Source organism: Macadamia integrifolia, chromosome 3, assembly GCF_013358625.1.
Source record: "Macadamia integrifolia cultivar HAES 741 chromosome 3, SCU_Mint_v3, whole genome shotgun sequence".
In the NCBI taxonomy this organism is placed as follows: domain Eukaryota; kingdom Viridiplantae; phylum Streptophyta; class Magnoliopsida; order Proteales; family Proteaceae; genus Macadamia; species Macadamia integrifolia.
This window is the reverse complement of record NC_056559.1, coordinates 16981575-17053663: the sequence shown is the minus strand read 5'-3', so window position 1 is coordinate 17053663 and position 72089 is coordinate 16981575. Positions and strand designations below refer to the sequence as shown.

General features: G+C 40.7%; 2 protein-coding genes across 9 annotated transcripts in view; one reads left to right on the top strand and one right to left on the bottom strand.

Moving 5' to 3' along the window:
• The window catches only part of LOC122074121, a 15792-nt gene extending 4329 nt beyond the window's left edge, over positions 1-11463 (bottom strand). For 4 of the 7 annotated variants that reach the window (XR_006138965.1, XR_006138966.1, XM_042638977.1 and 1 more), the window contains exons 1-4: positions 11301-11461; positions 11077-11134; positions 10820-10893; positions 10258-10388 (exon numbers count right to left, since the gene is read on the bottom strand). Coding sequence is in view for 3 of the 7 variants with exons in the window: in XM_042638977.1 (XP_042494911.1) it covers positions 10258-10388; positions 10820-10846 (158 nt within the window). In the remaining 4 variants the exon portion in view is untranslated. Of the gene's footprint in view, positions 1-10257; positions 10389-10819; positions 10894-11026; positions 11135-11300 lie in introns of all 7 variants that reach the window. The other 3 variants (XM_042638979.1, XM_042638982.1, XM_042638981.1) reach the window with 3 other exon arrangements.
• A 31750-nt stretch (positions 11464-43213) lies between these two features.
• Positions 43214-66388, top strand: LOC122073844 (YTH domain-containing protein ECT4-like). 2 transcript variants are annotated; one of them, XM_042638507.1, is made up of 8 exons: positions 43214-43578; positions 46194-46270; positions 46428-46557; positions 53154-53230; positions 53347-53871; positions 54797-55336; positions 64126-64338; positions 65628-66388. In XM_042638507.1, the coding sequence occupies exons 1-8, from the start codon at positions 43533-43535 to the stop codon at positions 66006-66008; spliced, it is 1989 nt and encodes a 662-aa protein (XP_042494441.1). In that variant the 5' UTR covers positions 43214-43532; the 3' UTR covers positions 66009-66388. The 2 variants fall into 2 exon arrangements, with proteins under 2 accessions (XP_042494441.1, XP_042494440.1); XM_042638506.1 differs by having other exon boundaries at positions 46380-46557.
• The last annotated feature ends 5701 nt before the right edge of the window (positions 66389-72089 follow it).

Genomic DNA, 72089 nt, shown 5'->3' with positions numbered 1-72089 from the left:
CATCCATCCAATTGTAATTCTTTGTGAAACATCATCCTTCTACAAAATTTTCTTTTAAGTTTTGAATGAATGCGTTAATCACACAACACTCCGAAAGCACCTCTCCACTTCATCCATCCTATTTTAATTCTTTGTGAAACATCATCCTTTATATTGCCTTCTTTAATTATGATAGAGCCCAGATACCTAAAATGATCACTTTGCGGAACCTCCCTCTCATCAATTTTCACCACCTCATTATCCATCATCATGTCACTAAAGTTATACACCATATACTCCGTCTCCGTTCTACCTATCTTTAAACCTTTTGATTCCAAGGTTGATCTCCATAACTCCAACTTGTCGTTTATCCAACTTTTGTCTCATCCACCAAAATAATATCATCAGCAAAAATCATACAGTAAGGAACTTCATTTTGAATGTCTCTTGTTAATTCATCCATGATAAATTGATAAGCGCAAATAAATAGGGGCTTAAAGCTGATCCTTGAAGTAATCCAATTGTAATTGAGAATTCACTACCTTGACCACCCCCCAACACACACACTTCTTACGCTAGTCACCACACCATCATTCATATATTTAATTATGTCCACCTATTTACTTGAAACATTTCTCTTCTCTAATACTTGCCAGATTAACTCTCTAAGGACTCTATCATAAGCTTTTTCTAGGTCAATAAAGACCATATGGAGATTCTTTTGCAATCTAAATCTTTCCATAAGTCTCCTAAGTAAATAACTTCAGTTGTAAATCTTATTGGCATAAAACCAAATTGGTTTTCAATAATAGTAGTTTCTTTTCTCAATTGGGTTCCAATAACCCTCTCCCATAATTTCATTGATGTAAGGCTGGTTCACCCTAAGCAAACAACGCCAATAATACAACTCCAAACCAAAGTTAGACCTGAACTACCGGATAGGTACCAAAAAATAACTCACACAGTTTAAAGATATGGCTGAACTGAAAGAAGTCAAGAGCTCACACCAGCAGGCTCTATTGGGCTTCAAACCAAGTTCTAGTGCTGCTAGTAGGGTCCAAAATAAACCTTAAAAGTTGGATGGAAGTAGATCAACAGAGGATAAACTAGCCAATAAAGCAGTGCAGTCCAGATTAGGGTTTTGAAGGGAAAAGTGGAGATAACCTGTGGCTGCCTAGATGGGGCAGAAAAGCTGGTCAAATAATCTCTATCGGTCCCTTGAATGATCCTCAAAAATAGAGCCTGAATGGATGGCTGAATGTGGATATATGATGGTTCTTGATTTAAGGATCAAAATAGGAAACTTCTGAGTCTGTTCCAAGAAACAGTTGTAATAATCACTGTGGAAGCACTTCTCTTGGTTGAGTGTCCCTTTTGGGGTGCTGGAAAAACCCTCAAAAGGTGGCGTTAAACTAGTCAAAGGTTGTTGAGATGTAATACCCTAATTTAATTTAACTCCTACTCTTTGTTCAGGAACGGAAGCAGAGGAAAGGAAGGCAGAATTGGCATGGTTGGCAGCAGTGGAGTTAATGTAAAATTGGTTCACAAGTGATCCAATCCCAGGTAGGATCTTTAGTAAATTCAATAAAAATAAGATAGTATGACAGATTGTATGAATAAACAAAAATAAGAAAATGAAGGGAAGAATGGGGGTAGGGGAATAGGTTGAGTCGCGCATCTCACTCTTCCCTAGGGCATTTCACCCAAGCTGTCTCTCACAACACTGCATCTCACAGTTTTCAATAAGTATCGTACCAGTAGCCTAAAGATATGACGTGGCGAATACCTACCAATACTTTCTGATATTTAAAACCCTACCTGTGATAAAGGATCCCACACCCATCTAATAGGCCAAATTTTGGCTCAAAACAAGTAAGGGAGGTGCTTAGATTTAAGTTCAAAGTGATTACAGAAATGCCACTAAGATTCCTTTATAGTGAATAGCATTCCTGTAATTTATGACACTTTTTAAACTCTTCCCATGCTTATTTAATCTGAAATATGGTTGTATCAGTAAGCATGGGATCATCTATCACATGAACCCACTTGTGTGCATTCAAGTTCTGCTAAATGGCACGAAAAAGTGACCCGTTAGATGAGACAAATTACAAAGCTTTATGACACTAAGCTTCCTTTAAAAAGAAAAAGGAAACTCATGAAGTAGTTTAGCAAGGTTTGGGACCTAGCTCCATTCCGTCATAAATGCACCACCTGTCACAGTTTTCAAGTTTTCTTGCATTGAGAAACTCAAATTATGATGTAGATCAAGCTTGCAAGGTGAGGGCACAAGTGGTTCAAAGCTGGTCCAAAACCTGGCCCAACTCTAAGACCCATCAAACCAGCCCTTTTGGCAAGATTTGTTCTCCATCGAGCAGCAAATCCAGCCCCAGATTCTTCCTAGTCATCCAGATGTTGATGAGCTTGAAGCAGCCTTCTAGAAGACCCCTAGAATTACCTATCGATCTCAATCACACTAATTGTTTCCTTTTGGGGTGTCGGAATAATGCAGGACTAGATTTGAAAGCTCAAACTAGCCCCAAACTGCAGGAACTTTTAAACTAAGAACAACCAAAACCACCCAATAGTAAATAGCAACAACAGTCCAACTTAAACAAGTCAACAGTCCTTGAAGAAACTAGAATTAGCAGATCCACAATTAGGAATTTCAGGAAACAGAGTTTGCATCAACAATTAGAAGTTCCAGCAACAGAAAAAGAGTAATTGAATAAGTAGGATCAGAATCAAAACATAGGAGGACCAGATAACCAAATCAAAACTCGATTCTGACAGTAGGTTCTGAAATCTGGCATTAACTTCTGAATTTTCAGCAGAGTATTATCAAGGAACTAATAACACATCTAAGGACTGATTTGAAAGTCCAACCCATTGGAGAATAATAGCAGCAGTCAAGTTCCATACAGATTTAAACAAAACAGAATTCAGATCTGGGCAAAATCCATAACCGGCCAGAACTGAGTAACAATCCGCTTCAGCAGGAATCAGTGGTCTGATTGGCCTCAAAATTGGATCGAACTTCCTTCAGAATAGGACTAACCTTCGATCAAAATTAGAAGGCCAATGGATGGCCAAAACTCCGAAAACAGCTAGGCCAACAGTAGATAAAATAGAGAATCTTAACCCAGAAATTCTACAGACAGATTAGAGCACTTACCTGGCTGGCTGAATGAGATTAGAAACAATAAGAAAACCAGAAAATATGAAGATCCACTTGGACTTCTCGCCGTAGAGTGTCCCTTGGATCAAACACCAAACCCTTCTTCTTTGATCAAACACAAAGAAACCTCCAGAGGAAAAAATGCAACAACATCTTTTTGTTCATAAAATTCGTGGCTCTACTAATGAGAGCTCTCCTTTATTTATAATAATGATGGGGGGTTACATAAAATAGAAACTAACATTAGTTTCCAAAAACTGAAATAGAAAACAAAAAATTAGAAACTCACCTAGTTACTAAAACAAAAAATAGAAAGTCCTTTAGTTACTAAAACGGGAAATAGAAACTAACTTATGACTGAAAATTAGAAACTAACTAAGTACTGAAATTAGAAACTAAATAACCCCATCTAAAAAGGAAACTAAAGAAAAATGAAACAAATTAGTGAATCCCGTATGCAACCTTAGAACCCCTAGTGTAGACCCATAAAAGTAACCCAATCACTCCAAACCACATGGACTGAAGGCCCAACACGTATACAACCCAACCCTAAACTTATTCCTAATAAAACAAGCCTTGTTTGGTGAAGAATCTGGATCAACTCTCCCCATCTTGAAAAAATTCGTCCTCGAATTTTGCAGTGATGAGGTGGGAACAACATGTGAATAGCAGCTGTAACTATTCCCAAACATAATTCTGGTTGCTTTTAAACTTGTGGAATGCAGTCTTCAAGGTGTGGAGCTTTCTCTTCGAAGAACCATGATGGTATAACAAACTCTATATGCTCGACCTTTGAATCAATACCAACAGTGAATGTTGTATGAATAGTCATCAATGTTAGTAACATTTTCATCAAGGATTGGAACAAACTTTTCCTTCTCATCATGAATCTCAAAGACTTGTTGTAGAGTTCTTTCAATCACTACATCATCTTCCACAGCTTCTACCTCATCTTCCACAGCTTTAGTCTTGTCTACTATGCTCTCTTCAATGTAGAATCCTTGAAACCACCAAGACATTACTAATCACATGAATGCCATAAGTGCCATCATCATTAGTGGCTTCCATATCATGGTCATATCCACCATCATCATCATCGTCCAAAGGATAAGGGTAAAGAGCTGACTCATCTTCCTCATTGAAGTCTTTAACCTCAGCTACTGCATTAACCCTCTGCTTATGTGGGCAAGACTTAGCAAAATGTCCTACCTCTTGCCAATGGAAGCATTGTGCCTTATTACCACCTGTCATGGGTGTCTTTCCGTTGTGATCAGCCCGTGGAGGAAAAGTGGACTTTGGAGGTGCTGAGCTACTAGGTTTAGTTGCTGAAAATTTTTTCTTGACCTCCCCAGCTTGAAAACCAAACCTTCTAATTGGTCGTGCTATAAGCTCTTCTGCTCGTAGGGCCTTGTCAAAGCAATCCCTTACTGAATACACATCAACCACTCCGATCCCTTGTTGATTTCAGCTTGCAATCCCAGTCGAAACCGAGATAACAGTTGCCTTTCATTCTCCCTTATGCCTGTACAAGAATAAAATGCGTCAAACTTGTTTATGTACTCTGCAACAGTCATAGACCCTTGACGAAGAGAGTTCAGCTGGTCTTGTATGTGAGCTCTGAAGATGCGTGGCAAGTATTTATCTAATAGCTCAAGTTTCATCTCCTCCCAACTAGTAGGTTCTCTACCACGATCTTCCAGTTCAAATTCATCGGTCCTCCACCAATCACGAGCAGCCTCAACTAGCTTAACACGAGCTAGTTTCATCTTCCACTCCTCAAGTAAATCATAATAATCAAAGTAGTCATCCAGTGCCACTACCCAATCATAGAATAGTTGGGGGTCATGTCTTCCATCTAACTCCTTCAGATCGAGCTTGACCTTCAGTGAATCTCCAAAGTATCTCTGATATGTGGGACGTTCAATCTCAAAGTAACCTCTTATGTGTTCTTCAAAAGTAGGTTGCACTACAGGAACCCTCTGTGGTGCTCTCATATTAGGGTTTGCCCTCTTGTTAGCTAACTGAGCAGCTACATTCAATGGAGCTTCCACTTCGGGTGTTGTTTGTGACTCACCAGTAGGCTGTTGTGGTGGGGTCTCGATAGCCAACAACCTTGTATTCAATTCAGCCTTCAACTCAGTCTTCAATTCATTCAACTTAGCTTCCTGTTCAGCCTTCATATTCAGTAGTAGTTCCATAATAGAAGCAAGACTGGGGGTGTTGTTCTCATCCATGCTCTGATACCACTTAATGTAGGACTAGATTTGAAAGCTCAAACTAGCCCCAAACTGCAGGAACTTTTAAACTAAGAACAACCAAAACCACCCAAAAGTAAACAACAACAACAGTCCAACTTAAACCAATCAACAGTCCTTGAAGAAACCAAAATTAGCAGATCCACAATCAGGAATTTCAGGAAACAGAGTTTACATCAACAATTAGAAGTTCCAACAACAGAAATAGAGTAATTAAATAAGTAGGATCAAAATCAAAACATATTAGGACCAGATAACCAAATCAGAACTCGATTCTGATAGTAGGTTCTGAAATCTGGCATTAACTTCTGAATTTTCAGCAGAGTATTATCAAGGAACTAATAACACATCTAAAGACTGATTTGAAAGTCCAACCCATTGGAGAATAATAGCAGCAGTCAAGTTCCATACAGATTTAAACAAAACAGAATTCAGATCTGGGCAAAATCCATAACCGGCCAGAACTGAGTAACAATCCACTTCAGCAGGAACCAGTGGTCTGATTGGCCTCAAAATTGGATCGAACTTCCTTCAGAATAGGACTAACCTTCGATCAAAATTAGAAGGCCATCGGATGGCCAGAACTCCGAAAACAGCTAGGCCAACAGTAGATAAAATAGAGAATCTTAACCCAGAAATTTTGCAGACAAATTAGAGCACTTACCTGGCTAGCTGAATGAGATTAGAAACAATAAAAAACCAGAAAATATGAAGATCCACTAGGACTTCTCGCCGCAGAGTGTCGCTTGGATCAAACACCAAACCCTTCTTCTTTGATCAAACACAAAAAAACCTCCAGAGGAAAAAATGCAGCAGCATCTTTTTGTTCATAAAATTCATGGCTCTACTAATGAGAGCTCTCCTTTATTTATAATAATGATGGGGGGTTACATAAAATAGAAACTAACTTTAGTTTCCAAAAACTGAAATAGGAAACAAAAAATTAGAAGCTCACCTGGTTACTAAAACTAAAAATAGAAACTTACAAAATAGAAAGTCCTTTAGTTACTAAAACTGAAAATAGAAACTAACTTATGACTGAAAATTAGAAACTAACTAGGTACTGAAATTAGAAACTAAATAACCCCATCTAAAACGAAAACTAAAGAAAAAGGAAACAAATCAGTGAATCCCGTATGCAACCTTAGAACCCCTAGTTTAGACCCATAAAAGTGGCCCAATACACTTCAAACCACATGGACTGAAATCCCAACACGTATACAACCCAACCCTAAGCTTATTCCTAATAAAACAAGCCTAGTTTGGTGAATAATCTGCATCACAGAGATTTATTTCCTTTTTATGTGTGCATAGTGGTTAAGTAGTAGTTAGTTTCCTTTTATTTGTTTTATTGTTAAACAAAGTAATTAGTTTGTCATTTTCTTGTTAAGCAAGCAATTTAGTTTAGGAGGTTAGTTAGTTTCCAATTTAATTACTTACTTTATTTGTACAGTCTTTTCAGCCTATTTAATTGTAATCAATCCCAGCATTTGGGACAAGGGTGAGATGTCCAACACATTGAAAGTGTGAGATGCCCAGGGGAAGGTGAGAGACCTGAACCAAACTAGCCTTCTACTTCCCTCAGTTTCTCTCTTTTATTTTTCTGTTATGATTGTTGGGTGGTTGTGAGGCTGTTAACAGTATTGTTGAGTGTGCTACAAGGACCACAACCAACCAGGGGTGCTGTAATTATTGCTGACTCAGATATCCAACCGACAGCCTTAATTTGGGCTTTCAACTCAAGCCATCTAGCCTCATCAGTTGCTGATCCTTGTTCTGTTACAGCCCTTATTCTAGGGTTTTGATTGACACACCCGCAGGGCCCTTCAAGCCAAATTTGGAGAGAAACAGAAGCTGTTACAGCCAGTTCTTGGAGATCCTCCAGAAGTTTCCTATTTTGATCTAAATCAAGAATCATCAGATCTCCCCAACTTGAAGGCCAAATCAAAAACCCTTTAGAAGGTTTGTTAAAGACCTCAAGAGGGTCCTTCGACCAGAAGTACAAGGCCATCCAAGGCCTGTTGTTACTGTAAATCAATCCTTGTTGCCCTAATTCTGTCCTATCAGTCTACTGTGGTGTTCTCTCCTCAACGGCTCAACCTAGGATCTGTTGCTTCTACAATTTTGGGGTTTAATTGGACCAGCCAGGGCCTCCACTCGCCAAGTTATAACGCTCAAGGAAGCCTTGCTTTGTGAGTTGTTGAGTGAAGTTACTATTACCTAATCTAGGCTTAATTTCCAGATCTGAGTTTTCTGTTGAATTTGAACTTGATTTGTGCATTGAAGTTTATGATGGATCCTACTGGGACTGATTATCCTTTGGTAATTTAGGGCATGTTTGATAACGTTTCTGCCATTTCTGTTTCAAGAAACGAAGAAACATAAATTTTCATTTCTAGAAACAGAAACGGAATTGAAAGTGTTTAATAAGTCATGTTTCTGGAAGTTGATAGTAACCAACGAAAGAATGGCCAAGAGTCGTTTCTAGAAACGGCGAAACAAGTTTTCACTTGGGTCGTTTCTTGAACCATAAATAGGTAGAAATTTCAATTTCTATTTCTGAAAACAAGTGAAATGAAACAGTTTTATCAAACGCTTTTTGTTCCGTTTCTGCCATTTCTAGACACAGAAACAGCAGAAACGCGTTTCTTGAAACGTTATCAAACGGGCCCTTAGTCTTACACCAAACTAGCTCTAATCTTATTCTTATAGTTTTCATCATCCTTCCTCCATAATCTAGATTCTAAAATTTTGCAGGCTGTATCACTAAGATATAATCTTTCTTGATGCACAATCATGGTTTGAGAAAAGGGCAGCTGGTGAACTGCCACAGCTCTTGCCGCTCGACAAAGTGGTAAAATGGTTGACCCTTCCCCATACAATCAATCATTCAATCAGATACTAACATGAGGCAAGGAAACGAGACTTACAGAGTTATGGTAACATTTCAGGGGACAAGTTCAAATAGCATATCAGACATGTTACCATATTTACTTAGTTTTCATCTATTTAGTTTGCCTACAGATGCCTCATTCAAAACTATATTTCATTTCCTCCCTACAAATGTAACAAAATAGTAGCATAGCCATACTTTCAGAAAATAGACCACTTACTGAATACACAAATAGCAGAATCACCCGTGCATCACAATTATGATTCACCTAAGCCCTACCTATTATTTCAGATTATGAATAACTACTTAAACTTTGGATTTCACATGCCTCGTAACTTGTGACGTCTATACGCTCCATAGACAAAGTAGCTTACTTTTTTGCATCTATTACAGCATCATACACAGAAAGATTCAGCATAGTATTTGAAAGAATTATTGATATCAACTATGAAATAATGTAATCTATCCGACTGGACACTTGCAATTAAGAAGCAGCAATTGTAGATAAATCCACTTTGGAAGCCAAGTGGAGCTTGAATTTTTGAGAAGTTGAGAACAAGGACCTTTCAGGGAGAAAATGCAAAAATCACACTATATAATCATATAAGCAAAGATACACAATAGGGCATATCCTCTGCCCCTCGAATTGTCATTCTCAATTTTTAAAGGATCACTTGGGAGCTTACTTCAGCCACAACCATCTCCTGCACAAAATTACAAACTCTGGAAACAGAAGTCTGCTGCCTAATAACCTCCCTACATGTGAAAAGGATAGATCCTCAAAGTAGATATGTAACTGAAACTTCTTCTCTCATACTCAGCAGACACCATGATCATCGTCCCTTCCCTATTAAAAACGCATAATATAATTGATTGAGTCAAGTTGCATGTAAAAACCTATATGCCTCTTGATAAAATCCTTTATCTCTGAGACACCAGTTTCAAGCTCTATAACAAGGAAAGGAACTGGCTGGGAAACTACTGCAATAGAAAACAATTGATGTCCATTTTGATATCTCATTAAACAACCATATCCTGCTGTATCATCCCCAAATGAACGATCATTATGTAATCTAACATTCCTTCCTCTGGAGGTCTCCACCAATGCCAAGAGGGGAAAACTAAATCAAACAGCACCCACTTGCCCCATGAGTGAAAAGGAGAGAAATATATATTATGAGTGGACCTTGGCGCAACAGTAAGGCGCAACCTAGTGGTCAGGTTCAAGTCGGGAAACAGCCTCTCCATGAAGGAGGTAAGGCTGCATACATTATGACCTTCCCCAAACCCCGGAGCGGCAGGAACCCCGTGCACTGGGTATGCCCCTTTTTTGGTGTGACAGGTGTCCACCAAAAATTTCCTATGAACATGTGTCCTCCATAATACGTTTCAATATTTCCTCATAAGGGAGGAAAACACTCAAAATCTCCTGTGAATTCTTTCTTTTTGTATATTACAGTGTTGCACAGACCTCTTAACTTTTAATTTGTTTTCTTAGGTCTACTCCATCAACAATATTCCTGCTGCACCTGGATTATCTTGGGTTCAATTCCAATGCCTGCTTTGAATAATAGCAGCAAAATAACAAGTGATCGTGGCTCTATGCATCTGACTGGCATAGAATACTTCTAGATGACTGCAATAAGCCTCATAAAACAACTTTTAGGGGAAAAAGATTCATTTGAAGTAATCCCATGCAGTAAAAGAGTGACTATCAGTAGAAGCCTTAAACCAACTTTTATATTTTCTTTGATGTTTTCAAAGAAGATATGAACACCTAATAGATCATATGCATAAACAAATTTTTCAAAATTTTTATATAATATCACACATTTCTTGTTACCCAAGCAAACTAAGAACCTTACATAACCAATAAACCTGCTTTTGGTGATAAATGCATTCACTAACTTAATAAAAAAAAACATTGCCGTAGACATGAAGGGCATATCTCACACCTTAAATGGAGGTCGTGATTTAAAGAGGTCCACCCATCTGATCTCCCACCCAACCAAAGAGCTACAGAAGGTTTCAACTTCACTCCTTTGGTCCATGAGATGGGCGTTGAGGAAAAGGTCGCATGGGAAACCTAAAAACCAATGAACATCAACTTTAATAAATGGAAGATATAACATGAGACTGAAGAGGTGGGTCTAATAACTTTTTGATCTGCATTAAAGCTACATTACAACAACATCCAAATCAAAATTGTTGGCTCATATATCAGAAGGGCTACCAGGTTCGAACACAAATGATCGTGCAACATATTTATTAAATGATGAAGGGAAACCAGAATTTTTTAGTATACTTGCATCAACATATTCCAACATCATGGAAAACAATATTCACTATTTTAAGTTTCCTCTTGTAAACAAATTGAAACATAAGGTTCTTCCTGAGCAAGAAGTGTGAAAACGTTACAACTGCACATAAGACTAGCTATTCACAGTTCCCATGAGAGAGATCCATGTCAAAACCAAAAGAAACAAATAAATTTCAAGTTATGGTAGCTCTAAATACCTGTGTCTGATGGGCTATGAGTGCCATTACCTTCTCCTCATGCACCCATTCATCTACTCCAACACGGCTGATGTCTGAACCACATAATCATCAACAAATTACTTACTCTTCACAAAATATTAAGGTTCCAAGCCTCAACCAAAAGACAAATAATGAAAACAAAGAATATAGGTCAAGAAATGGATCAAAAAATCCGGCTATACAAACCCTAAAACCAGACGGAGTAACCCAAAATTATAGAAACACCAAACGGTTACCATTTGTGAAGACTGCAGAAATTCCTAACCGAAAAACCTTCTTCCATCAGTAGGGCAGCTGCTCAATGAGGGACAACCATGAAACCGTTTTTAAATTATATCAATTTCAAGTAATATTCATTGTAAAACCTAAAATTCATACTAAATGTAAAAGGGAAAAAAAAATTCAAATAAAAACAAGAACCAATGAGAAAAATGTAGGCTTTCCTGAAGAACATCAGTACCTTACAAGAAAGTATACTTTCCGCTTTCGAATGGGCCAGAAGTAGAAAAAGAAATCTCCAACGGAGAAGTGTTCTTCGCAAAGAAATTTGCAGCGAGAGAGAGCGCGTAAGAAAAGGCCTTGAAGCAGATATTGCGATAAGATGAGAAGTGATTGCATTGCACTCTGGTTTTATCAACCCGGTCTGAAAGTAAACTGATTGCGTTGGAACCGTTATGAATGGACCAATCACAGGTTCAACATACCCCAGGTGCTGCTGGTTCACGCACCCCTGTGCCAGTATCAAGGACCAATGAGGGGGTGCACGTGGGCATAAACAAGAGGGGTTTTTTTTTTTCGTTCCACAGGGGGCCACAGCGGAGATGCTATGCCGAAAGGGGGAAAGTTGTGACACCCAAGAATCCAATATATACCAGACCATTTGGGAGATCGATGAGGTATCTCTACCAAGAATACGACAAGTATCAGGCGGTTTGGGAGATCGGTGAAGGTGCACAAACTTTAGTCTCACATTGCCTAGAGAGAGATTGTTGGGCTAGTTAATAACCTCTAGCCTCCTTAACATGACATGGTATCAAAGCAGACCCCAACAATGTGTGGGGCCACAACAGAGAAGTTATGACACCTAATAATACGGCAAGTACCAAATCCGCCTGAGAGATTGGTGAAATGGGTCTTGAGGCCCATGGGTCAAAGAAGACAATATTGTGCTAGGTTAATGGAGCCGAGGCATTACAAATAATATCACAGCAGACCCTGACAGCTTGTGGGGCCACAACGAGTACGTTGTGCCGAAAGGGGGGAAGTTGTTGGGAGATCGGTGAGGGTGTGCAAACTTTAGTCTCACATCGCCCTTAACATGGTACAACGGTTAATGGGGCAAGGGCATTAAAAGATATGATCATCATTTTGCCGCCCTTCGTTTCTAAGCGCAGGGGTCACGCTGTAATACCCCGCTTCTTAAACCCGATTTGATTTCGCGGTTGAACCGGTTTAACCATGCAGGAACCGAGCCAGAGGAAATTAGAGCGGGTTCCTTATGGGCTATGATGGCTCGGGTGACCTTAAACACCGGCTGGCCCGACAAGTCCGAGCCAGTGCCAGAAGAGACGGGAGTGCCCAAGCCGTGTACATGCACCTACCATAAGGCTATGTACGGATAAAGCAGGTATTGTAGCCGTATTTTAAGGTATATACGTATGCTACATCGTATGCCGGGGGTGGGGTTCGCGCCGAGGCCCGAACCCGGTCAAAATCCCAAGTTTGGCCCTCAGGTGGGTACACCCACCCACCTGAGTGACCCATCCATGTGCACTATTCACTTAATTAGGAATTATATATATAGCTTTATGTTTTCTTTTCTTTCCATTTATGTCACCCATACGTTGGTGAGAATAGTAAAGAGGAGAGAGAAAATAAAGGGAAGAAGAAGGGAAGAGAAGGAAGAGGAAGAAAAGAGGGATTTCAACGGCGCCGAAGCTTGATCTTCCCATTCTGACGCCGGGAGAGTGATCTTCAACTCTAGATCTACAGTTAGAGGTAAGCAAAGTTGGGTTTTGTGAGCATTCACCATACCCAAGCTTTAAACCCTTGATTCGAGTATGGTTTCTTGAGATCTTGTAGATCCCCTTTGAAATGATGAATCTAAGGTTTAATAGATGATTTGTGTGTTGATCTTGAAGGATTTGAAGAGACATTGACAAGGTGGAAGAAGCATTGTGAGTTTGAAGTGATTTGGAGGGTTTGAAGTCGTTCTTGAGCAAAGAAGGTAAGATGGTTACCCATCACTTGAATCTAACATAGATCTAGGTTAAAACCATCCTATAGGACCTTGAAGGTGTGAAGAATGGGTGGGGAAAAGTCCCATTTGAATCCCCAAAGAATGGAGAAAGTTGGGAAGAAACAGGGTGTTTCCCGCCAAGACCGGTGGGTACAACCGGTGGGCCCCTACCCGCCTGTGGGTACCCACCTGAGAAGGCAGGGGGGCCTTCGGGCCCAACCGACGGGCCCCTACCCGCCGGTCCTAGCAGAGGCCCCTGGCCCAACCGGTGGGTACAACCGGCGAGCCATACTGGCTGGCCCCTACCCGCCGGTCCCAACCGGTGGGTAGGACCGGTGGGCCAGACTACCCACCTGTCTGACCCACCCGTGTGGCCCCGAAGATGATCCTTATGTCCGATCGAACCCAAATCGGACGTGTGACCTTCTTTTAACGTTCTAAACATGATTTTATCATCGGATCACATTAATTTTGATCCTAAAATGGTGAAGTACTAACCTCGCTCAATTATGTTAGGTTCACCAAATCCTACCCGATTCGCACCGGATCTCACCCGTACCGAACGGGAATCCTCGTACGCTACAGGTAAGTGGGGAGAGGACGTTTGGCCTTTTTTCAAGGCATTGTTTGGCATTCATTTAATTATATCTAGTCTAGTCATGCCATCATGAATATGCTATGTAGACTATTTATTCCACACATTGATGTGCATATTGTTGGGTCCCGATTGACACTGAGAGGGGGGGTGAATCAGTGTGCCAAATATTTTTTCACTTTCCAACTGTACCCCTGATGTGGCAATCACTATTTGCACTTCAATAGCACAATCTATTGATGCTGCCCAGAGCTGCTATGTATACTACTGACCATTCTTACTGTTGCATGAAACTTACTCACATAACCTGTATTGCTGCCCAGAGCTGTCCCATAAACCTCACACGGTAATCACTGTCACATACATACACAGTCGTATGCACATCCACACTGCACCACCAAGTGGTCAGGTCTACCAGATGTACACACCCATTCTGCAGCCAAGCACTCCAATCCACAATAGAAATACGAACATATACATCCACAACACAAGAAATACGTGCTTCGGCCAGTTGCCTACATGCACGGAGTAATGCCCACTGTCGGGCTCAGCATTTACTCAATACTAATTATGACTGCACCCACAGCCAAGGGAACACATTCCCAGTTTCCACCAATGACATACAATGGCTAGGTCTTCACCCTAGTTTTCTCAGAATGATCTGAGAGGCCGCACCCACGGTAAATAGGTTTAGGTAGTTGTACCTACCAAGGAACACATAGCCCCTGTGTCCAGCACCCACTGAACACCAATAAAATAAAGTTGGGCTTATAACAATGCCCTATAGTGAAGCACTCATACATGCAAATTTCCCCCAAATAGACTACAACTATCACTTAGGCATTTTATCAAACATCTTGCCTACAATGATTTATAATAATGGAAATTTGGCAAAAGTGATGTTACCTTGGCAAGGAGTAACCGTCGGAGATGCAATAATGTCGATCTCCACTTGATGTGGACCACAACCACGTTGTCTCAGTGCCGCCAATGTTTCAATCCCGGTTGGCACTTGGGTTTCTTGAAGCAACTCACAAGAACCAAATTCTAGGTTCTTCTTCTTCTTTCTTTTCTCCTTGTCTTTACTTTCAAGGAGTAACAATGGCATTCACATTCACATTCACATTCACACACACACAAAGAGAGGAAAAAACTTCTTCTTTATTTCCTTCTTCTTCTCTTCTCTTCTATTTTCTTTTCTTTTCTCTTGGCAATAACCAATAGAACTTGCTACCTTGGTTTCCAGTAGCTTCCTAAGCCTCTAATGGGGGCTATGGATGAAGTGCAAGAGGATGGAAGTCTTTCATTCAAACCCTTAGCCTTCCACAAGCTTTAACTCATTTTTTCGATCACCTCAGCAACCCCTCTACCTGATTTCTTCCCTCTGATGTGTAGGGCTCAGAGAGATGAAGAATCTCCAACTTGAATCACCCAAATCGGAGTTAAAATGAGGGAAATATGACCATTTGAAGTTGGAGCAATAAGATAGCCAAAAATGGAATCTTCGTAGGGGTGGCGTAGGCTACACCGGCAGCGCGCGCAACTGAGGCGCAGATCTGGCCGTAGATCTCATCAAAAGGTTTCTCTTAATCGGAGCCGTCCGATTAAACCAACGGAGAATAGATCTAAACCGTAAGTTTTGAATCTCGATGACGTCATCATGATGTATGCGCTGACATTGTCAGACGCGTTGTCGATCACCGATTGGTGGTGTAGCGCGTTTCACGGTACACTGTCAGTTAACTTTAATAAAGCTCCATCAATATTGACCGTTAGATCGGAACCGATCTGATATGATTGGCTCAGATCAAGATATGGAGAATCTCTTTATAGATTCTATGCACATGCGCTACACACAATCAAGACTCAATATGGTGAGGTGCCACACCATCATATCTAATATAGTCCACCAATGAGAAGCCTCGGATAAGCATCTTCAACCCAAGCTCTTGCACGAACTGTCAGATCTGAATCTGACCGATGTGGCTCAATCTGAACCGTGTATTAAGGATCCCTCTGATTCTCTTATATACACATAAGCCCCTGCTTCTATAAACTTTAATGCCAAAAACCCCTTACCAACTCAGACCTTTAAAACCTTGAAATTGTATAAAAGACCTTCGAATTTCAAAAATAAATTCCGAAAAATCCACCCAACACCGAGAGCAACTAATGGATTTTCGGTTTGGATTTTCAAACCGATTTTACGGAAACACTTATAACTTTTTCATACGATATCCGATCGAGATGAAACGAAGTGTGTTGGAACCGTAACTGGATGCTCTACGACTTTTCAGAAGACTCAATTATCTGAATCATCCATGTAAAAAGACCAAAATGCCCCTATACCTTTCCAATGATGTATCTTTCTCATACGGAATCGGAAGCAATGAAATCAGAACCGTTGGAAATATTGTATTTTTTTCGTATTGTTACATGTAGAACACTTCCTTTAAAAAATTCATCTTTAATGCCAAAACTTCCCTCGACTGCCACAAATGCCGTAACTTCTTCATACGGTATCGGAATGTGACGAAATCAAATGCATTGGACTAGGTAAATTACAATCTATCTTTTTCATGAAGAACCGATCTTCCAAAAATGTCATTTTCACTGCCGAAAATTCCCTCGATCGTAAATAGGCCAATTTTATCAGTTTTGACACAGAAACCCGCACCACCTATTATTGATGTATTAAACCACTTCATGCATACCAAGTTGGTCTGTTATCTCATCGGTGACACTGGACACTGTCATGTCATCATTTTCCTCCACATCACCCAAACTGGCCACGTCATCACCGCCACGTGGCCGAGTTGCCAACAAGGACAACCATAAAACAACACTATTTACCACCCCAAGACACACTTGGTTGGTAAACCTACCCCCCTCCCTTGGGTGAGTGAACCCCATCTCCCTTTTGCCCTTGTTGGCCCCTCTCTTGCCCTTGTAGCACTGCACTAGTCCCTTCCCTTGGCTTGCTTGGCCCTTCTTTTGATGGCTGGATTTGTGGGATCCATGTTGGGATGCCAGTTACTAGACCCATGATCCAGTCAAATTTAAAGTGCCGCCCAAGCCTTGGCTTTCTAATAGCCCTCACCTAACTGAAGCTTTGCCGAAGTGCTGCCCAAGCCTTAGCCTCCTAGTAGCCCTTCCCTAACTGAAGCTTTGCCGAAGTGCCACCTAAGCCTTAGCCTCCTAGTAGCCCTTCCATAGCCGAAGCTCTGTCGAAATACTGCCAAAGTCCTAGCTTTTCATCACATTTGCTTAACCAAAGCTCTGTCAAAATACTAGTCTAGGAACTAGCTTTCCTTAGTTGAAGCTCTGCCAAAGTTCTGCCGGACTACCAACTCGGGAATCACTCTTCCTTAGCTGAACCTCTTTCCAAATATCTGAAGACCACCACAGTCAGCATCTTTGAAGGAAGGAAGTTAGAGGTCAAGACCACCTTCCTCTGAGCCGAAAGAATTCACAAGGAAGTTCATGTCCGCATCAATCGGGGGCCCACCCCTCTTGACCCGAAACGGGGGTTGAGCTCAAGTATAATCTCTCACCCAAACTAGCATAATGTAGAGTCTTTATTGACCCTATTTTAAGTGTACATATGTAATTACTTTTTGTCAGTGTATATCTATGTTATAATTTAGCCATACATGCGGTATAGGAATAATTGTGGAAAATGTTCGTTCTTAAACATCTAGTAGGAAGACCGGTTGAACTGAGTAGATTGGGTGCCTAACACATTCCCAATTCTACAACCTAACACGTACCCTTTTCTCTGGATCAGACCAACTTCTGGGCCCTTTTCTTAGGAATCGGGACTACCCCTGTGTCCTAGGTCATAATCCTATGTGGCGACTCCAAAACCCTTTTGTATGATCCCAATCCCCCTTGGACCATCATCAACCCAAGGAGGGCATACCTCTGAACCACTCCTCTCAAGAGAGAGAACGGAGCTCTGTGAAATAGGCCCCCACTTATCTCTGAGCGGCGATGTGGTGGTGCAAGGCCCGCAGAGGCATATACACAGGAAGAGAAAGAAATATAAAGAGACAGAGGAGAGAGGGCCACAGGGGAAATCCTTTTCGGCTGCTACCCTCACAGTGGCGGCTCCACTAGGGACCTATCAAGCTTCTAAAACTAGATGCTACCTTTAAATGCAATAACATTTTCCACCATACTTGTTTGAGAATATGTTTTCCTAACCCCATGTTTGTAAATGTATTCATTAACCACATCATGCATCATGCTTAAAGTGAAATCATTTGGTGAGGAGTCCCCTGTAACACCAACACCCACGCCCAACCCTCCATATGGCATAGGCATGAGCACTAGAATTTCCAATCTAGTCAGTCAACCAACATCCAGGATCCAGATGCAGGTAATAACCAAACCCACCACTAACTCACTATCAAATCAGAGTATATGTAAAATTGCATAAAAGTCATGATGTACATAGGGTGATCAGCACATTGATAATTGTATAGTATTACAGGCCCATTTAATTACATCTCCCACAAATTACAACAGTTTATATAATACCACTTATACTAAATGTATAATATTAAAACATAATATCAAAAGTCCTTATCTATATTCACTCCTCGATCTTTTCTTCATTTATGATGAATCACCTGCTCACTTTTGCTTCAGCTTCAATACCTAAGGAGCAGTGAGGATTGGGAGGTGAGCACGGGTATGCTCAGTGAGGGGTGGAGGCATACAAGCACACAAGCATGCAAAATCATAAAATGATATATATATATATATACACACACACACACACACAACATTGCATCATATGTCCACATATTATCAATTCAATTTACATACTGCATCTCAAATAAATATCATTAACTCACTTATCACAATGCATATCCAATCTATATCAATCAACTCACAATATAGCTCTACATTCCAAATTCATAACATTAACTCACAATGCATCAATCACATGTTTCATTTATTAATTTTAAGTCCATTTTAATTACTAGGTCTCATCCTATGGGTTAAGTGCTATAAGCAACGTAGGTGGCATTCCCTACCCTATACATTAGGCCCTAAGGAATACAAGCTCGTTGCAGGTAAGAGCCAGCCAATCTCGGTCAGAGCCTCGGTCTCCCGGCTAACCCCTAAATAGTAAACGACACCATGGTCCCGATCAGAGCCTTGGTGCCCCATGTGTCTGATAGCCATGCATATGCTATACTATATCATGTTGTGCCCTCTCAAGATACAGTACATCATATCTGAGCGTAATAGTCCTACACGACATACCACCGAGTGGGATTAGCCAATACATTACCCCCTATTGGCAAGGGGTTATAGCACTGGGGTTATGTGCCTAACCATATGCAAACTACATGCAAAAGTCATCCAACATGTATTCGTGACTATAGCTGTAAGACTGACCTTTAAGCCCATGGTACCGAAAATGCACCTTGGCCACATCATGCCTCAGACCATCAATATTACATCCACTTCCACAAACACACACACATATGGTTCTAGTAGTAAGACTGACCTCTGGGCCCATGGTACCAGAAATGCACATCGGCCACACCGTGCCACATACCGTCAATATTACAACCATCACCACGCACAACACACATCTGTGATCCCAGATGTAAGATTGAACTCTGAGCCCACAGTACCAGACAGAACCTCAGCCAGACCGTGCCACGGACCGTCAATGTTACACCCAACATCACATCCATATTCACAATATACATCTACAACTCATCATATCTCTCATTCAGTAGCACATGTTCCCAAAAATCAGATTTCACATACTTCATCCAACACACATGCATTACCACAGTAAACTCAACAACGAAGAGAGTAAATTGCAAGCAAGCACATTACAACACATTAGAATATAATAATATATGACAAAATTCAGCAAAACATCCAAAACATAGCAAAACACAGAAGACTCCTCACCTAGACAAATCTGAATCAATTTCCATTTTCTCTGCTGCTGAACTTGTTCCCTCATAGTTAACTGGAACTCCTAAAATCAAATTATATATATATATATATATATATTAAAATAAACTTGAGTCAATATACATCTCAATTTGAGTCACATTATATACCCCTATCAGCCCTACAAACCCCTTCTCAGACCCACACTTTGTTGTCAAAGTCTCAGAGTAGAAAGGTCTCTGGAAGCCTAACTAGCTGGAGACCCTGGCCTGATCGGCCGGCCGGATGTCTCCCACCGATCGTGCCATTTCTGCAGAATTTCAATTTTTCTTGCTCTCTCTGTAGGTTTTCTCCAAAATTTTAGCTTTTGTTACCTTATTTATGTACTGAACCTTTACAACAGTATCATAATACTAAATTTCTATCACTTAAATCATCAATTCACTAACCTACTAATAAATTTGATTAATTATACAATTTTAGCAAAAATCCATCAAAATCATATCTCATTTTTCCATGGTCTCAGTCACAGGTAAGAATTAGAGTAAGAACTTCATAATCAAACCTTAATCTAAGGTTGCATGCATGAAGTTCTTCCCTAAATTCACCTTGCATGTAAGGAATTCAACCCCAACCATCATGCATGCATGCCTTAAAATCTGTAAGATAAAATTTAAAGTAAAAGTCCTCTAAATTCACATGTATTAGTTCAGTTTTAGAAATCTGACTGAGAATTCTCACTGCCAATTCCCAATCGGCCATGGTAAGTGTGCCTCCCTACACATCCTCCAAAACAACTCTTCAATTGAAGAAATCAAATTTCATAAAAGGAGAATTCTGCTGAAATTTTTCCAGAATTCCATCCTTACAACAGAATTCAGTCCTACCCTTCTCTACTTCCAAATTCTCTCTTACTATAAGTTCCTATAAGGAAGAAGTACTTATCTCTTTGCTGGATTTCTACAGTAGCCTTCCAATTAAGTAAGTCCCTTCTTCAATCTTCTTCTCTTCTTTTCTTCCTCTTCTTCTTTCTTCTTCTTTTCCTTTCTTCTTTCTCATTTTCCTCTCCTCCTCCCCTCCCATTTCGTTTTCTGTTCACAGTAATGAGAAGAGAGGAAATAACATTCTTTCTTCTCCTTTTATAGGCTAATGGGTTGTGGTGTATTTGGTTGGGTAGTTTTTCACAAAGATCCCATTTTTTCCTCCTAGTCATTTAAAATTTAATTACTTAAAATAGAAAGTGCATTTAGATATAATCCCACCTACATAAGTACTTCCAAACACTTCCCTACTCATGGTAAAAAGTGGATGAAAAACCCCTATCAATTGGTAGGGCCACAGAGGAAAAACTTCAATTTTAGGCATTCTGTCCCCAAGACAGGTAGGCCGGTTGGATAGAATCTCTCTAGACGGTTGTGCCTTCTCCGGCTTGTTGCTGTCCATCTTCTACCCCAGTTGTGGGACCCTTTTTACCATTATGGGCACTCCCAAGCCCCCTTCAAGACCTTCATTTGGATCCTCAATTCAATCTCTCTCTCCTACTCCATTAATTTATAGTTTATTTCCACAAAATACCCTTCTTCATAAAATTCAATCTCTAGGACTGGGGATTATAAAATCAGGGTGTTACACTCCCTATCATGCCCGCACCCTCGGGGAGGTCAGTGCATATCATGTAGAGTACTCTAAGAGCAAATGATAGCCGCTTCCAGTACAAGAGTGTGCAGGATACTGTTGAACGACAAGGATGTTCGTAATTGTGCCAGCACCCTCGGGGAGGTCCATACACTTTATGACATTCTAAGATTGGACAACGGTAACCCCCATGTTACACTTATGCAAACCATCACTCACGGTTCCACCACCCCTGTAGCTAGTTGCTTAACCTCATGTGTAGTCATGAGTAATGAGCAAGGACACTACCCCCTTGATCTCGTACCTTTAGGTATATTAAAGGATCACGTACCTTGCGTATATAGATCCTACCAAGGTTAGTTGATTCGGTCCTATTTGCATCCACTGCAGACTCGCATCATGTAGGAAATTGATGGAGAATGTTAAGAACGCCACAAGCTAACCTGTAAAACTTGTTTGAGGTCTTGGGAAAGAATCTTCCTGCAATGCATCCTAGTCATAGGGAAATGCTCTCCTAAGTGGGTTTCGGATAAAATGGAGTCCTTCCTCCTTAAGAAAGATATGCAAACAATTTGATACGCATGACTCCAGGGTGATTCTGGTCAGAAGTCACGTAGGGTCCTGAATTGTTCAAAGACCCAAGGAAACTAGGAGTAAGGTCACTTAGTGGGGTAAGATTAAGGAAAGTTTGACCTTATTAACATGGAATATTTTATAGGAATATTTTGTCCAAGCCATTTGTGTGTATTTTCCACTTAAAGACATTGAGTGAATTAGGGGCATCAATCTCGATCACTCTCGATCATAGGTGGACTAACTTCAGATGGATCATTGGTTGATAAATGAATGGATGAATAAGGGGGTGGGAATACAAGAATGCTAAAATAAATCACTCATGATTTAGGCACAATTCCACAGCTCAAGGATTTTTTGCTGTCCGTCTGGACACGTTAGGGTAATCGGTTGACTCGCTTAAGTCCAATGTCCCCTCCATCATCTCTCCAAGATTGTCTTTCTCTTGGTGATCAATGCTCGATCCATATAGATCCAACTAACAATGAAATGCCTGAGCCAGCATGGGTTTGCCCAGTAGAGATGCTACAAATAGAAATGGATGAAGTTAAACATGGGTCAGAATGAGTGCTACACCTGTTAAAGAACCCTCCAAGAGTTGACACGATTTCTCCCACAGAAGAGTCAGAACCAACTAGGCCAATCGGCCAGCAAGGTGTCTCACCCATCCAGAAAATTGGTCAATAAGGAGCTTCACCAACTCGACCAACTGGTTTGCAAGGGCTTATAACTGAGTCCCTCCACCACGAGTCGTAACAGAGGATGAAGATGAAGAATTCGTAGTATATGCTCAAAGGGAGCCTCCCAAAATTAAAAGAGAAAGAAGGATGAGAGAACATTTGGAAAAGCTAAAAAATTTGGTCCGAGCAGGAAAAGGCCAAGAAGGCCAAGGAATAGGATCTAATGATATAAGTTTCTTCTCTGGAGCAAGAATTCCCAAAAAATTCAAATGGCAGACAGATAGGTTTGATGGTTTTGGAGACCCTAAGGCCAATTTGAAGGTATTTCTCAGCATTGCATGATCATGACAATTCACCCAATTAGAGCATGCCCAAACCTATCTGGAGGGTAAGGTTGGTCTGAACCGACAGTCTTTAGCATAATGCCCATAAGAGTGACAATTAAAGCAACGAATCTGTGACACCGAAACTAGGGCAGGGCCCCTTTGCACTTGACTTGATGTAGATGGGGGACGGGGTGGCCTTGTGACTGTAGGCACCGTACTAGTGTTTGGGCGAAAAGATGTAGAGCCCACACCACTAGCTGGTTGAGGAAGGTAGCCAGATGGCCCATAGGGCTATCTATATGTAGGCCCAGAACTATATGACCCACGGTATACCTTGGATGAGTTGCCCATGTCCGGAAATGGATTAGTCCTCTTCCACAATCCAGGTGTGAGGGACTGTTCTCCCTTTTGCTTATCTTCCATGGTTTTAGATTTTTGCACAATTTGGCCATAATCTGTCAAATCTAAGACCTCGAGCACTGACCCAATAGATGCCTTTAATCCCTTCAGAAACCTTGCAGCCTTTTCTTCAACTTACCTCATATGCCTAGGGGCAAAATGGAACAAGCTCTCAAATTGCCTAGGTGGGTCCCTTTGTGCCACACCCTGATCAATGGCTTCTTGAGGTTGTGGAAGTGGGGTTTGCCCCATAGAACGAGACCTTCGAGGATTTGGTGGTCGACCGATAGGACGAGGACCACGTGAGGTACCTCGTGCATTGCTACCGGATCTAGTACGTACCATCGTGTCCTTGCACCTGGAACATACCATACACAAAACATTGGTTAAGTACCTTAGAATTTACTTAGGCACATAATCATATGCCAACACACGGGGTATTGTAGTGTATAATGTCTTGCATCTAGCCACCGCTTAGCCCCAAAAGTATTGTGCTAGCGCTTCGACAAGTAGGACGATGGTCCCGCTCGAGATATATATATATTTTTACTATATATATATATATACTATTACTATTATCACCCCCATTTTTTTCTCCCAACCGACGGGCTGCCACCGGCGGGCAGCTCGGGTCGGGCCCGTTGGTCCAACCCGAGGCGGAAAAGGTAAAGGGGCTTTTAAGCCCCTTTCCTCCTCATTCTCCCGTCTCTTCCCTTTGCTCACTGAGGGCAATTTTTGGAGGGTTTCTTGGCTCGTCCACTAGCGATTTCACTCAACGATTCCACGAATTTTGGAAGATCCAAGCTCCTTTCACTCTCAAGTAAGTCTCTTCCACATCTCTCTTCTTGGAACATATATTTTGTGTGTTGAATCCATTTATACTTCCCAAAACTTGATTTTTTTTTTCATGTTTCTTTCCATAGAATAATCATTCCATGAGATTATGATGCATCCTTTGTGACTTATTCATATTTTTTGGCTTTACTACCCAATCTATGGGAGGAAATCCCAAATCGTGCCCTAATTTCTCCAATTTGGGGTTTTCTTTTATTTCTTCTCCTTTCTCCCCAACTAACAACTCAAATGGGATTTCTTATCTTTAATGTGCACATACATTGTTGGAAAGATCATGGAAATTTGTATATGCTTACAATTCCATCTCATTTCTATGAAAATCCATCTCTTTTCCATGAAAACCCATCTCTTTTGTGTTAGGTTTCTTGAAAAAAAAAATTTATGGGGTTTCTATGATTCTCTTCACTTCATTCCATATTTGTGAACAACTTTGAATCTTTCTCATTCCTTGCATCTCAATGTCATAATAGAAAATTTCTTTGCATATTCTTGGTTGTATAATGATAGGCATTACTATCAGAGACATGTAAGCTTCAAGTTCTACACTATTATGAGATTTTTTTTTTCATTCCCTTGGGTTGAACTTGCACATTGAATTTGGGGCTTTCCATCATTTGACACCAATTACCCCACTTGAGGAAATTCTTATGAGGCTTTCCATCACTTCTTACTTGCCATGCTTTATACTCCTTTGTTACTTTTCTATTTTGCAACATGCTAGTGGATGTCATGTTTTGGGGGTTTCCTCCTATTCCTTTCCCCATGGCTTAACCACCCCATTCTTATAATGATCCACATTATGCATTTAGGTGTATTTACATATGCTTGCTCACCCATCTATTTACTTCCTTTGTTGTGCAACATCCTTATTTATCATTATTTCTTCTCTTTTCTTACTAGGATGTCTTCTCGCAAAGGCAAGGAACCCGCATCCTCTTCCAATCGATGTAGGAGCACAACTTCAAAACGAAAAAGTGTAGGGATTAGTTCCCCAGCCCTTCGCACAAGGCAACAAGGACATGCCCCCATCGATCCTTTAGACTACGATGAGGGACTCTTCCAGAGTTTGAGGGCGGAAACTAATTGGCAGACCTTTCTAAAGAAGTCAGTGATGATGGAGAAAACTATGGTAACTTGTGATTTCAACAAGATTCAACTTCAAGAGAGGTTTACTGCATTGGGTTGGCAGTCCATCCTTAACATTGACCGCCCCTGCTATGAACACCTGGTTCAAAGATTTTACTGTAATTTGGAGGTCTCTTACCAGTATGGGGAGTACTCAATCACCAGCATGGTGAAGGGAGTAAACATTCATTTGACTGTGGACACTCTTGCTAGTATTTTAGATATTTCATCAGTTGGGCATCAATTCTATAGCCCCCCAAGGAGTAAGCCTGTGGGCCCATCCTTAAGTTCGGAGATGCAGGACCACATTTACGAGACCATTTGTGGTAGCAAGGTGCATCTGGATTCTGAGACAACATTTCACCCGGAGGCTCGTGTATTTGCTCACTTTGTTCAGTTTAATTTACTCCCTAGAGGAGGTCACAGGAACCAAGTAGGCTTCATGACAGCCTACATAGCCTTTTGCATCTACAAGGCCTTGGAGGGAGGTGTCGAGCATTTATGCTTGCCCTACGTTATACTTAAGACTATGGAGCATCATGCCACACATCATGAGGACGGAGGTTTCCCATATGGTAGGGCCCTCACCAGGGTTTTTGAGTTCTTTGGGGTGGATTTGAGTGGTGAGGAGGGAAAGACTCCAGCGGACAAATTTAACAGGGAAAACCTACGCAGGATGGGTCTCCAAGCTCTTATGGATGTACCTCAGAGGGAAAGAGCTCAAGGAGGCAGGGAACGGGGGAATGTCCACAGGGAGGATGTCCACATGGAGGAGGAGGAAAATAGTGAGGAGGATGAGGATTATGTTCCTCAATTCGAGGAGGATGACTTTCTGGATGAGGATATCCTAGAGGAGAAGCCTCTTGATTTGAGAGATGTTGATCCTAACTTTGCTAGGCTATAGACCCACAGTATAGGGCCCCACCACCTGAGAGTGGCGCATTTGATTTTGAGAGTATGATGACTAGTATGAGGGCCTTGAAAGATGGGCAAGATCAGCTTCTGAGAAGACTAGATGAGAGTGCTACCAGAGAGGAAAAAATATTGGAAATGCATGCTATATTAGAGAATTCCTTCCTAAGATTGAGCGACGATTTGGACACAACGGCCAACGCTATTTTCAGCGGATTTTACCCAACTCCAGAGGGATGTGTAACTAGTGAATTCAAGGTTTGATTACTACGACCGTCGGCTCAATGTTAGATCGAAGCCTAAGAGGGTTGGAGTAGTAGAGCTAGACGATGACGAGGGTCTCTGAGGACTTAACTTACCTATCCTAATAAGATTTTTACTTATCTCTATGTTGTTTGTGTGTTTATGGTGGACTATATATATATTTTTGTACTTTTCTCTGTAATTGGACTTGCTAGTATGGTATTATGATGTTGTTGGTGACTTGTGGTTTGTTTTGTCTGCTAGATAAGTTTATTGTAATTTTTTTGTAACAACATTAATTAGCCTTTATCGATTATGCTTATTCGTATATATGTTGTCTATCAGGTGCTTCTATTTGAAAATTTTGAAAAATCTTGTTTTAGTGTTGTTATGCTGTCGAAATTTTATCAAATCCGTACTCGATGGGTTATGAAATCAAATAACTAATCTTTTATTTATTCCAAACAAGTTTTATCTAATGCGTGCCATGAAATGCAATAATTAAATGTAACCATTTTTTTTTGGCTTTTAATTCTAACAAGTGTTTTACAATTACCCACCCCACTTCCTATTATAGACACTACGGGGTCTAAATGGTATGCTGTAAGTGGATAGAGCATCACGCTCTGATACCACCGTTGTCACACCCCGTTCACATAGAACCAAACCGGTGATCGGGTTAACTCCGGTTAACCCAAACCTGCCAGGATCATCTGATACAATACCCACCACAGCATACCCACATCAAGATAAGTGTTCAAAAGTTCATCGGAAGACTTAAATTAGCTGTAATTATCCCCAATATACTCGATACCCAAATTGTAGTATATAGATAAATACATGTGGGCCAACAGGCATGATATTTACACAAAAGAATAAAAATTTACGTATCAAGTACACAAAAAGGGAGGTCATCAAAAGAATCAAAAAGTAAAATCCTAAACGGTGTCATTACTGCGGTCCCGTAGCACAGCCCTCGCGCGTGCAATCAACACCGTGCACATACTCCTCGGGGACCCACCAATCCTCATCAGGAAACTCAACTGTGAGGCCTGACCCTTGATCTTCAGGCTGTTGACCTGCAAAATCATAAAAGAGGTGCGCACGTGGGATGAGCTCACTAGCTCAGTAAGTGAAAAGAAAAATCACACAACAATCACATCCATATGCACTATATGCTATGCAATTCATTTAAATCTTATCCACCTAAACAACATTACTTAGTCTTTGGTTTTGTGCTACTACAACCACAATGCGCGTATGCCCTGGGTACGAGCCGTGAACTCCATCCCGCGATACGCCCATAGGGTTGTCTGAGAAGGCCCACCGTGAGTACTCAGAAAAGTAAAGCATGCCGACCACCGGCTCTCAACATAAAAGTAAATGGCAAAAAGAAAAGGTGCTGACTTCAGCAATTTAAAAGCAGTACGATTGGCCCTCTTGAATATACCACTGAGGTTGCCGACTGTCCTAATGACCAGTCGGGCTTATATCTAACCGTCACAGTGACCCGACAACCGCGAACACTGCTTCTCCCCAAGTGATAACCCAACACCTCAACCCCTGTTGGGAAGGGTCGTAGCACGGGGAAATGATAATCCTAAATCGCATGCTCCTATATGACATAGTACGATTGCATAGTGCCACCGCGTCCCATTCCACGGGCCACCAATGCACTCGTTTCCAAGTCGATTGTGGCGTATAGTCTAATAATGCACCATGCACCGTAATCCAATTACTCATCACATAAGCACATCAATCATTTAACATTGAGAATGTAAGGCACAACACACACATCATAAATCATTAATTTATAATGGACAAGCAAGTGCACACGAATGGCATACGAGAATGACTAATCTACACATAATTTGCATGATGACATGGCTAGTCTAGATACAATTTAATGGTGCAAAAAAAGCCTTAAAATAAAGCCAAATGTCTTTTCCCCACTTACCTGTTGTGTACAAAAACTCACGCTTGGTAAGGGTGAGATTTGGCGCGAGAAACGTAAGTTTCTAGTGAAACCTATCATAAGTGAATGGGGTTAGTATTTCCCACTTTGGGGTCAAAACTAGCGAGTTTGGATGTTTAAATCGTGTTTAAAATCATAAAAGAAGGTTGCCCGTCCGTTTTAGGTCCATTCGGATACAAAAATCACGTTGGGGGGCCCACGGGTGGGCTAGACAACCAACCTGTTTTCGCCCATCTAACTTCTCAGGTGGGCGGGCTCGCCCATCGGTCATCTCAGGTGGGCGATTTCACCCACCGGTCCTTGCCCACCGGTGTTCTCAGGCTGGCAAGGCTTGCCCACCGGTCCAATCGGCGGGCACCCTCAGGCGGGCGGGTTTTCCCACCGGTCCTCGCCCACAGGTGGGATCCGAGGGGCTGCCCTCTCAGGTGGGCGCCCTCAAGCAGGCAGCTTCGCCCACCGGTCCTCGCCCACCTGTGGGGGCAAAAATCTGCCTTCTTCCTTGAAATGTTCCCCAACCTTGGGAAAACCAAATGGGGCTATTCCAATCACATTTTCCACACATCTAAGGTCTTATAAGATGGTTCTAACCTTAATCTAAGTTAGATTTAAGGATTGAAAAGCCATCTTACCTTCTTTGCTCAAGAACTCTTCCAAAATCTCAAAATCACCTCTTAGCCCAATAAATCACCAATGCTTCTCAAATCTTGTAAACACTTCTTCAACCCTTCACAATCAACACATAGACCATCTATTAAACCTTAGATTCATCATCTCAAGTGGGATTTACAAGATCTCAAGGAACTCTGCCCAAATCAAGGGTTTCACTTGGGGTTTGGTGAAAGTTAGAGAAGTGTAGCCTTCGCTCACCTCAAATCGTAGATCTCGTGCTGGGGATCACTTTTTCGGTGTCGGAATGTGAAGATCAAACCTCGGCGTCGCTTAAATCCACTCCTTCCTCCTCTTTCTTTCCCTTTCTTCTTCTTCGTTCTCTTTCCTTCCTTTCTTTTCTCTCTCCTCTTTACTCTTCTCACCAACTCCTTAATGCATTAAATGGGAAAAGGAGAAACACAATAAATACTATTTATACATAGAGAATATTTAGTAACCACATTGGTGGGTCACTCGGGTGGGCGGATTTGCCCGCCTGTGACCGCCCGCCTGTGGGTCAAAACTTAGCCAACAAGTGAGATCTCGATGGAATTTGACTCTCGACATATATCTCGCTCTCGGCACAGGTATATTATACATATACATTTTAGGATACAGCTGCATACCAGCATTACCCTCACATGGCCTTATGATACGTGCATGTACACAGCTTGGGTACACCCGTCTCCTCTGGCACTGACTCGAACTTGTCTGGCCAACCTGTGTTCAAAGTCACCCTTGCCATCATAGTCCATAAGGAACCCACTTTAACCCTCTCTGGTTCGGGTCCTGCATGGTTAAACTGGGTCAACTGTGTAATTAAACCAGGTTTTAAAAGTAGGGTATCACATGGGAGGAGAGAGAAATTTTAGCCAATGGTTAAAAAGTGGGTTTTTGGACAAACGGGAGGAGAGAAATTTTAGCCAATGGGTAAAAAGCGGTTTTTTGGGCAAACGAGAGGAGAGAGAAATTTTAGCCAATAGGGTAAAAAGTGGGCTTTTGGACTAATAGGAGGTTGCAGCGTAGGGTATGCCAACGGAGTAGTGCATACGCGAAAATGGGTGAAGAGAAAATTTCTTCACCTGTCGGGCCAGTGGAACGTAAATCTCGACTGTTGATGGCAACACATAAGGTTGGGTTGAAAATGCACCGGGCATGATCAACATAGATGCACGAATGGGCAGGTAATGTGCACGGGCTAGGTAGGCACAGTGCATGGGTGGGCAGCAACTGTGCACGAGTTGGGCAGGCAGAGGCATGGCCTCCAGCCAATGGGGACGCTGGCAGCATCATGCGGGGGTGCTGGCTGGGTCATATGGGGGCACGTGTAAGGCTTTGCGGGGCTGTTAGTTGGCAGCCAACCCACACAACATGTGTGCGAGCAGGCCTACGTGCAACACGCGCGTGAATTATGGAATTTTCTGACGACGATCGTGGGAGATCTGTCGGTCTAATTTTGACGTGCCATATATCGTCGGAATCGTATTTCCGAGTACTATCCATCCATACGGTCATATTGACCATATTCCTTCATATATAAAAAAGTCAAATTTGGACCCTCTTCTCTCTCGCAAGAAATTTCTAGGGTTTTCAGATAGGGGATGAATTTGGGGTATTTGGGTAAGTAGGGGATTTTTCTAGGTTTCCAATATACTTGTCTATGTGCACGGCATACGTACGAAAAAATGTAATTTTTTGGGGATGATTGCGAGAGATCCAACGGTCCGATTTTGAAGTGCCATGTATCATCATAATCATATTTCCAAGTACTATCCATCCGTATGATCATCTTGACTAGATTCTTTCATATATAAAAAGTTAAATTTGGACCCTCTTCTCTCCCACGCAGGGGTTTCCAAGGTTTTCAGATAGGTGGGGAATGTTTCTGGGTTTTTTGGGTTTTTCAGGTCAATCATCATCTCTGTTGATCGAAAGTCAGAAGTCACGTCCAAGATCTGCATTTCATCATAGCTGGAGGAGGGTGACAAAATTGGGTGTCTACAATGGGACTATTGTTTGACTAGCTATGATGTACGTGGCATAATGTTGGGCAGTTAAAAAGTTTCATATAAAGAAGCTATGTGTAGCTGAGGTGAGGATGTTAAGATGGATGTGTGGAAGAACTAGAAAGGATAAATTAAGGAATGATCATATTAGAGCTGATTTGGGAGCTGCTAGATCAATGACAAGCTCCACGAATGTTGTTTGAGGTGGTTTGGCCATCTTCAAGAAGGTTTGAGGGCACCCCAGAAAGAATGAGCAATCAGATTTAGATTGAAGGAGTTAAAAGACCTAGGGGGCAGGCCTAAAATGACCATAAGCAAGTGGTGAGAAATAACATACATAGTCTCGATCTTGTCCCAAAGAATGACCTTCAATAGAGCCTATTGGAGGGCAAGGATCATGTAGCCTTCTACATTTAGTTGAGATTCTCTTGACTTGTTGGGCTTGGCCTTTTCTTTTACTCTCATCTCTTCCCCCATCCCTCCCCATTTTAATTTTTGGATCATGTAGCCGACACCATTAAGTTGGATAAGGTTGAGTTTGTTGTTGAAAAAGATAAAAAAAAAAAATTAACATCAATTTAGGCATTTAGCATAAATTTGACAGATAAAGATTCCATTTATGAAAATTTAAGCCATATAATGGTGTAAATGAGATAAGTGGATAAACAACTTAAGACAATTTAATCATTATAATGGCATAAGGGAATAAATAAGAATTTTACCTAAGCAATTTAGGCATTATAGTGGCACAAATATAATAAATATACATCCGTAGATGCTATTTCATGCATTATATATAACAACATGCAATGCTTGATATGGAAATAAATGGAAAGCGAAAAGAGATATTTTTTTTGGCCCTAAGTCCTATACGAATTAACTTAGGTGGACTTCCAGAGCTTCTATTGCAAAATGGGTAGAGCTCTAGCTTGTGGGACATAACCCCTAACTATAACTCTTCCTTTCCTTCTTCTTCTTCTTCCTCTCTCTCTCTCTCTCTCTCTCTCTCTCTCTCTCTCTCTCCGCACTCAGGAAGAAAGGGGTGCACTGCCATTTATAGTAAGGTGGAGGCTTCTTGCCATCGAGTGTGATGCTTTTATTGGTGAGTAATGGACCTCTCACTGGCAAGAACTACACTCGTAGGCGAGAGAAGAGGGAGTCTGCCTAAACTATATATAATATTATTTTATTATTATTATTATTATTATTATTATCATATATCATTATATATATCAACACACACACACATATTATATGTAATTAGGGTTTGTTGGTGGAAAACCTTTCAGGAGTGATATCTTGCAATCCGACTATCTGATTTTGATGATCCATATATCGCCGGATAGGTTTTCGCATGTACTATCCAGTGGTAGTTGTATTATATGTATATTATGTCACACCCCGTTCATACAGAACCGGACCGGTGACAGGGTTAACTCCAGTTAACCCAAACCTGCTAGGATCATCTGATACAATATCCAACCACAGCATACACGCAACTAAGAAAATGTTCAACATTCAGCGGAAGACTTAATTTACCTGTAAATATCCCCATTATACTTGGTACCCAAATTGTAGTACATAGTTAAGTACATGTGGGCCCACAGGCATGATATTTACACAAAAGAATACAATTTACATATCAAGTACACAAAAGGGATCATCAAAGAAATACTCAAAGAGTAAAACTCAGCTCGGTGTCAAAACTGTGGTCCCGCAGCACAGCCCTCGCACGAGCAATCCGTGCCGTGCTTTAATTCCTCGGGGACCCACTAATCCTATTACGGGAATTCAACTGTAGGGCCCGACCCTTGATCCTCAGGCTGGTGACCTGCAAAATCATCTAAAAGAGGTGCACACGTGGGATGAGCTCACTAGCTCAGTAAGTGAAAAGGAGGACTACACAACAATCACAATCATATGCACTATATACTATGCAATTCATTTTTAATCACATCCACCTAAACAACATTACTAAGTCTTGGGTTTAGTGCTACTACAACCACAGTGCGCGTATACTCCGGGTACGAGCCGCGAACTCCATCCCGCGATACGCCCATAGGGCTGTCGAAGAAGGCCCACCGTGAGTACTTGGAAAAGTAAAGCATACCGACCACCGGCTCTCAACATGAAAGTAAATGACAAAAAATAAAGGTGTTGACTCCAGCAATTTAAAAGCAGTACGATTGGCCCTCTTGAATATACCACCGGGGTTGCCGACTGTCCTAATGACCAGTCGGGAGTATGTCTAACCGCCATAGTGACCCGACAACCATGACCACTGCTTCCCCCCAAATGGTAACCCAACACCTCAACCCCTGTTGGGAAGGGTCGTAGCACGGGAAGATGATAATCCTACACCGCATGCTCCTATATGACATAATACGATTGCATAATGCCCCCGCGTCCCATTCCATAGGCCACCAATGCACTCGTTTCCAAGCTGACTACGGCATCTAGTCTATTAATGCATTATGCACAATGATGTCATCATTCATCATATAATCACATCATCATTTGACATTGAGAAAATTAACACAACACACAAGTCATAATAATATGAGGATGGCTAAGTTACACAAAGTTTGCGTGATGACATGAGTAGTATAGATACAATTAAATGTATGCCAAACAAGCCTTAAAATAAGGCCAAACGTCCTCTCTCCACTTACCTGTAGTGTATAAAGACTCACGTCTGGTACGGGTGAGATCCGGTGCGAGAAGCGTAAGTTTTGGTGAACCTATCATAAGTGAATGTGGTTAGCATTTCGCCACTTTGGGGTCAAAACTAACAAGATTTGATTACAAAATCATGTTTAGAATCCTAAAAGATGGTCGCACGTCCATTTTGGGTCCGTTCGGACTTAGAAATCACGTTGGGAGTCTCTCGGGTGGGTCAGACAACCCACCTGTCATAACCCACTAGTCATGACCGACGGGTAGGTCGATCCACCGGTCCTGACCGGACCTACCCGCCGGTTGGCCCCGAGGGCCTGCTAAGACCGGCGGGTAGGTTGGCCCGTCAGTTGGCCCTGCTAAGACCGACGGGCAGGTTGGCCCGCCGGTAGGGCCTGCCGGTTGGCCCTGAGGGCCTGCCCTCTCAAGTGGGTGCCCTCAGGAGGGCCATTTGGCCCACCGGTCTTGGTGGGAAAATGCCATTTTCCCTGAAACCTTCCCCAACCTTTGGGGAATCAAATGGGGCTTTTTCAAACCCATTCTCCACACATTCCAAGTCTCATAAGATGGTTCTAACCTAGATCTAGGTTAGATTTAAGGAATGGAAGCCATCTTACCTCCTTTGCTCAAGAACTCGTTCAAAAACCCCAAAATCACTTCAAATCACCAATGCTCCTCCAACCGTGGAAACACTTTTTCAAATCCTTCAAAATCAACACATAAACCATCTATTAAACCTTAGATTCATCATCTCAAGGGGGATTTACAAGACCTCAAGAAACACTACCCAAATCAAGGTTTTTACTTGGGTATGGTGAAAGTTTAGGGAATATAGCCTTCGCTCACCTCTAAACGCATATCTCGCGTTGGGGATCACTCTTCCTGCGTCAGAATGGGAAGATCAAGCCTTGGCGCCGCTTAAATCCATTCCTTCTTCCTCTTCCTCCCCTTTCTTCTTCTTCGTTCTCTTTTCTCCTTCCTTTTCTCTCTCCTCTTTACTCTTTTCACCAACCATCCGAATGGCATAAATAAAAAGGAAAACTCATAAATGCTATTTATACTTTCTAAAACAACTAAGGAACCACATGGGTGGATCACTCAGGTGGGCGGATGCGCCCACCTGTGACTGCCCACCTGAGGGCAAAAAATTTGCCAACAAGTGAGATTTTGATGGAATTCGACTCTCGACACGAATCTCACTCTCGGCATAAGCTATATTACACATATGCGCTTTAGGATACGGCTACATACCTGCTTTATCCGTACATGGCCTTATGATATGTGCATGTACACGGCTTGGGTACACCCGTCTCCTATGGCACTGACTCGGACTTGTCCGGCCAACCGGTGTTCAAAGTTACCCTTGCCATCATGGTCCATAAGGAACCCGCCTTAACCCTCTTCGGTTCGGGTCCTGCATAGTTAAACCGGGTCAACCGTGTAATTAGACTGGATTTAAAAAGTAGGGTATCACATATTATGTAGTTAAAATGCCAGAAATTATCCTTTTTGTGATAGACCTATGAATTAAATATTATGGTGGAAATAATGAGAAAATATACCTTATTTGGTCCTCTCAGAGGTTTTTCCTGATTTAGCCATTACTCCAAGTTAGTATGCTTATTTTATATTTTGCACACTATTTGGGGTACTACTAATCTAAAGGTTCTTTCAAGTATAGCTAAATTTCAGCATCTACAAATTGAGTGACTGATTTTGGGCTAAGTCTTCTCTTTTATAGAAAATATAATTTAAAGATTCCAAATAGATTAATGTGATTGAGCCATTTGTTGTGATCCTAAAGAATGACTATTAAATTGTCCTTAATTTCATGAAAGGATGTTGTTGCCAATGCCTTAACATAAAAGCCCTAGAGTTAGATATTTATATTACACTTTACCCATAAACTACCAACATTCACAATGCCTGCAAACAATTACGGATAATACGTTAAAAAAGCAAGCACATTGTTAATGAAATCGGGAGTGTTGGGACCAATGATTGATCAACAATATTTGAAACTCTTTGCAAATCATATTACCAAGACCTTGGATTTTGATCAATCGTTGTCCGATAAGTCACATACTTTGATGTTCACCCACACCCCACCTTCACTTACCTAAAGGTTGGTGACCTGGACACACCACTGTGTTTGCAATCCATCTAGAATCCCCGATGCAGTATTTTAAGGTTATAAAATTATGGAATGATTATAAAATCCACATAAATAATAGTAATCAGTAATATACACACCTGGTGATTTCAATTGATTGTGATACCCTATTTTTTAAAACCTGGTTTAATTACACGGTTGACCCAGTTTAACCATGCAGGACCCGAACCAGAGAGGGTTAAGGCGGGTTCCTTATGGACCATGATGGCAAGGGTGACTTTGAACACAGGTTGGCCAGACAAGTCCTAGTCAGTACTAGAGGAGACGGGTGTACCCAAGCCATGTACATGCACGTATCATAAGGCCATGTACGAGTAATGCTGGTATGTAACCGTATCCTTAAGTGTATACATATAATATATCTTATGCTGAGAGTAAGATATATGTCGATAGTCGAATTCCATCAAAATCTCACTTGTTGGCTAAGTTTCGACCAACAGGTGGGCGGTCACAGGCGGGCAAATCCGCCCACCTGAGTGACCCACCCATGTGGTTACTAGATATTCTCTAAGTATAAATAGTAATTATTGTGTTTCTCCTTTTCCCATTTAATGCATTAAGGAGTTGGTGAGAAGAGTAAAGAGGAGACAGAAAAGAAAGGAAGGAAAGACAATGAAGAAGAAGAAAGGGAAAGAAAGAGGAGGAAGAAATGGTTTTAAGCGACGCCGAGGTTTGATCTTCCCATTCCGACACCGAAAAAGTGATCCCCAACACGAGGCCTACGATTTGAGGTGAGCGAAGGCTACACTTCTTAAACTTTCACCAAACCCAAGTGAAACCCTTGATTTGGGTAGAGTTCCTTGAGATCTTGTAAATCCCACTTAGGATGATGAATCTAAGGTTTAATAGATGGTCTATGTGTTGATTTTGAAGGTTTAAAGAAGTGTTTACAAGATTTGAGAAGCATTGGTGATTTTTTGAGTTAAAAGGTGATTTTGAGGTTTTGGAAGAGTTCTTGAGAAAAGAAGGTAAGATGGCTTTTCAATCCTTAAATCTAACTTAGATCTAGGTTAGAATTATCTTATAAGACCTTAGATGTGTGGAAAAGGTGATTGGAACAGCCCCATTTGGTTTCCCGAAAGTTGGGGAACGTTTCAAGGAAGAAAGTAGTTTTTCGCACCCACAGATGGGCGAGGACCGGCGGGCGAAGCCGCCCGCCTAAGGGGGCAACGCCTCGGTCCCCACCGATGGGTGAGGACCGACGGGCAAACCTGCTCGCCTGAGGGTGCCCGTCGGTTGGACCGGTGGGCAAAATCTTGCCCACCTGAGAAGACCGACGGGTGAACCTGCCCACCTGAGAAGACCGGTGGGCGATCTCAGGTGGGCTGTCTAGCCCACCTGTTGGCCCCCCAACGTGATTTTTGTGTTTGAATGGGCCTAAAACGGATGGACAACCTTCTTTTATGATTTTAAACATGATTTAAACATCAAAACTCATTAGTTTTGACCCCAAAGTGGTGAAATGCTAACTCTATTCACTTATGATAGGTTCCACTAGAATTTACGTGTCTTGCGTCGGATCTCACCCGTACCGAGCGTGAGCTTTTGTACACAACAAGTAAGTGGGGAGAGGACATTTGACCTTATTTTAAGGCTTGTTTTGCACCATTAAATTGTATCTAGATTAACCATGTCATCATGCAAATTATGTGTAGATTAGTCACCTCGTATGCCATTCGTGTGCATTTGCTTGTGCATTCTAAATTAATGATTTATGATATGTGTGTGGTGATTTACATTCTCAATGTTAAATGATTGATGTGCTTATGTGATGAATGGTTAGATTACTATGCATGACGCATTATTAGACTAGACGCTGCAGTCGACTTGGAAACGAGTGCATTGGTGGCTTGTGGAATGGGATGCGGTGGCACTATGCGATCGTACTTTGTCATATAGGAGCATGCGGTTTAGGATTATCATTTTCCCATGCTACGACCCTTCCCAACAGGGGTTGAGGTGTTAGGTTATCACTTGGGGGAAGTAGTGGTCGCGGTTGTCGGGTCACTGTGACGGTTAGATATACGCCCGGCTGGTCATTAGAATAGTCGGCAACCTCAGTGGTATATTCAAAAGGGCCAATCGTACTGCTTTTAAATTGCTGGGGTCAGCACCTTTACTTTTTTGTCATTTACTTTTATATTGAGAGCCGGTAGTCGGCATGCTTTACTTTTCTGAGTACCCACGGTGGGCCTTCTCCGACAACCCTATGGGTATATCGCGAGATGGAGTTCGCGGCTCCTACCCGGGGCATACGCACACTGTGGTTGTAGTAGCACAAAACCAAAGACTTAGTAATGTTGTTTATGTGGATAAGATTTAAAATGAATTGCATAGCATATAGTGCATATGGATGTGATTGTTGTGTGGTCTTTCTTTTCATTTACTGAGCTAGTGAGCTCATCTCACGTGCGTACCTCTTTTAGATGATTTTGCAGGTCACCAGCCTAAAGATCAAGAGTTGGGCCCCACAGTTGAGTTTCCTGATGAGGATTGGTGGGCCCCTGAGGTGTATGAGCACGGTGCTAATTGCACGTGTGAGGACCGCAGTAACGACACCATACAGGAATTTGCTTTGTGATTCTTTTGATGACTTCTCCTTTTTGTGTACTTGATATGTAAATTGTTATTCTTTTTATGTAAATATCATGCCTGCGGGCCCACATGTACTTAGCTATATACTATAATTTGGGTATCAAGTATATTGGGGATAATTAAAGGTAATTTAAGTCTTCCGCTGAACTTTTGAACACTTATCTTAGACGTGGGTATGTTGTGGTGGGGTACTGTACCAGATGATCTTGGTAGGTTTGGGTTAACCGGAGTTAACCCGGTCACCGGTCCGGTTCTTTGTGAACGGGGTGTGACATTGATACTTATCATAATTACAAAAAAGAATGTCTGTTATAGACGGGTCTTAATTACAATTATGCCCCTAGGGCTACATCAGATATATACACAAAAGAATAAAAGAGGGTAGACAAATACTATCATCTTCAATGTGCTCCAAAGGCACAGTCATCACGAACAAAACCAACCTCGTGCGTAGCTAACTCCTCAACCCAAAGATTGTTTCCATAAAGAGTTGGTTCCTTGACCGCAGTCTCGGGATGGCTCCTTGGATCACCATTTAAAAAGTGTGCAATAAATGGGGTGAGCTTCCAGGAAGCCTAGTGTTGGGTGGACACGAGCAATCACAACCATATATGAAATGCAATAAAATGTCAATACTCAACCATACAAATATGAATGCAATTTAGATGAATGCAATGTTATGATCCGGTTTATTAGCACACAAGCCTAATCAATATATTTTATGGATTATAGTGTTACTGCAATATATGTGGTATGCCCATTTATGAATGTACATTATCGGTCCCTATGGACACAAGCTAGTTACGAGTCAGGAGCATACTACTCCCTATATGGTTACTTCAGTACCCGGTAAGCCCCTATTAATAATCCCCTATAATACCATAACATCGAATCCAATATCGTAAGAAGAATATACAATTACACTGGGATCCAACCTTTGGAGTAGAGTTTTGTCACCATGTCGGTACCCCCCACCTCAGTCACCGAAAATTTCCTCAACCTCGGTCCATCGAACGGTAGCATTAGCTAATACATATACCCTTATTGGCAAGGGCTGTAGCACCAAGCTTATTCTCCTGGCCCGATGCAATCTAACATAGGACATATCTCATCACATCATATTCACACACCCTATGGGTATATAGTGCCGGAACCAAACCTTTGGCGACCTTGTACCCCACACTCACACATCATAAGTATGCAATGCCGGAACCTAACCTTCGGTTACCCTACATCCCAATCATCCATACACACTCACACACACCTTGGTCATGCAGTGTCTAACCCAACCTTCAGCTACCCTGCATCTCATTCACCCACAACACACACACACACACACACACACACAATTTACACCATTATGCTCAATCAGAATTCACCAATAACATATTCAATATGCAAAATTTTTATGATCATATATATGGATACACATGTTATAAACACTCCATAAAACATATACAACACCCACTCACCTCGAGTCTCTACTGATTTCGAAAAGCCGGCGGCCTAGTGCTATATTGCCCCTCCGGTAGCCAATTATATTCCTAGGAGACATAGGGATTTCTGGTCAACTTTCAAGTATGGTAAGGGTCATCCCATAGGTCAAATGACCATAAAAAGGGAACTAAAAATTTGGTGTAAGGTGGTTCATCGGTGGAATGCTCATCGACTAGTGGTGACCCACCGGTGAGCTCATCGGTTGATGGATCTGAAAGTTACAAGAAGGGGTCAAAATATCTATAGGGTCTCACATATGGATTCTCACTGGTGATGGTGATCCACCGGTGATCTCACTAGGGATGGATCCGAGAGGTTATAAAACTTACAAGATGTCCACCAGTGGATGCTCACTAGGTGATGGTGATCCACTAGTGGGCACAACCAGTGGAGCCAAATCGGGACTTATCTGCCTAGATTTGCTCCCTAAGTCATGGGGCTCCCCTTCAATGTCTAAGTGCATGTTTAATTCCATAAAGGGGTCTATTTCAACTAAAGTTCCTATTTGTCCCCTATTGCCTTGTTTACAATTAGGTTTTAGGGTTCTAGGTTTGGTTTACATGTAGGAGGGCATTGATATACATCATATGGTCTAGGGTTAGTAAAATTGGTGGTTAAGGTAGTATAAGAGTACAAGGTTTACTCAACTACTCATTTTAGTGGTCTAGGTTACCCCAAAATTTGGGATTTATGTTGGGGCACATATCATGGCCATCAATTGCTCCTATGATCACCTTAAACCTTCCAACATATATGCATAATCCCATTTTCCCAATATAGCGTTAGGCTGGAAGGGCTAATTTTGGGAAAATTGGGCAATGGTCACCATTCTAGGGTTTGGGTTGCCTAATTTGGGTTTTGAGATGGGGTTTCTTATAGGAGAGGTCTACGCACTCAATATGAGCAACCAACAAACTACGTTAGGTCTCCTACACCATTTTCGCCATTCAATTTGTATATTGGGTAGGTCAGTGGATGGAACTTGGTTAGGGTTTGCCTAATATATCTTAAGTTTTAGAAAGGGGAGAGAGAGAGAGAGAGAGAACTCACCTTTAATGGGTAGGTGATCCCTCTTGCTCCCCTCTTCTTGCTACTCCCTTGCTCTTCTTCTCCTTTCTCCATTCCCTTGTTCTTGAGTTGGTAGGAAAGAATAAATGAGCAAGAGGTTCTATTTATGGTAACTTATGTTACATAAGGGTTGTTTGGGGAAATAATGAGTTTTCACTCATTACTGAGTTAATCCTTCATTTGGCACAAGTGGCCCACCTCGGGGTGTCCCAATGCATTAATCCATCCCTTAGTGGGTTGTACCTTCTCTTAGGAGTGGTTTGAGGTGCATGAGTGTGAGAGCTTGAGCTCCATGAAATATTAACTCGATTCTGAATAGTACCCTCACCAGAAGGTGTTCACCGGCTGGTGTCCATCCACCGGTAACCATCAGCCAATGTGGGCTGTTTTGGTCCACTTCAGGTGGAACATGACATATTGGCTATGTGGAGGTTCCCTTAGGTGCTTACAAGTGTGTGAGCCCTTTATTGGTGCATATCACTACTAGGGTTATGGTGATTCCCTTCAATGGTAGAGGACTTACACTGACTTATTTTTTAGTAGTTTAAAGCCCTTCCATTTGTTCTGGCATGAGTAACATTGCAATTGGGACTAGTCCTTCCCTCGTGGTAGAACATAGATGCCAATCAGTAATCATTAGTACTGGCAATCTCTTGTGATTCACCTGCAACCTGTCACACAAGAAAATTTAGGGCACAAGTATAACAATTTAGGGGTGCGAAAACCTTATTTAGTGTCACCCTTATTTACGTGTACATCTCATATAACAAGTGCATGGTGTTTAGAGGATGTTGGTTGGCATTAGTCATTTGATCATCATAATTGCATAAAACATACACGTAACAATAAGTGCCTCTCAAGTACAGGAAAATTAACTATCGAAATTCCCCTCATGTAATAACGGCGGTAAACCTAATTGGAAATTTTGATGGTTTGATATTCTACACAAACAAAAGTGTCCATATTTATATTTTTATAGTAATCTTATTAGAGAAATATACAATGCAGCAACACTAGAACAAAATGTCAAAGTCTATCTATGATGGTAAATAAGTGGTAAACTTGGACTATTGCACATTATCGAAAAAATCACAACAAGCACATATTCAAAATTGTAATAATTAATTTAATAAAATTAAATCAGATTTTATGGGCACATAAATACATAATAATGTCATTATATCCAATAATGTGTCCATTAGGTGTTGAATAAAGCCTTATTTTACACCCTAAATGGTAGTTGAACATAATTAAGGTGTTTGAGTTTTTTTTTTTTTTTCTAAACCTTAATAGTGCTCTTCGAGCTTTGCAATGGTAGACCCTTAGGGATGAATGGAGCGGCTTGTAGGATTGGGATCCTCAGTAGTGCGCTACACTATGTAGTGTGGATCCATAGGCTGGGAGTCCTTAGACATCAACCCAAAGTATAGATGTAGATCCAAAGGCCATGTAACACGCTACAGAGGATCTGCATGCAAGGCTTGGAGGAACTAATAATACAACTATCATCATAGCAAAGGGGAGCTTGATTTGAATTTGAAGAAAGGGAAGAAGGATATAATTCCTCTCCATAGAGCCCAAGACCAAAGGTTGATCCCACGTCTAGGGTTACCTCGGGACACATGGTTGGTCCTTCCAGCTGTGGAACTACTCTCTAATCCGTGGGCTCTATGAAGAAGAGTTGGATCCAAGGGAAGGAGGGTTTTCTTAAAAGTAGCGGAGGAATGGGAATGAGAAAGGATGAAGGATGAAGGATGAAGGATGAAGGATGAAGGATGAAGGTCAAAGGTCAAAGGATTTTTGGGTTTTGACTCTTTTCGAAAGCAGCTGGAACGTGAAGGAATGCTGGTGGTTCAGATGCATGCATCAAGATCTGGATCAAATACTGGCGGGTTGGATGCCGCTGATCTATCCACTGGTTTAATAGGGAGGGCCTTACACTCTATTGTATGAATGCACTCAAAAGTCAAGATGTTCTTGAATTCATGAGACTTTCATCTTAGGCGTTACTCGGGCTTCTTTAAAGGGGGCGGCTACACTAATGCTGCTCTTATAATATGAGTAATTAAGTAAGCAAACTAGTTAAAGACGTACTTGGAGACGGGATTTTGGTGATCAAACTTTGTTTTGAACTGTGTTACGAAATCGTGTATTTTTATTTACGGTCTCGAAATATATGTTTTTTTTTTATTCTAAAATATAGAACCGGCATAATTCGCAAATTAAACGCAAAGGAGAGAGAAGAGAGAAGAGAGAAGAGAGAAGGGAGAAGAGAGAAGAAACGATAAAAAAAACGTACAAACTAGAAAGCCGATCTGATCACCATTTGTTAACCTAAAGAAAGAGGTTTCCTCCTCGTCTCTCTGCAACTTAAAACCCCTTTTGGTTTAACTGTTTCTTCCTTATCCAATTAGAACAACAACAGCAAAAACGAAACCCTCGAAGTGATTCAGGAAAAGGTAGAATTTCTCTTCTTCTCTATAGCTTATTGGGTTAGAGAATAGAGGCTCTCCTTGGGTTCGTGTTGTTCGTGATAACTGATTCATGGCGGCAGTCCAGAAAGAATCGGATCGAATAATCTCGGGTGGTGGTACGTTGAAAAATTCTATCCTTTTCTTGATATGACACTTTGTTGCTTTCTACTTTCTCTGTGAATCTTTTTTTGTTTCCTGAATGACAACTCAAAGGGGGCAGTGCAATACTTTTTTCATGCAGCAGCCTAAGAAACCAGTTGATTCTTGGATTCGAATTTGATGGTTCTCGATTTTTTTTGTCTCAAATATCAAGTAACTTGCGCATTTTTACAACATGGTCTCATTGGAATGGTATTGATTTGAATTGAATCGTGTTTCGGTGGATTTCTGGGATATGTTTGCTAAACAAGAATTTTGTTTAATGAATTCAATTCTCTCTTTCTTGGCAGTAAATTTTTCATGTTCGCTTGGAGTTATTAGGTTCTTATACTTCTGGAATTTAGTTTTAATTCGGTAAATGTCAAGTGTATTGCTCACAGAACTTATAAAGTTTGATGCCTAGTTTTTCTTCCTTTTAATCATAACGTTTATTTATTTGTTTTGGCATAGAGTCACATCGTGGTCTGTCCTGTGGTGAATCTTTTGCCGAGTTTGGGGTTGAGTTCACAGGAGAGGGGTGCATCATGCTTGTATTGGAATTCCATTTTTGGCTGGTTGGTTGGGTTATGTCTCTTTGTCATATGAAGCTCATATTTTTCTAGTATAGGGTTTTGAAAAACATTTTTCTGGGTCGAAGATCCATGGTGTGTGATGAGTGCAACTATGTTATTTATAGATTCTTTTTTTATAGTTTGTAAGTTACCTGGCTGAGCAGCATGTACACACTGGAGTTGATTTGGTCACAAATCACAATCCAGAAGAGTCCATTCTGACTTGAGTACTTCTTTTCAATATATAGATTTTTGATGTATGGAATTTAATTCATTAGGAACGTGTGCTAAGCCTAGTGAGTTAGAATAAGGAATTGTAATCGGAATTCTAATCTGGTTCCAGTTCATGTTGTTGAACACTTGAACAAAAGCCTAAACTTGATGGCTACATGCAGTTTCTTTGTGATCTATGAGAAAAGAAATCCTGATCAATGAAGTGTAATAAAATATAAAAACATATCATATTAATAGTTGTGCCGTATTTATTTCCTATATAGTGAGTCTGGAAGAGTCATCAGTTGATACTGCTTGAGTTCTTATGTTTTTGACTTTCCTGTTGAAACTTGCATTGGAGGTATCATAAAAAGACTAGAAAAATGAAGCATCTTCCAATGTAATTGTTAGTGTTGGTCACAAAAAGACTGCACAATGAAGCATCTGCTAATAGTTCCATTGTAATTGTGACATTGATACTATAGTTATTGGTGGTGGATATATCTTCAAGTGATGAGGTATCAAAGAGGGTTAGTTGAGTTGAGTTTTCTTTTCTTCTTATTTTTCCATTCTCCATTTCAGCAGAACTCTTGTTTCTTCCCAGCACATTAGATGACGTCTTTTGGCACTTGGGCATGGTTTAATCAACATACATTCAAACACAATTTGTATCATTGTGTGCTCTTCCAGAAGCTTGAGTTGTTTTGTATTTAATTTTCCCTATAGATTCGTTTTTCTCTTCTTCCTGGATTGAAGGGTGGAGAAGAATTTAATCCAAATTGATTTTGAATTTCGTTTTGGTCATATCTTTCCTCTCTTTCTGTCTCTCTTGTCAAAAGTATAATGGTGCAAGTTCATTTTCAGACTGTTAAATTTCCTGAAGAATGATTGTAGAAATATTGATCTGGATCTGCATATGCATGTCTGTTGGTGCCAAAATTTGAAAATCCATGCTCGCTGACGTGACAATCCGTGTATGAGAAAGAAACATGGGTTGACGGAGAGGTTTTAGGAGTTTACAACCCATAGGGGCATGATACCCATACGTGAAGGCAGTTGGAGATGTGAGTGAGGAGAACCATGGCCGTGGAACAGGTGTCATGAGCACATTGGAGACCAGCTTAGTGGGAGTAGTGGACTACGTGGGAAGGCAGTTGAACGCACAAACTATTTAAGGTAGAATAATTCAGCCAAGAAGGGGATCATCAACAAATTACCCAAGTGCCTATCAGCAATGCCAATCCTTTCCTATTTACTGTCATTTTTAGTGTTAGATACAACTTAGGATTCTTAGTTTTTTGCGTTAGTTTCTTCCCACAGTTTCCGCTTTTGTGGACTCTAGTGTTATGTATTAGAGATTCATCTCAGGGAATATACCATTTGTCTTATTCCTTAGTTCAATTGTGGTTTTTTTCTCATCAAAGTACCTGGAGCGATCGGGGCAGGAGGAGAACCAAATCGCTTGATTGAAGTCAGAGTTATTAGTGAATCCGGTCAGGAAGGATTCTGGCACACCTGAGCATTAACCAATACGGCCAATAGACCGTAACAGACCAAGGCAGATTTAGTGCCAACAATGTCTTAATGTTTTTCCTGTCAATCACCCTAACTTGGTAGGGTTTATACATATACTTTTGTTCTTCTTATTTCCCCCTTAAGAATAATCAGTAGTTAGTTTGTGCATGCATGTATTTAGTTGCGCTTGTGTGCATATCTTTAATTTTGGTTTACATTTTTTTTTAATTTTTTTTTTCACTTGCTTTAATGAGCATTGGGTGGTCGGTAATTTGTAAAGTCCTTTTTGCTAGACTCTACTGAGTCAATGAATGTATTGACCCTGAATGCGGAAGGGAAACCTACTGATCCAGATAATTTGAAGGAACAGGTATGTAATGATCCCCTACATGTTATTACTATTCTTCTGTTGGATTTGCTATCATTATTCTTTTTGTGAAACCAGTTCCATGATTTTTCTTTTTAAATTTTATTATCAGCCTCATTCCACCAAAGGTGAGCGGATGGTTCCTTCTAATCATTCGCAGGATGCAGCCCCCACGGGTGCACCAAGAGTTGCCACAGGTCAGTCAGTGTCATTAGGTGGAGCCAGAGATCACAGCACTGTCTACCAACCCGATATCTATGCACCCCAGGCGCATTCATTTTATTATGGAGGTTAGTTCTTTGCTCCTTTATCTGCCCTAGCAGATTTTGGGAAATGCTGTTCATGTTTTGGGACTTATGGCTCACCATGAATGAGCTGCAAACTGGAGATGTAATTTTTGGATTCAAAGTTCTGGCCGTTCAAAACGCATTTTAGATGTAAGGAAATTTATGATGAATATAATGTAAGGCTGAGTTTGACTACCCAACCCGGCAACCCCAAGTAAGGATCAACCTATAACTCCAATGACACTACTGCAGGTACAGATTTGAGAATATAAAATAACCCCAAAACAGGGACAAATAACCTTCTAATGAGCACTATATCAATGATTAACAGTAGCCAATGTTCCAGATTAGGTTAAACTCAGGAAATTATGTCATAAACAAAACCTCAGTAATATGGCTCAGTTAGGTTCAGTATTAACCTTGAATGAAGGTTGACATATAGAGATCTAAACCCCAAAGTACAGCCTGAGTTGATGGCTGGATCGGAAGATGGGCTAATTCTTGATTTAGGGCAGACCTTGAGAGCTTTTTGATTTCTCAGCAACCAGGCCTTGGATGGCCATGCAACCCTGGTCGAGTGTCCTTTATATAGGGCCTGAATGGTCCTTAAAAGATGGCCTTAAATGGCCTGAGGAATGAAAGATGTGTAGACTTTAGTTGCTGCCCAGATTTCTTAAATACAATAGTATCACAGGCCTTGGATTGATGTCTCAGATCAGCAGAAGGCAGCAGCAGTTATTGAACCTTCAATGATCTTCCAATATGTCTCCTTCAATGATCTTCCAATATGTCTCTGATGATGCTATTATTATCCAGAAATGTAAAGAAATAAGAAAAAGGAAAGAAGGGGGATGAAGAAGGGGAATAATGGATTGAGCCTCTTACCCTCTCATAGGTTTCTCACCTCAACTGTATCTCACAGCCATAGTTTGTAAACAAACATATTTTCTCAACTTCAAATCGTGGGGTGGTTTCCCCTTCAGCTTGTATTAATAGTAAGCAATTGAAAGTTACAAAATAGTAAACCAGTCCATGCGTGGTGGTGCCCAAGTAACTGATTACGAGGAAATGGAAGAAAAGCAAAATAGAAACTCCTAGCTAATAGAAACTAATATTAAGAACGTCAATCTAAAAGATTTTAGCAATCCCTTCATGCTCAAGGCTCAAAAACTCATTTCATTTCACTGTTTCGGTCAATCCAAAACTATTGGAATACCAAAAGTTCACCGAATCATTGCATTTTTTCTATGAATTTCGCTTGGCCATTTTGGAGGTTTAATGGTCGAAATGGGTGAAATAAGTGAAAACAAATTGACCAAAATTTTGATGAAAAACTTCATTTTTTTTTACTGACATTCTGAAAAAATGACCAAAATTGTGTTTGTTCTGTGTATCTCCTGTAATTTTGGTTGGGTGAAACAAAAAATAGCAAAATATCTGACATTATGGTGAGTTTTGGAACCATGGTCATGCTAGCTGTCCAAGAGGCCTTCTAGAAGTTCACTTCCACAAGGCAACTCACACCCCAAAAGTCGTCCTCGCAGCTGTCACTGATCTAGAAAATACCTTTCATGCAAGGCAGGCTTATGCTTTTGAAATCCTTCCATGCAATAAGTAGAGTGGAGCCTGCTAACCTGATCTTATATCCTCCTATTTAGAATATGCTAGTCGATGAGCGTTAGGGGCAGAGGAGGGACTAAAATTGATGGCCAAAATAGGCTGATCAAACAACAATTTATGGTTGGTTATGAACCAGATTTGGAGCACCAAGACCAAATTGATGACTTGATCTACATCAGAATATCTGTAAAAGAAGAAGGACCAATTTAGATGGTTTGCAACTTTGGGTGTGATTTTTAAGCTAGTACAAATCTTGTATGGGAATCACCATCTTGTAGATTCATTTTCTCTTTTTATTTTTTAATTAATTAATAAATCCTGACTTTGTGCATGGGCATCCATGTGCTTTTCAGGACACTAGCATAGAACAATCCCATATTGGGAACAACTGCAAGTTTTTCTCTTCATCATATGTTGATGCTAGTTCATTGGTCTTTTGTAGTACTGCTTTTGTTTCCCTTTTTTTTCCTTTCTTTTCCTTTTTTTTTTTTTTTTTTTGGGTCTTCTAGACTGAACCGATGAATTGTCTGTTATTTAAAACTAGTTTATTATATTCCATCTACATCTGGGCGCTGTCTACTGTCAGATTTTAAGTTATAACTACAACATTTTGCACTACAGTTTGTAGTTTTGAAATTTAACTCTCCAGTACTTTTGTGCTGCTGATACCAAGCTGGGTTAAGGAAGAGGACGTTGGGTTGTTCTGGGAATTTTCAATGGAGGCTTTTGAGTGAGCACGTGATGCAGTTGCACTAGCCTGGATGGACAAACATGACCCAGTTTGGAAGCCCAGGCCGAGGAGAACCAGGTCCAATATGGTCGTCAGATCCAATTGGGGATAGAATGCGAATTTAGTAATATGTGGGGTATTTTTGTATACAGAAAGTATGATATAGGCTGAAACTAGTCTTACACTATATCAGCTCTCTCCGGCTTGAAAAAACTCAACTTTGAGTATTAGGGATCAACTGAGTGATGAATGTCGAATTTCTGCTGAAGAAAATACTAGGGTAATTCTCGATGAGTAGAGATGTAGTCCTCAAAACATGGGCCCTTCTCCTCAAAGAACTTGGGTGGAATGACAAACTCAATATGATCCACCTCAGGTTCAGCCTCAACTGTGAAGGGTATGTCTGTACAATCTTCTGGAACTGGTTCTTCAATCTCAATCTCTGTAAAGGCACCAAGGTCCTTGTCTTCTTTGATGTTGCTCTCCTCTCTAATGTCACTGGTAGTATCAAAATAAATAAGGTTGACACCGTGATCGTCCTCACTATTATCATTATGGTCAACATCATCAAGAGGGTAGGGCTGGGTCACCTCCATTTCATTGTCCTCCTCAATAGTAGTAGTAAGCACGGCATTAAGCTTTTGTCACATAGGGCAGAATTTTGCAACATGTCCATGCTCCTTCCAATGGAAACATAGCGCCCTACTGCTGCTGGCCATGGGAGCTTAGCCTTTGTTATCACTATGAGGGGGTATGGTAGTGGTAGGGTGAGCAGCGGGCTTGTCAGACACTACACTGACTGCAGACTTCCTGTTGTCCTCCCCGGTTTGGGAACTGTGAGGGACAACAGTCCTGAAGATCGTAAACATCTGCCTTGCCCATCTACTTCTGAATTTCTGGTCTAAGTCCCGATTTAAAATGGGACAGTGGCTGTCATGATCTTCATTCAACCAGGTGCGTGACACAAGGGCATCAAACTGCTGCATATAGTCTGCTACTGATAAGGTTCCTTGCTGCAATAAGTTGAGCTTGTCAAGTAGGCATGCCTTGAAGATAGATAGGTGGAAGGTACTTGCTCTTGAGCTCTACTTTCTTCTAGAACCAAGTACTAGGGGCTGTTCCCCTTTTCTGTAACCTCCTTTCATGATGGTACCACAACTCCCAAGCCGGTCCCACCAACTCAGTCTTTACAAGTACAATGTTTTTTTGGCCTTTTCATTTCATTCCAATCAGAATAATTGTCCAGACATGAAATCCAATCATAGAACACCTTTGGATTGTGCTTGCCATTGTATTCCTTTAGTTCCAAGTACACCTTATGATTATCATCATTTGTGCATATCATGGTCCTCAAAAGTACGTGCCAGTGTGAAGACTCTTTGAGGTCCTTTGCGGTGTGCATTATCGGTGGTAGAATGCATAGGTACATCTTCACGAGGAAACATTGGGTAAACTCCCTTTGCTGTTGCTCCACATAGTTGTCAAGGTGATGACTTGTTGTCCATGCGGTTTGCCTGGGGCCTAGGTTTTGACAATCGCCTTATTGCACTACATGTTGTCTTGTGTTTTGGCACTTATTTATATCAAATATCATTTAAGTAAATGTTACTTTATTTATTTAGATATTATTTATAAATAAGCAAATACCCCCAATTTGAATACAATAAAAATAATTTAAAAATTAAATTCCGAAAAGGATAAAAAGTCAACCCCCTAGTCCAAGAACAAAAACTGGATTTTGGTTATATTGGCGAATTTCAACTTTTAAATGCTGGGTTTCTTTTTCAATTATGAAAATTTTATAAATCTTATCATGTTAAAACATTGCTAAAAACCAAAAGTCCAGTAAAATAATCTTTTGTTTTGATATTCATAAACTTATTTTCATTGAGGAGATTTTAACAGCATTTTCGCACCTTAAAATAAGTTTGATCATAACATAACTTTGCCATTACGACTTAAGTTTAAGTAATCTTAGACTTGTTGGAAAACTGGTTTTATGTTATACCTAATACAAAAAGTCTCATGCAAAAATAAAATCATTTGACCAGTCAAATTTATTATAGAACAAGCGCATTTATCAAAATGTTGATTTTTTTATAAATTAATGTTGATTTTTTATTATTTGATAGGGCTTAATGTTGATTTTTACTGATTTGATGTGGCTTAATGCTGATTTTCTATGATACAAGGTATATGTGGCTAACGAAATAATGTTAGAAAAGAGGGGGAATAAAAAATAACACTTGGTCGCCTTGTGCACCTAAGGGCGGGCGCCTTCTCTCCTAGGCGCTTAGACAACCCTCTAACCCCTTGGTTCGCCTTGGCGCCGTGCCAACTAGGCTCCACATTTACAACTCGTTGGTTGAATTGTGTCATCATCCCTAACAAGTTGTTGAGCTTCTCACTGTCACTAAGGGGCTGGAGGACCTGTGGGTCGCTAGCGGCCATAGCTTTGATACCAAATGATGTTGGTATGATCGGTTGAAACTGGTCTCACATTGCATCAGAGTAATGATAAGCTGCAACTGGTCGTACACTGTATCAAAGTAATTTGAAGTCGGGTCTGATTCCAGCATTTGGATCATCACAAGCGTATCTAAAGTTATGGTAGATTAGTTTGAGTCCAGATTCATTTTGAATTCAGTTTTAGCTTGAGATTTGGAATCCACATGAGTTGATATTGGTTTTGAAAGAGGTCATATATATGTGAATTATCCATTGATTTACAGTGGAATTAAAAGAATAATTTTTTGAGTTAAATGCTGCTGTTGCACTGACTGGGTTCTCTTCTTCAAGGTTTAAGATCTCAATCTTGCCCTAGTCACTAAACCGAAAAAGAGAGATCTATCGAGATCTTGTATTTTTTCTCGATCGACTTGGTGACTGTTCTCGTTGGCCATATGGTCTTTGTAGCCTTTGAAGCTTGCCATTACCCTATTTTAGGCCTTCTAAACACAATGGAAACACTAGGTTCTTAAAAATCAAAGCCAAAATGGTACTTTGACTTCGTACACTATGTAAGTAGTCTTCGGACCTTTCACCATAGGCTATTCCTCGATAAAAATAGATGACTGTTGACCATGTTTCGATAAAAAAAAATTGGTTTTGAGAATTTTTTACCTAAAACTGTTCTTGAGAAGAAAAGGATCTCCAAAGGTTGATGATGAAGTGATAATCTCCACCTCCAAGTGTTGAAGTTGTAATCTACACTGTAGAGTAACAAATTTGGCAAGAAAGACCACCAAAAGCTCACATTTTCTTCATAGTAGAGCAATATAGGTGAGAGATGTTGAGTTGGTTGAGTTGAGGGTCGAAATTATGTATATGCCCCATGTGATTTGGTCTCGAGTCGAGACCGAGATCTCGAGATCTCGACCAAGATATTGTACATTGTATATATCGCCTCTCATCTCGTCTCGCCATTTTCAAAAAGAGAGATAATAGTGAGATCTTGCTGAGTTCTTAAACCATGCTCTTCTTTCTCTGCTCGACTCCAGATCTGGTTCTATTATCAGGTGTTCTTTCTCACATTCTTCTCCTCTTTTCTTATTCTCTGTTTCTTCTTGATTCTTCTTCTTACTTACTTCTTACCTCTTCTCTTCCTACTATAGGCGGTGCCACTGTTTTCACAGCCAGTGTCTGCTTGCTTTAATCTGTTATATCTCATCCAAAATAATTAGTTTAATCTCAAACTTCATGATTAACTTTCTGATTGCATTCCCTATTGATTTATTTCATTACTTTCTTGTTTATTGGTCCTTTTCTATCATATCTTCTTTCCCTGCCCTATTTTAGGTGTACACTCTACCAGTCCCAATCATCCCTGATCACATTTGTAATTCATTTTTTTCGTGTTCGAATTCACCCCATTGGGATAAATCAATCCATACTAAAAAGTATGATTGGTTCCTTTCCATACTGTGCTTGCATACACAAACTATCAAAATTGATATTTGATAATTGTGTGAGGCATGTCGTAGCATATAAACATGGCTATTGGGGGTAAAAGGTAACTCTGGGTTCAATTGATAATTCTTGATTGGTAGTCAAGGGAAAAAGACTGGCTTTTGAATGGTTAGGATAATTCAATTGGCATATTTGGATATGGCAATTTTAAGAGCTACCCACTGGTGAATGTTTGTATTGACTGTAGATGGTTGAATGGTATGATTTGAGCCTGTTGTGCTTCTGGATTTGTGTTGCCTTACCAATAACCTCCATTTTTCTTATGTGTGCTGTATTTCAGGTTATGACAATGGTACTGGGGAATGGGACGAATATCCTCACTATGTTAATGCAGAAGGCCTGGAAATTGGATCTCCTGTAAGTAATTACGTACTGTTGCAATGCTCTACTGTCCTTTTGCTGTTGCATTGCTCTACTATCCTTTTGCTGTTGCATCTTACAAAAGATATGTTTTTTCATTTGATTTTATTAAGGGCATCTACAGAGAAAGTCCATCTCTTGTATTCCATACTGGTTTTGGGTACAATTCGCAGATGCCATATGGGCCATATTCTCCAGTTACATCTCCTCTTCTGTCTGTGAGGGGAGATGGCCAGTTATACTCTCCACAGCATTTCCCTTTTGCAGGTCAGCCTTTTTACCAGCAGCCAGTTCCTCCTACCATGCCATATATGTCCTCACCAACTCCAGTTTCACAAACTGAGCTGACAATGCCTGTTAACATAGATCAACAAGGGGATGGGATGCTTTTTGGGCCTAGACCTGGTTATCCCCCTCCATTCAGTTCTTTCAGTAGAGGAGGCAGTTTTTCTGGTAATTCTGGTAGTGGCAGCTTTTATGACATGAGGCAAGTGTATGAGGGGTTTGGATCTGGAACACCCTGGTCAGATTGGTCAAAACCGACAGATGGGCAGAGGTCTTTGTCACCATTGTCATCTCCGGCAGCTTCTTTGCAGCCAATTGGCTCATTTGGACCATTTGGGCACAACATTGGGATGGTGTGTTTTCTTACCTGTTAATCTCTATAAACTTGAACTTGTTATGATCTTTTCGAACTTCGAATTCATTTTGATCTTTCTGGATCTGTACAATAGTGCTGCTTCTGGAAATATTAAATACAGTTTGTTCTTATCTTCAAGCAGGGTGGGGAGCTGGGTTGGGCTTCTGGGGTTCTCAGTGAGAATTGTAGAAGCATGTTTTTTTGAAAAATTTCTTTTAAATGAATGATTAATTAAGTAGAGATTCTTTTGAAAATTTCCCAATGTACTTCCACTTGTAGTCCCTCTATGCATCATAAAGAATTGGAGATAGAAGGGGTTCCTCCTCCACATCATTAATTGATAAACATCTCAAATGCATTTTTAATAAATAAACCTGCATCTGAGTAAGGTGTCAAAGGACCAAATATGGAGCCAGATGTAGGTAGATCCATATTGGAATCCCTATACTGTTTGAATATCAGATATCCTATGAACACATTTTTATTTTTATTTTTTATGGGAGGGTGTGTAAAGGGTTGGCTTTTTGTTGGAGAAAGGAGAGAGAGAGATCTCATGGGTTGATGCTTCACTATTTTGCGCAGACTGATCTTTTTCCCACATTCTTTGTGAATTTGCGAATTGAATTATGAATCTTTTCTTTCCATGATAGTTGGCAGTGTATACTGAGTCATCTTACAGGCTGTTGACTGTAGAAATGTTTGTGCATATGCTACAGGCCAGACCCACTTAGTTACACTTACATGGAAATCTGAGTAGCAACTTGTTTAATTTCCCTTGTTCGTAATCTGGTGGGCTGTTTCAACTGGTCTTATGTAGAAATTAGTCAAATCTGTTTTCATCCTTGAGACTTATGCACTGGCCATGCTTAGATAGTGTGTATTTTTTTATTTACAAAATATTTACTTAGTGTCATCATTTTCAGACTTCTCAACAGCAAGGACCACTATATGGATTTGGATCTGGTTCCAGCTCATATACCAGAGGGTATCCTAATGGTGGAATTTATCAAGGCTCGAGTTTTGGGAGTGGATCCCTTACCAGTTTGGGAACAAATGCCCGGAGCTGGATGGCAATTGAAAAGGGCAGAAGAAGAGGAAGGAGAACTGGATCCTTGTGTATTTGTAATGAACCACTTGATATCCTTGATGAGCAGAACCGAGGTCCAAGGGCTTCAAAGCTGAAGAGCCAGATCACTGCTGAACATGGTTCTTCTGTTCATTGTGGCAAGAACAGCATATCTAAAGTCGATACCCATAGTGGGTCATACAACCATCCAGATTTTGCAACAGACTATGGGGATGCCAAGTTCTTCATTATCAAATCTTACAGTGAAGATAATGTCCACAAAAGTATTAAATATGGTGTCTGGGCCAGTACACCAAATGGGAACAGAAAACTGGATGCTGCTTATAGTGAAGCTAAGGAGAGAAAAGTTGACTGCCCGGTCTTTCTGTTCTTTTCGGTAAGTTAACTCCAAATCCTGTTTTCGAATTTTTTTGATTAGCTATTTGGCATTGAAATTGCCTTGTTGAAAGGCAGAAATTGATACGTGACTGATCTCCTATTTGCTCTATGCCTTATCCACTGGGATTAGTAGACAGCTGGAATTTTCTAATTAGCCTAGGAAAAAGGTTGTAGCATTGTTGGTAGTGTAATAGGAATGATATGGTTAAGAAATGGGTGAGATCTACCCAAGAATTGATTCAGCTTATGTGGGCTGAATGTTGAACACTGATATGTGGGTTGGCTACTTGCCTACTTTTGATGCTTTTTGTGGGGCATCCATTGAACAACTTCAAAGCTCTAGGACCGGAGTCAGAGATCGCTCCCCAGTAACTTCCTTGCAGGTTGACCAGGTGGTTGTTTTTCACATGTCCTCTACAGAACGCTATTGAGCTTAACATTGATGGTAGCTTTTTTTGGATTTCTATGCTGTGCTGGTATAGGCGGTCTTTTTACAGACCATGATGGTACTGATCTGCAGGTCTTCTCTGGTCCCATTGGTAGAATAGGAGTGTCTCTGCAATGACTGAGCTTAAAGCAGTGATATGTTACTTAGAAATTGCTATTGCAAATGGATGGTTCGGTTGAAGGTGAGTCTAGGAAGGTGATCAATTGCTTTGAAGTCTATGCTGATGGTCCTTGGAATGTCTCTCTTAAGGAAAACTATGCCTCTTTGTGCTTCTAGGAGTTCTGCTTTTTCTTAGAGGCTGCATTCTGTGAAGTCTATTGCAGATGGGCTGGCTAGAGAGGGAGCAAATATGCACTCCTTGTACATAGGGCCCTACCCTGTGGTATAATCTTTTTCAGGTTTTCCCCTTTGGCATTGGTCTCGTTGTTGTAGAATGTCTTAATACTCTTTTTCTTTCCTAGTAATAAAATCATTTGGTCATCTAGAAAAAGAGGAGTTTTTGAAATGATAGAAGTGGTTTGTGGTGTCATTCAATGTCTTAAAATTTGCATCTGTGGTTGTCCTGATCGGTTGACCTGTTTGCTCAGCTCTGATTGACAACCGGGCTTATTCTTGTTAATTTTGGGCATCCGCAGTTGCAGTAGTGTGGTTGATTGTTTCACCAGCTTACTTTTACCAGTTCAGTATTGCTTTTATGCAGATACTGTTCAGGATTAGAATGGACAGTATGGACGTGTATTTCTGGGTCAATTTTTTTGCGTCAAACTGGATGAAGAGAAATTTCTTCCTCATAATTTCCAACGACTCTGCCCTTGCACGTCAATTATTGCTTTTGTTTCCTATATGTGGGGGAATTTTGAGTGTCCACTCAATCCCTTAATCAAGCCCATGCTATGGTTCTTTTTCTTCTTGTATTTTCTTATTGGACTTTTGTCTACTCCAAAGAACTTGAGGGACAGCCTCAGAAGATTTGAAGATCTTTAAGGCAAGCAGTGTTTGTCAAGATTACGAATAAGTAATCACTATATATTTACTCTTTTTTTTTTCAAATGCACTAGAATAAGTAGCATTTACAGGTTATGAGATTTGAATTGAGCTTATTTGTGAGAAGAATAAACAGAAACTCCCCAAGCTTTTTTTTTTTTTCAAATGCACTAGAATAAGTAGCATTTATAGGTTACGAGATTTGAGTTTAGCTTATCTGTGAGAAGAATAAACAGAAACTCCCCAAGCTTACTGATTAGCAAGGCTAAGTTTTTGAAGGAAAACCAATGTATAGCAATTAATGAAAGGATTGTTGGATGGGGTAATGACTTGTTTCAAATATGACACTAGCTAGGGGAGTCAAAACCTAGCCCGAACCGATAAAACTGACCGAAACCAACCAATAAAACCCAAAACGAACAAAACCGATCCTTATTGGATTGGTTTTGGACTGAGGTATGTTGGGATCGGCTGAAAACCGGTCCAAACCGAACCGACCAATAACCAAACCGAATGAAACCGATAAAAAAATAAATGATTATGATATTATAAATTGATGAATTGACTATCCATTTTTCACAATATTAGAGAGAAATTTTTTTATTGTAAGGAGGGGTATTGTTACAAATCATTGAATTATGTTATGAATAGAGAAATTGATTTGTAAATTGTAATTATGCTTCCATTGATTTCCTTGCTCACTACACAAAACTAGTTGGATGGTTAAATGAGTGATTAGGGATAATAGGGTTCGTTTGTGATTTTAATATTAGTTATCTTCTTAGTAATTTTTTATCCATTGGTTTCAATATTAGTTCCCTTGTAACGATAAATCATGATTTAATCATAATCATAAACTTAAAGTGTTTTTTTATCAAATCTTGTCACTTTAAGTTATGTATGTAAGATTTCATTATGGTTCAAGCCCAATAATAAACCGATATAAACCGGTATTAACCTGATATTGAAAAACATAGATAAACCGAAACCAAACAGGACCGAAACCAAAACTGACCGAAAACCGAAGTTCCTTAATGGATTGATTTTGGTCTCCCTCATTCCTAGATCGAAACCGATTCAACTCGTCCGAAACCGAACCGAACCGAACCGTCCAATTGACACCCCTAACACCGGCCTTCTTTATTTATAATAACAAAGAGAGTTATAGAGAATTACAAAGACCATTAAACCCCTTAGGGTTCCTCTACCACCCAATGGCTTGACAACTGGCACCCAGATGGGATCCTCTTCCTTAAAGTGGCCGTAGAGTAGTTTATTCCTCGAGTCTTGCTAGAGACTCCTTAGTCTCTTCAATTGTTCGCAATTGCTCCTGGTCTCTCCCTCCTTCCTCCCAAGCCATTTCTGGCCTTTAGTCCTCTCTCCTGACCCTTCTGCCTAATGGTGGAGAGGACAAAATTGTTTGGTCCCTTCCCCCTCTGGGAAATTCTCCTCTTTGTCTGCTTGGAATCTTGTCTGCTCTACTAATCGTTCCATTCCTTGGCGTAAGACTGTCTGGATCAAATCTCGCATCCCTCGGTACAACTTCATGGTTTGGAGAGCTCTCTCCAATTGTTTCCCTACCTAGACCTTTCTCATCCATCGCCATATCGCTTCCCCCCCCTGGCGCTTGTTGATTGTGCTGGAATGGTGTTGAGGATGCCAACCATTTATTTTTCGATTGCCCCTTCACCTCCTCCATCTGGAAGCGTGTCCTTGCGACCCTTCACCCTTGAGAGAGAATGGATATGGATCGACATGACCTTTGGCACTAGCTCTATCTGTGAAATCGCTGGGAAACTTGCTTTCGGGGTAGCCATTTCTCACATTTGGATGGAACGCAAGCTGTGTAGATGGACTTCAAATCCAAATCTTATCAATGCCATCTACTTTGACCTTTCCTCCAAATTTCTATGACCATGCACCGGCTGGTTGCTGATACCACAAGGAACATGGTGATCGTTGTCTCTTGGGGGCCTCCCCTTATCTATTTTGGCTCCCCCCCATCCCCCCATCTAAGGGGTGTATCCTATACTTTGGCTATGGGTCTTGTGCCTCCCCCCCCACCCCCCCCTCCTTTTCCTTGTTATTTAATTTTCATATTCACCCAAAAAAAAAAAAAAAAAACAGTATGTTTAACAGATGGTTCCAGCAACACAGTAACAGAGAACCACTCAAATACTAGGGTATAGTATACTAGGGCGTCATTCTGTCACAGAAAATAGGACCGTATACAGTCCATACTGTTGGCAGAACAGAAAGTGAAAAAAAAAAAGAAAAAGAAAAAGAAATAGCAACTGTAACAGATTTAGTAACGAAGCAACTCGGATGAACCAGGTCTTCCTGTCGAAGGTAGTACTTGTTTATGGGAATAACTCCTAAAAATCTCAGCCTATTCTGATGACTGATGAACTGGGCTTGAAGGTCACTGCAGTAGTGCTGTGGAGTGTGTTCTTGATCTTGAGTCTTCAAACAGAACTTGATGGAGCAATGACAGTATAGTCTTCTGATGTTTCGCAGCAACAATGGAGTGAAACTGACCTTCGGTTCTTCTTAGATGCAAGTTTAATTGAAGATCAATGAAAATAGAAACAAGAACTGGATAGGAAGAAGAATAAGATTTTTTTTTCTTTTGAAGGGGGGGGGGGGGAGAGGGATATGACCGAGACCTCTTACAGCCTAGGTTTCACACCTACCACCGTTTGTCACAACCTCCATGGTTAACAACCAAATTTCTTTCCTCATCAATCAAATTGTTGGTTTTTCTTTTTTTTTTTTGGGGGGGGGGTGGTCTGAAGTTCAGCCCATCTTCAATTGATAGTTTCCAAAATCCCCCTTCCGTGGGGAAGGTATAGATTACAATCCAAAAATTATAGAAACTATCCTAATCTTGGAATTCATGTCAAAATAGAAACTAAAGGAAAAATAAATTTTGGCTTATAGCTACTAAATAGAACTCCTACTTAGCAATTAAGGATGGCTACAAAAATAGGAGCTTGACTAAATGGCAACTAAACTGACTCAGCAAAAACCTTCTTCTCTTGCTATCTTCAATTGGCCCACAGAATCTCAAATATCTCCTGGGCTTCCTTCTCTACACAAGGCCTATGGGACCCACTAAAGCTGTCAAAACATCTCCTTTTCCAGCTGCTGGTTGATGGCTACATAGGGGCAGGATGTGGACTTGAAGAGGGGCTTAAATACAACCAAGGGCCCAAACATGGGCCTGACCATGACTTAGATTGTTGACCAGAAAAGGGGCTTGATTTTGGCTGGCTAGTAGGCTGCTAGTGTGGTTGGTTCTTCTCCATTGATCTGCATCAATTTTTTTATTTAGGAAACCATTATATTATTTCCGGAGATTGCGTCTTAATATCCACTGCTCCCAATCCCTTGATTCAGGTGTGAGGGGTGCTGTTAGGTGAAACTGTTGCCTATTAACACTTACCTAGTTATAGCGCACGGTTGCTTGTTGCTCTATATTACACTCATGACGGATAGCCCTTAGAGAAGAAAGGGAAGATCAGAGAAGCAGGGGGAGGGGAAAAGCGCACACTCTCACAGAGCACAAACCAAAACAATTCTCACTTCATTCTTTCAATTCACTGTCTTTTGTCCATCGGTTAGAACCAATATATAGGAAAGTAAAGACATAAAATTAGAAACTCAACTAAAATAGATGTTAACCTAAACTAGGAAGCAAATCATAAGAGGAAACAAGCTCTAAAATGACTCTAACTCTTACGTTTCTACTATGTGAAATAAAAGACACAAAATAGTACTAATCACTTCCAACCCTGGTTGAACCAATACCCTGGGCTAGACCGGTTCTTCTTGGCTTCCAAAGCCGTTCATGCTGGTCCAACCAAGTATTTGTAGCCAAGTCTGCATCAACTATCCTTCTCTGAAAAGAACTTGACTCCGTCGAGTTAGGAAAAAGGCCAAGGACACCGTTTGATGGAATATGCTGAATGAGGAACGATCTCACTATTTTTTTTAGTTTAATTTCAGGGAGATCTTTGGTAGGATGAAACTTCATAGTCTTGTTGTCATGCTTGAAAGCATAGGTGTTGGCATAGCCACAATGTTGTATCTTTTTGTCAAATAATCATGGTCGACCAAGAAGGATATTGGCACACCTTCAGATGGAGGACGTCGCATTGGACTGTATCTTTAAATCCACCAATAAAATATCTGACCAAACACTTATCTGTGATCTTGAGATTAGTGTTGTTCACCTAAGCAACCTTGTAGGGATTTGGATGTGGCTCTATTCAATCCTAGCTTACTATAGGTGTCTTCAAATACAACGTTAATGCAACTACCTCTATCAATGACCAAGGTTAATAGTTGGTCATTACACTTCACACGGGTTTGGAAATACTACTACGGCGCTAGTCTTCATCGTCAGCGATTTTCCGAGTGGTCAACATGTTCATGACGAATGACATAAAAAGGATGTGAGTCCTCATCACTGGGAGTGTCATGGAGTTCACTTAACACACACTCTTAAATCAACTGTGTCAGAACCAAGTTGCTCTCCGGGAATATAAGGTATAGGAAAATCCTTATCAATAAAAGCAACCAAACGATTGGGACATTGAGCACTGACTAGGTCGTGAAGATGCTATAGATGTAGCACTAGCTTGTGGTTTGTTGAATGACCTCTCCTGGGTGGAAGGTTGTTATGGAATGGAACTATTACCTCGAGGGAATGTATTTGCAAAATTTCTCCGACTGTATGGACATTTCAGACTTTCTTTAACTTGATACGCTACTTGTACGACATTTTCCATTGTAGGTAACCGACTGGATGCAAGGGAAACACTAATTTGAGGGTGCTAACCATTGCGGAATTGTACCACCAATAATTTATCCCACTCAAAATCAGAACGAGTGACAAAATAATAAAATCTTGCAATATACTCTTCAACGGTCAAACTTTCCTGTTTCAACTGTGCGAACCTGAGATGCATGCATTGCTTGTAATCAGGAGGCAAGAATCTCCGGTTCATGACTTCATACATTTCAGCCCAAGTAGTGACTAATCCAATGCCTAGGGTTTAGTTTTGTTGTTGTTGCTTGACCTACAAGACTCGGGCTGTACCTTTCAGTTGCCTCTGCAAGTAGGATCTTTTGGGTCTCAATCAACCCGTACCATTTGAAGAATGTCTCTAAGCTGTGAATCCAATCAATGTACAGTTCTGAATTGTTATCTCCATAAATTAAAGGGCATCCAATGTTGCTGCTCTCTCCGCTCCATCATCATATTGACCGGTTCCATATGGTGGTGGAGGTGGTGGTGCTGGTGGTGGTGGTGTATGATGTGGTGGCAGTGGTGATGAAGAAACCTATGGTGTGGTGTTGGAAGAATCCCCAGATTGAATGAGACTCTTTCCTCTATCTTCAGCCTCCAATCGATTAATGGTAGTTTGCATAGATTCCGTCGTTGTTTGAAGAGAAATGATAGCGGTAGTGAGGTCATCAAATTTTCCATCCGTTTCACCCTTGTAGGAGTTGAGTTGCACTTCACTATTGGCTACCATGGTGGAGATTGGCAAAGAGCAGTTAAAAGGTTAACCTTTTTTTTTTTCCTGGTAGAAGTTCAACTTGAAACACAAAAATAAGGGGACTTAACATAATTAGGGGAGAGGGGTATATTTGGAAAGACAAGGAAAGAAGGTGTATAGGTAATAAAAGGTGGGGCAGGGGTAATTTAGGAATAACAAAAGAAACAATTAAGAAATAGGGCAGGTAGGAGTCATGGGGTATGGGGTTTTACCGAGAAAGGAGTTCTCTCCTTCTTGGAGATGAAACCAGCAGCAACGGCTTCTCAGCTGGTTCTCTAGCTATAGAAGATCGCGGGAGCAGCGGAACTTTGGACGAAGGTGTCGACTGTGATGGAAGTTTGAGGAAGGTCGACTTTAAAGGAGGCAGCTGGAGTTGGAGTTCGAACCAGGTATCTTCGATTCCTCTTCTCTGAATCTCTTATTCTTCTTCTTTGTTCTCAATCTCTCTTCACTTTTGTCTCTCTTTTTTTTGGTTGGCGGAACCCTAAAAAAGGGGTTCGATCGAAGGAAGTTGGGAGAAAGATGAGGGCGGTGAGAAAGGGAGGGTTTATTCTTCTTTGGATGGAATCGGCTCTCTCTCTCTCTCTCTCTCTCATCTGTCTGAACCCAGAAAGGGTCACTGAAACCACCAAAAGGGAAAAGGATGTGTTGGTCTGCAGGATATCAAAAGGGGTGCTGCTGAGGTGGTCGATGGGATGGAGCTGTAATAGGAAACGAAGGAGGAAAAAGAAGGTCTCAACTTCTCTGTTCAGAACAGAGTTATTTTTTTTTTTTGGGGGGGGGGGGGGGTGTGTTCTCTGCTGCTGTTGTTTGGCAGCAAGCAATGTAAGGAGGGAGGGAAGACGATAAGACAGAGAAGGGTTAGGTAAGAAATGGAATAGGGAGAGAACGAAGGAAGGATCCTTCGGCTCTAATATCAAGTTGATGAAGAGCCCTTAGAGAAAGAAAGGGAAGATCAGAATAGCATGGGGAGGAGAAAAGCGCACACACTCTCACAGAGCACAAACCAAAACAATTCTCACTTCATTCTTACAATTCACTGTCTTTTGTCCATCGGTTACAACCAATATATGGGATAGTAAAGACATAAAAAGAAACTCAACTGAAAGAGATGCTAACCTAAACTAGGAAGCAAATCATAAAAGGAAACAAGCTGTAAACCACTCTAACTCTTACGTTCCTACTATGTGAAATAAAAGACACAAAATAGACTACTACTAATTACTTCCAACCCTTGTTGGACCAAAACCTTGGGCTGGCCCGGTTCTTATTGGCTCTTGGCTTTCAAAACCGGTCATGTTGTTCCAACCAAGCAAGTGCAATCAAGTCTGCATCTATGAGAGTAAGAGGTAGGTTCGTTAGGATTGGGTTGGTCTAAGGATAAATCAAATTAATAATTAAAAAAAGGTAGACTTCAAAAAGCAGAATGGCTGTGTTCATAGTTTATTCAAAGGCCAGTCATATATTTTTCCCAGTTCTGCTGGGTTCTTCCATTCTTTTCTTCCTTTTTTTGTCTTCCTTGGTTTTCTTCGCTGTTCTTTATTTTTCAGCTAGGTTAATCATCTTAGCTCCCTATTTTACTCACAATTTACCCTAATGATGATTTTCTGCACCAGACTTTCTTGATATTTAGCCAGGAGGGGAAGTGAATTCTTGCTGTTTTTGTCTAAACTACTATGGATAGTTAGGGAACTGGATGTATTTTGTTCTGGTTGTTGGAAGGTCATTTGTGCTTTTATTTGCATCTGTGCTGAATCTTTGATTCTGTTACTTCATGGCTATATGCAGGTGAATGCTAGTGCACAGTTCTGCGGGGTGGCCACGATGGCAGGCCCTGTGGATTTTGATAGGAGTGTCGATTATTGGCAGCAAGATAAGTGGAGTGGCCAGTTTCCTGTCAAGTGGCACCTTATCAAAGATGTCCCCAATAGTGAGTTTCGTCACATTATACTTGAAAATAATGACAAGAAGCCTGTGACCAACAGCAGAGACACTCAGGAGGTATGGTTTCATTTGTCATCTATAAAGCAATCTTTTTAATTTGTAGTTAATCTAGAGCTTGGTTGGTCTTCAGACATTGGGCAATCTAGAGCGTGGTTGGTCTTCCGACATTTGTAGGCTGCCCAATTTTGGGCTGCTTCGCTCATGGAAGAACTAGGATTCTGGTTTGACTCTTTTTTGGGCAGCTTTTCAAAAAAATAATATAAAATAAAAGGGTCTACCCAGTGCACAAGGGTCCTGCAACTGCGGGGTCTGGGGAGGGTCATAATGTATGCACAGCCTTACCCCTGTTTCGCGGAGAGGCTGTTTGCTGACTCGAACCCCCGACCACTGGGTTGCAATGGAGCAACCTTACCGTTGCACCCTTTTCTTTCCCAATATTGTTAAGCTTTGGTTTCTTTGGTTAAAACTAATTTATCCGCAGTAACTAGGGCTTTTATTGTTTTAACTGCTGAGGGAGTAATGTAGCTAGGTGAGCTGCCTCAGCACTAGTAAAACCCAATCTTTTTCCACCACAGCTGGAACTTGCATTTCTAGAGTTGGTTACTATTAAATTGAGGGAATAATAGGTGTAGCATCTTTGGTTGACATCAAATTGGGTTTGCGTTGGAGATATGTGGTGTTAGGGAACAATGAACTTTTCATCTTCCTATCCCTTGAAGAAACATAGTAAACATAAAATAGGGGACCTGGCAACTAAACATGTTTGAAAATTTGTTTAATTCTTGCTTTTTTCCATTCTAGTCAAACATTTTGTCAAGTTCTCAAAATACAAATCATCATTTCATACAAGAACAATTGAACTCATATCCTCTTTTTTTTTTCCTGTTGGGGGGGGTTGTTTCTTCATCCGGTTATTACTTCACAGTAAATCATTAATTCTGAAAATTTAATTGTTCTCTGATAGGGCATCCCATTGAAAAGGGTGTGGTTGTATATAAACTTTCCTAATAATTGGTGTGCAGGTTGAATGTTTTGGAGTTATTGATGTGAGAGTCCTAATTTAACTCTGATTCTTTGTGTGATCTGCTTGTGCAGATTGAATGTTTTGGAGTAATTGATGTGAAAGTACAAATTTAACTCTGATTCTTTGTGTGGTCTGCTTGTTTATTCTCATTCCTGTACTCAAATCTAATTTTGATGTAATATACTGGTTTACCAATCGAGCCTATTACTAAATAGTATCCTGTTCCATTATCTCAAACTGCATGGGAAATCTAGAACTTCTTTTTGTTTATTTATTCCTCATCTGATCTGTATGCCTTTACCCTGTGCCCAAAATCATTCAGGTCAAGTTGGAACAAGGTATTGAGTTGTTAAACATTTTCAAGAACTATGAAACTGATATGTCCATCCTGGATGATTTTGATTTCTATGAAGACCGGGAGAAAACCATGCTGGATAGGAAGGCCAGACAGCAAGCCAGCTTGGTGGTTTCGCCTGCGGCTAGTGAACATGAGCATCGGAATCCTGTTTCATTATCCAACAACTTCATAAAGCAGATGTCAAAGAGCTTTGCTCAAGCTGTTAAGTTGGATGAGGTCTGTAAAAAGGATCCAACGACAGAAAAGTGTGAATCTGCTGTTGCTGTTTCTCTGAGCATGGGAGTTAAACCTGAAGATAAAAAAACATCCAAGACATTGGCTGCTTCAACTGCGCAGAGCAGTTAGGAGGTGATGGTTGGTTCGGCAGAGTTGCTGGAATCTGATGTTCACTTTCTTCCCCATTTCATTCAAAAATATTAAGTGGGAAAGTGGAAGCTCTGTCAGATATGTAGGAAGTCAAGAGTGTGTTGCCATTTGCGTGGAAAGTTCAAGTAGTGTTCCCAGGCTGACGCACTTGGTGTATAGTATATGCCTGTGCCCTCCATGCCCATCCTCATGCCTTTTGTCGATTGTAATTTTAGTTTTTATTATTTTTCTCTCTTTTTTGATGCTTTTGTTTTGTGGGTGAGAGCAGTTAATTAAAAGCTGCTGGTTGATTGAAGCCTTTGTAAAGTTCCCTCAGCTTGGAAGGCAGAATAATAAAGATTGCATCAAGGCCTTTTGGATGGAGAGGGTAAATATTTTTTGGTAGAAGAGAGAGAGAGAGAGGATGCAGAATCCAAGAGCGTAAAAAGTACATATAATCTGAAGTTGAGAGCCGCTTCAAAGAATCCGTACATAATTTAAATGTAACACTCGAATTTTTATACAATAAGATTTTTAATACTAAAAATGTCGACAAGTCAAAAAAAATTTATGCGAAAGAACAACATACATCAAGGAAATATAACAGTTTCTAAATCTTCTTTTTTTATTATATGAAAATGAAAAATTTGTTAAGAACTTAAGGTAATAGGAGTTGGACATGAGTAGAGCTTGAACGTGTCATTTTAACATTCCTTGCTCTATTAACTAGTGAAAGCTGTCATCAGAGATTACAATGGCCTAATCGTGAGTCGGGTGGTAAGAACCCTAGTGATTTTGATGGTGTACACGTGGGTAGATGCGAAAACAGGTTGAGAGAAGTAGGTGGAGGTTGAAGGTAGTTTTCCCATTGTGAAATTTGGGAGAGAAGATGGAGGGGGTTGGATTTAGTTTTCTGGAAGATGATATTATTCCTCATGATTCAAATAAAATAGGTGGTAATGGAAAGGTAATGAGAATGAGTTAATATCAGATGGATAGTGATGGGTTTCGAATGAAGAAATAATCAATCCAGTCCTTAAGCCAAGGGAACCAACAACCCAGATGTATTTGACAAAATTGCAGGAAAGGGAGACATGCCATTCGGTTTTTCTTTCCATTTGGCAAATAGGGAAGTTTAGATCCGCAAGGAATTCCACATTTGATGATTTTCCAGAGAAAGAATTTGAATTTTGGATGAGATTTTGATTTCCAGATTGTCGTCCACATTTCCTTCTCACAAGAGAGGTTGGTGAGTAGAGTAAAAGAATGGTGAACTGAGTTAACCGAATGGGAGCAATGAGCTTTTCCTGAAAGGATTTACCTAAGGGAATTTTTAAAATCTCCATAGTAATGGAGGGGGAAAATGGAGTGGATTAGATTGTGGTTCCTGAACAGAGTGAAAGAGCCAGCCCTGGTATCTATGGGTCTGTCCAAATATTGATAGAATTACTAGATCCAATCTTCCAGCAGATTGATTTATGGATAAGAGGAAATTTGATTTCCAAGAGGGACTGGTAACTAGGATCGATTTATACTTGATTTTGAGAGAGAACCATGTTTGTCTCATTAGAAGAGCCTTATTATGGGTAGAGGCATTTCGAATACCAAGACCCCAAGAGATCTAGGCTGACATCTTGATTTCCAAGAGATTAAAAATAAGGATTTTGAGCTAGGGAGAGATTCCTTTCCAGAAGCAGGAATTAATGGAGTCCAACTGATTGCAAATGTTGGCAGGGAAGAGAAAATTGGACATGAGATATGTTGGTGTGGCACTGAGTACAGATTTTATTAGAATTGTTCTACCAGCTTGAGAGAGAAGATTACTTTTCCATGAAGATAATTGTGTTCTTAATTACTTTTCAGGAAGATAATTGTGTTCTTAATTCTGGAAAACAAGGGTTGAAGTTGGAAAGTTTTGGAGCTAGATGGAAAAAGAGGGTGCCTAGATAAATAGAGGCAGGGTTCAGTTCAAGAAAGGGATGTCAGAGAGAACCCTTTTAGTAAAGATGAAGTATTAGGGCTAAAGAAAACCCCACCTTTTGGGAATTAATCTATTGTATTGAGAGGTCTTCAAAAAGACCCAGAATAGATTTGATGGTTAGAATGTCCTCAATAGAAGCTCTATAGAAGAGAAGGATGTCATTTGTGAATAGATTGGCAATCTCAGGGGCATTTCTTGTGATCTTAATGCCTTCGAAAAGATTGAGATCCCTATATGTTATTTTATGGTTGTCCTTGTTGGCAACCCGACCACGTGGCAGTGATGATGTGGCCAGTTTGGGTGATGTGGCCGAAAGTGATGACATGGCAGAGTTCAGTCTCACCGATAAGATAACATAGCCATATTGTATGCATGGAGTGGTTTGATTCATCCATGGTAGGTGATGTGGGTTTCTGGGTCAAATATGGCGAAATTGGCCTATTTACTCTCGGAGACATTTTCAACAATGAAAATGACATTTTTGGAAGACCGTTTCTTCATAAAAAAGATATATTGTAATTTATCTAGTCTAATGCCTCTGATTTCGTCGTGTTCCGATACTGTATGAAGAAGTTACAACATTTGTAGCAGTCGGGGGTAGTTTCAGCATTGAAGATGAATTTTTTGGAAGAAATTTTCTCCATGTAATAATATGATAAAAATCCAATCTTTCCAACCCTTTTGATTTTGTCATATTTCGATTCCGTATGAGGAAGATGCGACATCGAAAAAGACTAGGGATATTTTGGTATTTTTACATGGTTGAGTCGGATGATCGGGTCTTCTGAAAAGTTGTAGAGCATCGAGTCATGCTTCCAACGCAATTCGTTTCGTCTCGATCAAAAATTGTATAAAAAAGTTACATATGTTTCCGTGAAGCCGATTCTAAATTCCACACCAAAAAATCCTAGTTTGCTCTCGGTGTAGGGAAAATTTTTCAGAATTCATTTTTGAAATTTTAGGGGCTTTTGTGTAATTTAAATATCTTGAAGATCTAAATTGTTAAAGGTTTTTGGCATTGAAGTTTGTGGGAGTAGGGGCTTAGATTGATGGCTCACATTGCACCACGTAGGTGAGGTTCTATTCCAAGGGAGTGCTTGGATTTGTGCTGATAAGGCATGGAATATTATATCGCGAGCCTTTCTATAGGATTGGTGCATTGAAGATGATGCTCGGGCGCTGCACTTGATCAAGGTGTGCTGTGGTGTTTTGCTCATGTGTAGAAGATATTATGAAGATTTTGATCTTAAAGATCTCATGAGATCTGATCAAAGTCAACTTGACAGATTCGAATCCAATGGTTGATAGGCGCTTCAGTTTTTGTGAGTGGGAGACAAGCTCCCTTAAAATCTAGAAAAAAGGAGCCAATAAAAAATCAACAACAAAAATGAACAACTGACCAAGTAAGTCAGCATGACGTCATTAGTTGACCTTTTTATTCTAATCTTATGATTGAGATTTATTAGCCGCTTGAATCATCCATTGGCTCAGATTAAAAGATTCTTCTTGTATGAGATCGATGGTCTAAGTCGTGCCATAATTTCGTGTGCCGCCAGCGTACGTTATGCCAATGACCAAAGATTCCATTTTGAGCTTTTTGGTTAGCCCAACTTCAAAGGGCCATATTTCCCTCATCTCAACTCCGATTTGGGTGATTCAAGTTGGAGATTCTTCACCATTCCGAGCTCTACACACAAAGGGAATAGATCAGGTAGACGGGTTGTAGAGGTGGTCAAAAAAATGAGTTGAAGCTCGTGGAAGGCTGAGGGTTGGAAGGAAAGACTTTCATCCTCTTGCACTTGATTCATAGCCCCCATTAGAGGCTTAGAAAGCTACTGGAAACAAGGGCAAGAAGCTCTATTGGTTGTTGCCAAGTGAAAGAAAAAGAAAAGGGAAGAGAAGAGAAGAAGAGGGAAATAGAGAAGAAGTTTTCTCCTCTCTTTGTATGTGTCTTAAATGCCTCTCAAGAAAGATTTTCTTAAACACAATTAATGAAGTTGGATGGTTCTTATTGAGAATATTATTTCTCCATTAAAGCTTTATTTAGAAGTAGAGAGAGAGAGAGAGAGAGAGAGAGAGAGAGAGTATGAATGTGAATTCCATTATTGCTTCATTGAAAGTAAAGACAAGGAGAAAATAAAGAAGAAGAAGAATAACTTAGAATTTGGTTATTGTGAGTTACTTCAAAAAAACCAAGTGCCAACCCGGGGTTGAAGCATTAGAAGCATTGAGACATAGTAGTTGTGGTTCAAATAAAGTGGAGATCGAAATCATTACATTTTCGGCGGTTACTCGCCAATGTAACATCACTTTTGTCAAATTTCTATTATTATAAATCATTGTAAGTATGATGTTTGATAAAATTCCTAAGTGATAGTTGTAGTCTATATGGGAAAAATTTGCACGTATGAATGCTTCACTATAAGGCATTGTTATAAGCCCAACTTTATTTTTTATTGGTGTTCAGTGCGTGTTGGACACAGGGGCTGTGTATTCCTTGGCAGTTACTACTACCTAAATCTATTTGCCATTAGTGCGGTCTCTTAGATCATTCTAAGAAAACTGGGGTGAAGACCTAGCCATTGTATGTGTAATACCCTACTTCTTAAACCCGGTTTGATTACGCGGTTGACCAGGTTAAACCATGCAGGAACTGAACCAGAGGGAGTTAGAGCAGGTTCCTTATGGGCAATGATGGCAAGGGTGACCTTAAACACTGGCTGGCCCGACAAGTCCAAGCCAGTGCCAGAAGAGACGGGAGTGCCCAAGCCGTGTACATGCACCTACCATAAGGCCATGTACGGATAAAGCAGGTATTGTAATTGTATATTAAGGTATATACGTATGCTACATCGTATGCTAGGGTGGGGTTCGCGCCGAGGCCCGAACTCGGTCAAAATCCTAAGCTTTGGCCCTCAGGTGGGCGCACCCACCCATCTGAGTGACCCATCCATGTGCACTATTCAGTTATTTAGGAAGTATATATATATATATAGCATTTATGACTTTCTTTTCTTTTCATTTATGACACCCGTACGTTGGTGAGGATAGTAAAGAGGAGAGAGAAAAGAAAGGGAAGAAGAAGGGAAGAGAAGGAAGAGGAAGAAAAGAAGGATTTTAGCGGCGCCGAAGCTTGATCTTTCCATTCCGGCGCCGGAAGAGTGATCTTCAACTCTAGATCTACATTTGGAGGTAAGCAAAGTCGGGTTCCTTAAACATTCACCATACCCAAGCTTAAACCCTTGATTCGAGTAGGGTTTCTTGAGATCTTGTAAATCCCTTTTGAAATGATGAATCTAAGGTTTAATAGATGATTTATGTGTTGATATTAAAGGATTTGAAGAGGTATTGACAAGGTGGAAGAAGCATTGTGGGTTTGAAGTGATTTGGAGGGTTTGAAGTTGTTCTTGAGCAAAGAAGGTAAGATGGTTTCCCTCACTTGAATCTAACCTAGATCTAGGTTAGAACCATCCTATAGGACCTTGAAGGTGTGAAGAATGGGTTGGGAAAAGCCCCATTTGAATTCCCCAAAGAATGGAGGAAGTTGGGAAGAAACAACAGTTTTACCGCCAAGACCGGTGGGTGGAACCGATGGGCCATCCAGCCCACCTGTGAGCACCCACCTGAGAGGGCAGAGCCTTCGGGCACAACCGACGGGCCCAACCGACGGGCTAACTAGCGGGCCACCCTGCCCGTCGGTCTTAGCAGGGCCCCCTGGCCCAACCGGCGGGCCAGACCGGTGGGCCAACTGACGGGCCCCTACCCGCCGGTCCAAACCGATGGGTAGGACCAGTGGGCCAGACAGCCCACCTGTCTGACCCACCTGTGTGGCCCCGAAGGTGATTTTTACGTTCGATTGGACCCAAATCGGACGTGCGACCTTCTTTTAACATTCTAAACATGATTTTGTCATCGGATCTCGTTAATTTTGATTCTAAAATGGTGAAATACTAACCCCGCTCAATCATGTTAGGTTCACCAAATCCTACGCTTCTCGCACCGGATCTCACCCGTACCGAACGGGAATCCTTGTACACTACAGGTAAGTGGGGAGAGGACGTTTGGCCTTGTTTCAAGGCATTGTTTGGCATTCATTTAAA

Bases quoted from the DNA above. Each gene is read 5' to 3' on its own strand.
- LOC122073844 (XM_042638506.1), top strand. From the start codon at position 43,533: ATGGCGGCAGTCCAGAAAGAATCGGATCGAATAATCTCGGGTGGTG. The intron at 46,558-53,153 runs GTTAGTTCTTTG...GCTGTATTTCAG, and splicing joins GCATTCATTTTATTATGGAG to GTTATGACAATGGTACTGGG. The intron at 53,872-54,796 runs GTGTGTTTTCTT...CATCATTTTCAG, and splicing joins TTGGGCACAACATTGGGATG to ACTTCTCAACAGCAAGGACC.